This window comes from Coregonus clupeaformis, unplaced genomic scaffold, assembly GCF_020615455.1.
Source record: "Coregonus clupeaformis isolate EN_2021a unplaced genomic scaffold, ASM2061545v1 scaf0391, whole genome shotgun sequence".
NCBI lineage: Eukaryota > Metazoa > Chordata > Actinopteri > Salmoniformes > Salmonidae > Coregonus > Coregonus clupeaformis.
The window spans coordinates 167,457-235,368 of record NW_025533846.1 but is presented as its reverse complement, the minus strand read 5'-3'; the positions used below and the strand labels follow the sequence as shown (position 1 = coordinate 235,368).

At 42.9% G+C, this 67,912-nt stretch overlaps 2 protein-coding genes across 2 annotated transcripts; one reads left to right on the top strand and one right to left on the bottom strand.

The window, feature by feature from the left end:
• Nucleotides 1–15,433: 15,433 nt before the first annotated feature.
• On the bottom strand, nucleotides 15,434–47,053 carry LOC121582011 (cortexin-3). The gene is made up of 2 exons (XM_041897497.2): nucleotides 45,819–47,053; nucleotides 15,434–16,207 (listed from the first exon to the last, which is right to left on the bottom strand). Exons 1-2 carry the CDS (start codon nucleotides 45,847–45,849, stop codon nucleotides 15,798–15,800), a joined length of 441 nt encoding a protein of 146 aa, XP_041753431.1. The 5' UTR covers nucleotides 45,850–47,053; the 3' UTR covers nucleotides 15,434–15,797.
• On the top strand, nucleotides 35,075–37,283 carry LOC121582010 (diacylglycerol O-acyltransferase 2). The gene has a single exon (XM_041897496.2). It carries the CDS (start codon nucleotides 35,182–35,184, stop codon nucleotides 36,160–36,162), a length of 981 nt encoding a protein of 326 aa, XP_041753430.2. The 5' UTR covers nucleotides 35,075–35,181; the 3' UTR covers nucleotides 36,163–37,283.
• Nucleotides 47,054–67,912: the final 20,859 nt, after the last annotated feature.

Below are 67,912 nucleotides of genomic sequence, written 5' to 3'. Positions count from 1 at the left end.
AATACGCTTGACCTCATCTTTACTAGATGCTGTTCTTCTACTAATCTCACTGCAACTCCCCTCCATGTCTCCGACCACTACTTTGTATCCTTTTCTCTCTCGCTCTCCTCCAACACTACTCACTCTGCCCCTACACAGATGGTAATGCGCCGCCGCAACCTTCACTCTCTCTCTCCCGCTACTCTCTCCTCTTCCATCCTATCATCTCTTCCCTCTGCTCATTCCTTCTCCAATCTCCTGATTCTGCCTCCTCAACCCTCCTCTCCTCCCTTTCTGCATCCTTTGACTCTCTATGTCCCCTATCCTCCCGGCCGGCTCGGTCCTCCCCTCCAGCTCCGTGGCTTGATGACTCATTGCGAGCTCACAGAACAGAGCTCCGGGCAGCTGAGCGGAAATGGAAGAAAACTAGACTCCCTGCGGACCTGGCATCTTTTCACTCCCTCCTTTCTACATTTTCTTCATCTGTTTCTGCTGCTAAGGCCACTTTCTACCACTCTAAATTCCAAGCATCTGCCTCTAACCCTAGGAAGCTCTTTGCCACATTCTCCTCCCCTGCTGAATCCCCCCCCTCTCTGTGGATGACTTCGTCAACCACTTTGTAAAGAAGGTTGACGACATCCGATCCTCGTTTGTTAAGACAAATGACACTGCTGGTCCTGCTCACACTGCCCTACCCTATGCTTTGACTGCTTTCTCCCCTCTCTCTCCAGATAAAATCTTGCGACTTGTGACTGCAGGCCGCCCAACAACCTGCCCGCTTGACCCTATCCCCTCCTCTCTTCTCCAGACCATCTCCGGTGACCTTCTCCCCTACCTCACCTCGCTGATCAACTCATCCTTGACCGCAGGCTATGTCCCTTCCGTCTTCAAGAGAGCGAGAGTTGCACCCCCTTTCTCAAAAACCAACACTCGATCCCTCTGATGTCAACAACTACAGACCAGTATCCCTTCTTTATTTTCTTTCCAAAACTATTGAGCGTGCCGTCTTTAGCCAACTCTCTTGCTATCTCTCTCAGAATGACCTTCTTGATCCAAACCAGTCAGGTTTCAAGACTGGTCATTCAACTGAGACTGCTCTTCTCTGTGTCACGGAGGCTCTCCGCACTGCTAAAGCTAACTCTCTCTCCTCTGCTCTTGTCCTTCTAGACCTGTCTGCTGCCTTTGATACTGTGAACCATCAGATCCTCCTCTCCACCCTCTCCGAGCTGGGCATCTCCGGCGCGGCTCACTCTTGGATTGCGTCCACCTGACCGGTCGCTCCTACCAAGTGGCGTGGCGAGAAGCTGTCTCCGCACCACGTGCTCTCACCACTGGTGTCCCCCAGGGCTCAGTTCTAGGCCCTCTCCTATTCTCGCTATACACCAAGTCACTTGGCTCTGTCATATCCTCACATGGCCTCTCCTATCATTGCTACGCTGACGATACACAACTAATCTTCTCCTTTCCCCCTTCTGATAACCAGGTGGCGAATCGCATCTCTGCATGTCTGGCAGACATATCAGTATGGATGACGGATCACCACCTCAAGCTGAACCTTGGCAAGACGGAGCTGCTCTTCCTCCCGGGGAAGGACTGCCCGTTCCATGATCTCGCCATCACGGTTGACAACTCCGTTGTGTCCTCCTCCCAGAGTGCGAAGAGCCTTGGCGTGACCCTGGACAACACCCTGTCGTTCTCCGCTAACATCAAGGCGGTGACCCGATCCTGTAGGTTCATGCTCTACAACATTCGGAGAGTACGACCCTGCCTTACACAGGAAGCGGCACAGGTCCTAATCCAGGCACTTGTCATCTCCCCGTCTGGATTACTGCAACTCGCTGTTGGCTGGGCTCCCTGCCTGTGCCATTAAACCCCTACAACTCATCCAGAATGCCGCAGCCCGTCTGGTGTTCAACCTTCCCAAGTTCTCTCACGTCACCCCGCTCCTCCGCACACTCCACTGGCTTCCAGTTGAAGTTTGCATCTGTTACAAGACCATGGTGCTTGCCTATGGAGCTGTGAGGGGAACGGCACCTCCGTACCTTCAGGCTCTGATCAGTCCCTACACCCAAACGAGGGCATTGCGTTCATCCACCTCTGGCCTGCTGGCTCCCCTTCCTCTGCGGAAGCATAGTTCCCCCTCAGCCCAGTAAAAACTGTTCGCTGCTCTGGCACCCCAATGGTGGAACAAGCTCCCTCACGACGCCAGGACAGCGGAGTCACTCACCACCTTCCGGAGACATTTGAAACCCCACCTCTTTAAGGAATACCTGGGATAGGATAAAGTAATCCTTCTACCCCAAAAAAAGAATTGTAAAGTGGTTATGCCACTGGCTATAAGGTGAATGCACCAATTTGTAAGTCGCTCTGGATAAGAGCGTCTGCTAAATGACGTAAATGTAAATGTAATTGTTATGAAATCCTGCGCACAGTCACAACACACAGTCTATTTTAGACTACTCCGTGTATTGGTTTTGAGGTGTACTGTCTATGTGTTTAGCTGCAAAAATACCTTGGGCTATTCCACTTGGCACACACTGGTTGAATCAACGTTGTTTCAACGGCATTTCAATGAAATTACGTTGAACCAACGTGGAATAGATATTGAATTGACGTCTGTGCCCAGTGGGATGTGACTCAACCATTACAGTCTATGGATTGGTAAATATCTAACTGTAAGCTTATTTAACCTATTGCCTTCCCCAATGGGACACCCACATGGCTGTAGGCTATGGCGACAGAACAAACAGCTAGTTAGCCAACGTATTTCCCAAACACAACCCCAACAGATGCTAACGATAGCATTAGCATCTCTGACACCACATTCAGTCAATAGCCATATTAATTGCCATGGAGGTTGCAACCGATACAATTAGAAAACCACATCATCATTAGCGCCAATAGATACTGTTGTAAATGCCAGAAGCTAGGTCCGGTAATGTCACTTTCTCCATAAATCAACAGCGATAAGCATCTGCTCTCTTGAATGGGCATATGGCCTGTGTCCAGAAAATGGTAGCTACCTGATAGGGGATCCTGTCAAAACTGGAAAAGTGGCACTGGAATAAATTGACCATCTGTAACAATGACTTGAGATTTTGAAGTGACCACTTTTTCTCACCCAGGTACAGTGAGGGAAAAAAGTATTTGATCCCCTGCTGATTTTGTACGTTTGCCCACTGACAAAGACATGATCAGTCTATAATTTTAATGGTAGGTTTATTTGAACAGTGAGAGACAGAATAACAGCAAAATAATCCAGAAAAACTCATGTCAAAAATGTTATGAATTGATTTGCATTTTAATGAGGGAAATAAGTATTTGACCCCTCTGCAAAACATGACTTAGTACTTGGTGGCAAAACCCTTGTTGGCAATCACAGTGGTCAGACGTTTCTTGTAGTTGGCCACCAGGTTTGCACACATCTCAGGAGGGATTTTGTTCCACTCCTCTTTGCAGATCTTCTCCAAGTCATTAAGGTTTCGAGGCTGAAGTTTGGCAACACAAACTAGCTCCCTCCACAGATTTTCTATGGGATTAAGGTCTGGAGACTGGCTAGGCCACTCCAGGACCTTAATGTGCTTCTTCTTGAGCCACTACTTTGTTGCCTTGGCCGTGTGTTTTGGGTCATTGTCATGCTGGAATTCCCATCCACGACCCATTTTCAATGTCCTGTCTGAGGGAAGGAGGTTCTCACCCAATATTTGATGGTACATGGCCCCGTCCATCGTCCCTTTGATGCAGTGAAGTTGTCCTGTCCCCTTAGCAGAAAAACACCCCCAAAGCATAATGTTTCCACCTCCATGTTTGACGGTGGGGATGGTGTTCTTGGGGTCATAGGCAGCATTCCTCCTCCTCCAAACACGGCGAGTATAGTTGATGCCAAAGAGCTCGATTTTGGTCTCATCTGACCACAATACTTTCACCCAGTTCTCCTCTGAATCATTCAGATGTTCATTGGCAAACTTCAGATTGCTCTGTATATGTGCTTTCTTGAGCAGGGGGACCTTGCGGGCGCTGCAGGATTTCAGTCCTTCACGGCGTAGTGTGTTACCAATTGTTTTCTTGGTGACTATGGTCCCAGCTGCCTTGAGATCATTGACAAGATCCTCCCGTGTAGTTCTGGGCTGATTCCTCACCGTTCTCATGATCATTGCAACTCCATGAGGTGAGATCTTGCATGGAGCCCCAGGCCGAGGGAGATTGACAGTTCTTTTGTGTTTCTTCCATTTGCGAATAATCGCACCAACTGTTGTCACCTTCTCACCAAGCTGCTTGGCGATGGTCTTGTAGCCCATTCCAGCCTTGTGTAGGTCTACAATCTTGTCCCTGACATCCTTGGAGAGCTCTTTGGTCTAGGCCATGGTGGAGAGTTTGGAATCTGATTGATTGATTGCTTCTGTGGACAGGTGTCTTTTATACAGGTAACAAACTGAGATTAGGAGCACTCCCTTTAAGAGTGTGCTCCTAATCTCAGCTCGTTACCTGTATAAAAGACACCTGGGAGCCAGAAATCTTTGTGATTGAGAGGGGGTCAAATACTTATTTCCCTCATTAAAATGCAAATCTATTTATAACATTTTTGACATGCGTGTTTCTGGATTTTTTTGTTGTTATTCTGTCTCTCACTGTTCAAATAAACATACCATTAAAATTATAGACTGATCATTTCTTTGTCAGTGGGCAAATGCACAAAATCAGCAGGGGATCAAATACTTTTTTCCCTCACTGTACATCAAAACCAATTGTCAGCAAAGGTCGTACATTTATTTTGATGCAGGGCAAGTCTGTTGGATTGGCTTTTGGTGAAGTGGCAATATTCAAGTCCTCTTGCCTCTCACTGCAAAACGATGCAGTGAAGTATATGATGCATGGTATTTCTGCCTGAATGGCCATTGTCACTTTGAAAGCTATTCACCTGACCCCACTGTGTGTGTCAAGACAATAGGGGTCGAGAGAGCTTGGCAGTCAAAAGTACAGTTTGAAGAATTCTTTCCTGTGCCACTAGGGAGCCCTATTAAATCAAAACTGGTATCCATTAGTTTCCGAAAGTAAGCCAAAACATCATCCCTCTCCCAACATTACAACAGTGTGTTTGACTCAATAAGCAATTGGTTGTATTTGTTACACCTAAGTATTGTTTGATTTGATAAATTAATGCAAACACTCTCACTCAGTAAGATGAATGTTGTTCTGTCTTTCCTCATAAGACTCGGATAACAGTTTAGATATACAGTAGCAACTACTCCAGGGCTCCCATTCTAAATAAACGTATAAATTGATCTGACTTCATAATGACTTGAATATATTACTAGAATTACTACAAAAACATATTGATTTTCAAGTTGATTTAGAATGGGAGCCCTGGAGTAGTTGCTATATGTAAGCTGGTATCCAAGTCTTATGACCTGATTGTCACGCTCTGGCTCCGGGACTTTGTGTGTTGAGCCAGGGTGTGTTCGTTTCGTGGTGTTTTGTTTGGTTGGGTGGTTCTATGTGTTGTATTTCTTTGTTGGGTTCAATGACTCCCAATCGGAGGTAACGAGTGTCAGCTGTCGGCTCGTTATCTCTGATTGGGAGCCATATTTATCTGTATGTTTTCCTGTGGGTGTTGTGGGTTTTTGTTCCAGGTTCAGTCTTTGTCACTGTTGGACTTCACTATCGTCTTTTGTTTTGTATTTACGTGCTTTACTCATTAAAGTCATCATGTTCACTCAACGCGCTGCGTATTGGTCTGCTCCCTTTCAAGACGGTCGTGACACTGATTGGCTGTATGTTAATGTGGACAATGTTGCACAATATTATTTGCTTGATTAATGTGTGTCTTTTCCTACAAATGATTTATTGTAGAAAAAGTGATGATGCCCTGATGTTCTCTCCATGTGCTTATCAGATCACTCCAAATGTAGCTACATTTTCTCTTTCCTGTTCACCCTCTTCTCTGTTTATCCTTTCTTGTGGGAGTCAACAGATTTGAATTGAACAGTTGATGAAATTATCCAGTGTTTTTGCGTATATTATGCCATAAAGACACAGTGTTAGAGAATACATTTTCTGTGTAGGGGAAAATAACGCTGCTACATTTTGGCCCGGTTTACCAGACACAGATTAAACTAGACTAGGCTTATCTATGTCTGGGAAACCAGCCTTTTAAGGTAGTAGTTTGGACTGATGATTCATCTTTTCAGAATGTCTCCATAGAACAGTAGCGCTACAATATTGTATAGCCTACATGATTTGGAAAGGACTTGTGGCAGCTAATGAATGGATGGTTATGTACATTTACATTTGAGTAATTTAGTTTTATCCAGAGCAATATACAGTTTGTGCATTCATTTTAAGATAGCTAGGTGTGACAACCATATATCTCAGTCATAGTAAGTACATTTTCCCTCAATAAAGTACCTATCAGCAAAGTCAGTGGTAGTTCACGAAAGGCAAGGGTGTAAATGTGTTCCCACAATATTTTTTTTGCTGGGGCCTCCATTTTAAACTGAGATAATATAGAGTACACGGGGGGAAGTGCTTGGAAATGATGATGTCATACTATAACTTCATATCCACCAGAGCACTTTCTGTCTTTCTGGAGGAATTTTGTCCTCTGGCTGTAATAAGTTTGCTTACAATCGAAGTTCAAACAAGTTGGTGAATGTGGCAGAAAATACATTGACTTAATTTAATCTAATGAAATACCACTATAACTACTCCGGACTCTGACATTGCTCGTCCTAACATTTATATATTTCTTAATTCCATTCTTTTACTTTTAGATTTGTGTGTATTGTTGTGTATTGTTAGATATTACTGCGCTGTTGGAGCTAGGAACACAAGCATTTCGCAACACCCGCAATAACATTTGCTAAACATTTGAATGCGACTAATACAATTTGATTCTATTTGATTTGAAAGAACATGTGTTCTTGTCACGCCCTGGCTCTGGGGACTCTAGTATGTTGAGCCAGGGTGTGAGTTTTCATTTGTTTTTCGTTCTAGTTTTGTAGTTCTATGTTGGCCAGTGTGGTTCTCAATCAGAGGCAACGTGTATCAGCTGTTGCTTGTTGTCTCTGATTGGGAACCATACTTAAGCAGCCAGTTTTCCCACAGTGTTTGTGGGATCTTGTTCCGTGTTGGTTTGTGTTTTGCACCTGTGGACGTCATGTATCGATTTGTTGTTTTGTTCGTGTATCATTTAATAAATAAGTATGTTCACCTTCCACGCTGCGCCTTGGTCCTCTATATCCGACGATCGTGACAGTTCTTAATTTGTTGTATACTCAGTGTACAAACCCAATACATAGGCTTCACCCCAGCTTGAGCTATTTAATATTCGTTCTTTTTATCTTTAACTCTACACTGTTGGAAGAGGACCCGTAAGTATGCTTTTCAATGTTACACCTGTTGTTTACGACGCATGTGACAAATAACATTTGATTTGACATTGATTGATTTTGAATGTGACGATGAATGGAAAGTTTTTGCCAATTCCCCTTTGGCCACCAGCGTTTGTTGTGACATGACACAAGGCTCTAACCCCAGAATGTATCTTTGCATATCAAGCGTGAAGCAATGAGGAGCTGCTCAAGTTGATGAACTTTGAATTCAAGTAAACATTATGGGTATCAATATTGACGGTGCTCCTCAGGTAAGCAGGTTTTTGGGCTTCGGAAATGTCAAATAACAAAGGCCCTGAAGGCATGTTCCACCTTGATCACAAACCCAATAACCAAACAACAGCCTTATTCAAATGAGTCAGTGAATGAAAATGAGGTTTATGACATTTATTCAATAGAACACCAGATGCCTATTTACCATATTACTGGAATATTTTATATAAATCCTACAATTGAAAAACAAAATAGTGTTTTTCACTATTATTTAGTTTGACAATACTATGTTAGGTGTCACCTATTGGTCTATAAAATAAGCAAAGACGATACAGAGTATAGAAGACCACCATTGTACCACCATTTCAATAGCAGCGGGCAACACCAAGTCCAAAAGTAGATTTACAGTCCAGTGTTTAAAGTTGGAAATGAGCTCAACAGATCTGAAATTTTAAAATATGAATGATTGGAATAATGCTTCTAATCCATGCACAATGCTTCCTCTGTCATTAGTTTGCAGACATTATTCATATTTCATGTTAATATGGCACTCACTCCCTAACAAATGAGAGCTGCAACGGTAGGTGTTATGAAATCCTGCGCACAGTCACAACACACAGTCTATTTTAGACTACTCCGTGTATTGGTTTTGAGGTGTACTGTCTATGTGTTTAGCTGCAAAAATACCTCGGGGCTATTCCACTTGGCACACACTGGTTGAATCAACGTTGTTTCAACGGCATTTCAATGAAATTATGTTGAACCAACGTGGAATAGATATTGAATTGACGTCTGTGCCCAGTGGGATGTGACTCAAGCATTACAGTCTATGGATTGGTAAATATCTAACTGTAAGCTTATTTAACCTATTGCCTTCCCCAATGGGACACCCACATGGCTGTAGGCTATGGCGACAGAACACACAGCTAGTCAGCCAACGTATTTCCCAAACACAACCCCAACAGATGCTAACGATAGCATTAGCATCTCTGACGCCACATTCAGTCAATAGCCATATTAATTGCCTTGGAGGTTGCAACCGATACAATTAGAAAACCACCTCATCATTAGCACCAATAGATACTGTTGTAAATGCCAGAAGCCAGGTCCGGTAATGTCACTTTCTCCATAAATCAACAGCGATAAGCATCTGCTCTCTTGAATGGGCATATGGCCTGTGTCCAGAAAATGGTAGCTACCTGATAGGGGATCCTGTCAAAACTGGAAAAGTGGCACTGGAATAAATTGACCATCTCTAACAATGACTTGAGATTTTGAAGTGACCACTTTCTCTCACCCAGGTACATCAAAACCAATTGTCAGCAAAGGTCATACATTTATTTTGATGCAGGGCAAGTCTGTTGGATTGGCTTTTGGTGAAGTGGCAATACTCAAGTCCTCTTGCCTCTCACTGCAAAACGATGCAGTGAAGTATATGATGCATGGTATTTCTGCCTGAATGGCCATTGTCACTTTGAAAGCTATTCACCTGACCCCACTGTGTGTGTCAAGACAATAGGGGTCGAGAGAGCTTGGCAGTCAAAAGTACAGTTTGAAGAATTCTTTCCTGTGCCACTAGGGAGCCCTATTAAATCAAAACTGGTATCCATTAGTTTCCGAAAGTAAGCCAAAACATCATCCCTCTCCCAACATTACAACAGTGTGTTTGACTCAATAAGCAATTGGTTGTATTTGTTACACCTAAGTATAGTTTGATTTGATAAATTAATGCAAACACTCTCACTCAGTAAGATGAATGTTGTTCTGTCTTTCCTCATAAGACTCGGATAACAGTTTAGATATACAGTAGCAACTACAAATAAAAAGAGAGACATGTGATCGTGTCTCAATGTAATCAAGGTATGAAATTATTATGTTATTTTGAAATACAATCTCTTTTTGGGCTTGGCTGTGGTCAATTTGCAGTGTACAAATTATTATAATTATGTTCTGTCCCCCGACCATCAGCTCTGAAAAAAATCAGCCTGCGGCTGAATCTACAATAGTTGCCTACCCTAGCATAGAAGCGTTGATTCAAGGGCACTGTCATTTAAATCAAGGTTGGGGCCTGCTCCCACCTATTGACGAATAGGTGAATTACATTTTCTGCTATTCATTCTAACATTGTCTATTGAGATACAGTACATTGTGGAACCATGCTGCATTGTACAGGTAACTGCCAACATAAAGTGTCTTAATAGGGCGTTGGTCCACCATGAGCTGCCAGAACAGCTTCAATGCACCAGGCAGAGAGTCTACAAGTGTCTGGAACTCTATTGGAGGGATGCGACACCATTCTTCCACAAGAAATTCAATTTTTTTGTGTTTTGTTGATGGTTGTGGAAAACGCTGTCTCAGGCGCTGCTCCAGAATCAATTAGGTTGAGATCTGGTGACTGAGACACACACACACACACACACACACACACACACACACACACACACACACACTTTAAATCCCCTATGCGTCTTTGAAACCCCTCTTTCAAAGTCACTGAGATCTCTTCTTCTAGCGATGCTAGCCAAAATAATGGCCAACTGGGCATGTTTATACATGACCCTAGGCATGATGGGATGTTAATTGCTTAATTAACTCAGGAACCACACCTGTGTCGAAGCACTTGCTTTCAATATACTTTGTATCCCTCATTTACTCAAGTGTTTCCTTTATTTTGGTGTCTTCCTGCATTTTAGTCGTCAGAATCCTTGGTCCTGGAGAGCTACAGGATTTTGTTCCAGCCCAGCACTAACACACCTTATACAACTAGTAAATAAATCAGGTGTTTCAGTGCTGGTTTGGATGTTGTTGTTTAAAAAAAAACTTTATTTTGACAGTGAGCCGTGCCTGCACACCCTGTGGCTGGCTCACAAAGAATCTAAGGGTTGACTGGTAACATGATGAACAAGGATTCAGCTTACATTTAGTAATTTGTGTGCCAGTCGAGATGTCATTCTGAAATATGTTGTTCATTGTAATTGATTTTCGTAATAATTTTCTGATTAGATGGTTCATCAATACAATAATCATCCTCTGCTAAAGTGAAATGAGCTCGCATTTGACATATTTTAGGGTGAATTGAAATAAATTGCAGGATCATTTGGTAGTTTGATTGGGGTCATAGGCCTTTCAAATGTTGAATGAGAACTACAGGAAGATCAATGCATCAGAAAGTTACCATTAGCCACCCTAGCTGAAAATATCAAAGGAAAACAATAGTGATCCCCCAATTAAATGGATCAAAATGCCTTTCTCGTCTGTGAGAACGAGACCATTTGGGTAGAAAATGATTTTTTCAGCTGTAGAGCCCATTCATAGTGAATGCTTTGCATACAGTGAGGGGCTTTGCAGCTGTGCAGGGAATGTGAAGAGGATTACACATCCTGAAAACACACACACACAAATCTGCATGCAAGTACACACACACAAATGTGGTCGCACACATGCACGAACATACGCACACACACACAAATAGTAAGAGATACAAACATGCACGCTTGCTCACACACACACATGCACACGCGCACACACACGCACACGGACACGGACACACACATACGCACTGACACATTAACATGCACGTGCAAACACACACGCATGCGCTCACACACACACACCATAAACAATGTCAGGATTGGACTTGTTATATTACACGGTGGAGCAGACCAAAGGTCCATGTGGATGAGGTGTCACTAAGGGAGAGAGGAGGTCGATACTGCTATTGCTGAAGATATAGATTTCAGGACAAGCAAATGGCCCACTGTCCTATGAGGAAATCAATCTGCGTTCCATGTAATGTTCTGGTATGGACATTTCTGAGGTCAAAATGACTTGTTTTTGTACCATTGTGAGGACAGAATATTGAGTTTTGAGGAGTGAATTATAAAATAAAGGAGATCTGTATTCTGTAACTGTTCTTTGTTGTGAATAACTTTGTGTTTTACTGAGAAATTGAAAGAAGTAATATGTTGCTAATTCACTAAGTCAATGTGTGTGCCATTACTGCAGTGTAACATTATGGTACTCTTTCGTACTGAACTACGCCTGAATCATCCTCATACTCCACACCGAGCTGTCTGTTTGAGCTACTGGCACACATGCATACCCCACATGACATGCCACCAGAGGTCTCTTCACAGTCCCCAAGTCCAGAACAGACTATGGGAGGCACACAGTACTACATAGAGCCATCCCTACATGGAACTCTATTCCACATCAAGTAACTGATGCAAGTCGTAAAATTAGATTTAAAAAACAGATTAAAAAACACCTTATGTAACAGCGGGGACTGTGATGCAACACAAACATAGGCGCAGACACATGCATACACACACACGATAACATACACATAATACACACACACACTACACACACACGTACACATGGATTTTTGTACTGTAGATATGTGGTAGTGGTGGAGTAGGGGCCTGAGGGCACACAGTGTGTTGTGAAATCTGTGAATGTATTCTAATGTTTTTAAAATTGTATGAACTGCCTTAATTTTGCTGGACCCCAGGAAGAGTAGCTGCTGCCTTGGCCATAATAAATACAAATGACGTCAAAAGCTCTTCGAGAAAGATTCAAGCAGTCATGAAAGCTATGACAACAGTTTAAAGCACAGCCTCTCACAGCGGTATATGGTACTATACGCTGTCTAAGTCTACATTTACATCAACAGAATATCTTTCCACTTGACTTTTTGAACCATAAGCCAAACGTCAATAATGACATCTCCATAGGTAGTGATCTGGAAACAGTTTATTCATCGTCATTCTATCACATTGAATGGGAGGGGGTTGTATTTACATTTTAAAGGTTCTGTTGCTCCACAAGAATCTGACTGACCACTTCATTGCAATTGTCGCACAATCATCACTATAACCCTGCATATTTACACAGACTTTACATAGACTGATCTAGTGACTGAGTTATGAGTTATACTTCACAGCTTGAAAAGGCCACTCCTTCTAATGTCAGTATTGAGAAAGGAGTGAGTCTTATTTTAACAGTACCCTGGTCATTACAACACAGTCAGATGATACACATTTAGTGGACATAGCCTGCCTTCTGTAACATAACAGAACACACAAGTGGATTTTTTAAACACTTTACCACCAACACAAGTATACTCTGGATGTCACAAAAAAGCAAATAGCTGTTGTACAACGTATTCTTGGGTTTGTGGATTACCGGGCCAGGATTTACTTATTTGGTGACACTTTATTTGGATAGTTCCCTATGTTCAAACTCTCAGCAATCTATAACTTTGATATATCAAGTGTTAACTGCTCTGAATCCCATGCAAGATCCAAAAACTACATTTACTAAAAATACCTTCAGCAACTTAGTTGCATGCAGTTGATTATAAATGAAACTGACAGCTTCAACTTTAAAGCCCTATCCAAACCTACTGTTGTTGCCACCTACAGTATTTGTTTCCTGTTTAAAAAATCAGGTAGTGCATTCATTACATTTTACACATAATCCACACATTTTATACAGTGTTAAAGTGCTAGTCCACTCAAAAATCTAAGTTTGTCAGATATTTGAAAACGTCATTTTGTTTTACACAACCAATGGTATATGACATGCACACATCTCGATTTTAGACCACTTTTGAGGTCTGGAAACAAAGAGGAGGAGCACTACAGCAGGTACCTTTTAGGAACAGGTATCCAATTGATAGCAACAAACACAGGTGGGATCTGAACCCAGGTCTCCCATGGGAGAAACCACATCTTAACTATTCGGTCAAGAGGCAATTCCCTCTTGGGATGAGGGTGACACTGGTTTTGAAGTTGCAGGCGGGGCTACCTCATCACGAGACTGTGAGCCCGACTCACGTCTGCTACACTTGGACGGTATTGTTTTGTTTCATTCGTAAAACTCAGTAGATTGCACAAAACCATTCCCAAAAAGTTCAAGGCATTCTGTAGAATGATCATTAAAAAATGTATTAGCGGCAAATGCCTTTGCCAGGGTGAGATTTTAAAACATTTTTTTTAGAAGACAGAGTTGGCCTTCTTGTTTGGTTTTGTGCAATCTAGACTAGAGTTTTGAAGTGAACTATCACATAACAGTACTACAGAGAGAAACAGTGGCCTATAACGGTGGAGCGATAGCCTTCTAGCTAGCTAAACATGCTAACACTAACACTTTTAGAAACAACAACATGGAGGACACACTCTGGCAACACAAAATACTCCAGCCAGCTCATTCAAAATCTATTAACAGTGTGCCAAAATATATAATGTCATTTTAAGGATTTGTTGCAGCCGGAAGGATATTTACTATCACTATAACCTTTCATAGTCTTCAAATGACCTTCGCCAATTGTGAGGATTCTAGCAGGTACAAAGGCTATCATTACACACAGTAATATCTCTCAATCTCTTACTGGCTCATTCACAATGACAACACAGATGAAATAGTGCAATATTATAATTACTGGCTGAACAGGAGTATGTAAAACCTTGAGATATGGAAATAATTTTCTTAGATGTAACATAAAGGCCATTTTAAAGGTGTTTTGTATGACCAAAAACTGTTAACATAACTCTCTCTGATGAAATATCTGCCGGCTATGCCATTTTGTCTCTTGAAATAAAGACATGTGCAGTGAGCTATGATTTATGGGAGGCAATTTCTTATTATCAGGCTTCAAACGACTGTATCAAAATTACAAAATAAATTTGCTGAATAAAACTGTGGTTTTAATATAATAATGCATTGACCTGAAGTGCTTAGACAGATATATATACATATATAATATGTACAATTATGTCTCCCTTCTAGCCATCTGCTGACTGGGTCAAATGATATTAGCTATTATCTTAATCTATATTAACAATATAAAATTAATGAGCTATGACAACAAGATGAGGAATGCTTGTTTTTGGCTAATGAGCCATTGAAAATAATCTCATCCTAAATCGAATACCCTGATTGGTTAAATACGTCCTTCTATAATACATTAAAATAATTAAATTATAAGCAATGATTGAAAAATGTCCCAAAGGTTTTGGTTGACAAAACGATCATCATAATAATATGTTAGGTCTGCATTCAACATTCAGCATTAAACATTCTGAACACACATTTTTGGGACATACATATATCAACAACGACACTCCTCCAGGACAGTAGAAGATTCCAAATGTTCCTTTAGTACAAGGTTGAATAACTTAGCAGCCTACAACAGCACAGGTTGGCATAGCGTTGGCATAGTTCTTGACTCGGATGGTGAGGTATTATGAGGATTGAAATAGCATTGATATTGTTGTCAACTGGAACGGTGAGAAGGAGGACGAGAAGGAGGAGGATGAGAACTACCCTGTAGGAGTGAGGCACTGAAGGAGCCCCAGGTGGCCTCTTGTTTCAGTGTGTGTGTGACTAACTGTCTACAGTGTAAAAAAGTGGGAGAAAGTGAAGCCAGGAGGATGCAACCACACTGCAGAGTGTGTGCGTGTGTGTTTGTGTGGATGCACGGTGAAGCATGGTGGTGGCAGCATCATTCTGTGGCGATGTTTTTCAGTGGCAGGGAGACTAGTCAGGATCGAGGCAAAGATGAATGGAGCAAAGTACAGAGAGATCCTTGATGAAAACCTGCTCTAGAGTGCTCAGGACCTCAGACTGGGGTGATGGTTCACCATCCAACAGGACAATGACCCCTAAGCACACAGCCAAGACAACGCAGGAGTGGCTTCTGAACAAGTCTCTGAATGTCCTTGAGTGGCCCAGCCAGAGCAAGAAAACGCAGTTGTGGCTTCAGGACTGTAGCTCAGTTGGTTGAGCATGGCGCTTGCAACGCCAGGGTTGTGGGTTCGTTTCCCACGGGGGGCCAGTATGAAAATGTATGCACTCACTAACTGTAAGTCGCTCTGGATAAGAGCGTCTGCTAAATGACTAAAATGTCAATGTAAAACCGACCCTTCTCTTGCCCCATGCAGACCATAAAGCCAGGAGGATGCAACCACACTGCAGAGTGTGTGTGGATGTGTGTGTGTATTTCATGACATTCAATGCATGTAGGTCTGTATCCCTACACCACAGCGTGGTATCAAACTGATCATTCTCTCTAGCCCATCCAGACCGTCAGCCAAGATGGATGCAGCCATTCTGCATATTCATGTGTGTGTGTGTGTGTGTGTGTGTGTGTGTGTGTGTGTGTGTGTGTGTGTGTGTGTTACAGTACACAGTACATGGATGCCCAACCCCCTATGCCAGTGTATAGTCAAACTGGCCCTTCTCCAGCCCGTCCAGGCCGTCTGCCCAGGTGGAGGTGGGCATGCTGCGGTAGGGGTCCAGCAGGATGCGAAAGCAGCGCACAATTAGAATGAGGAGGACACCGAAGAGGAAGAGGACCAGGGCGAAGGTGGTCTTCTGCTCCAGGGTCATGGCGGCGGCAGGGGCAGTAGCGGCCGCTGATGAGGAAGAGGAAGAGGAAGAGGAGAGGCGCTGTCCTCCGGCAGAGTGCAGCAGGGAGAGAGGAGAGGTGAAGGGCTCACCCTCCGTCATCCAGGAGGAGAGGTGCTGGGTGGCTAGGCTACGGGGCTCCCACAGGGGGTGCTCTGGCATCCTCACGAAGCCAGCTCCGCCCCTCAGCCCCTCCAGACGGACCTCATTGTCTAGACAGAAAGAGAGGGTGGGGGAGAGGTGGGGAAGGGGGTGAGGGAGAGAGAGGGAGAGAGGAAGAGGTGGGGGGAAACAGGGAGACCAAGCAGGGTGGGGTGGGGAGAGGGGGATTGAGAGAGGGGAGAGAGAAGGAAGAGGGAGGAGATGGAGGAAAAGCGAGGTGGGAACAGAGAAGGGGAGATAGGGGACGAGAGACAGACCGGGGAGATGGGGACGAGAGACAGACAGGGGAGATGGGGACAAGAGACAGACAGGGGAGATAGGGGACAAGAGACAGACAGGGGAGATAGGGGACAAGAGACAGACAGGGGAGATAGGGGACGAGAGACAGACAGGGGAGATAGGGGACAAGAGACAGACAGGGGAGATAGGGGACGAGAAACAGAGAAGGGAGATAGGGGACAAGAGACAGACAGGGGAGAAAGGGGATAAGAGACAGACAGGGGAGATAGGGGACGAGAGACAGAGAGGAGAGATAGGGGATGAGAGACAGATAGGGGAGATAGGGGACGAGAGACAGAGAGGAGAGATAGGGGACGAGAGACAGACAGGGGAGATAGGGGACGAGAGACAGACAGAGGATATAGGGGACGAGAACCAGAGAAGGGAGATAGGGGACGAGAGACAGAGAGGAGAGATAGGGGACGAGAGACAGACAGGGGAGATAGGGGACGAGAGACAGAGAAGGGAGATAGGGGACGAGAGACAGACAGGGGAGATAGGGGACGAGAGACAGAGAGGAGAGATAGGGGACGAGAGACAGACAGGGGAGAAAGGGGATGAGAGACAGACAGGGGAGATAGGGGACGAGAGACAGAGAAGGGAGATAGGGGACGAGAGACAGACAGGGGAGATAGGGGACGAGAGACAGACAGGGGAGAAAGGGGATGAGAGACAGACAGGGGAGATATGGGACGAGAGACAGAGAAGGGAAATAGGGGACGAGAGACAGACAGGGGAGATGGGGAACGAGAGACAGAAAAGGGAGATAGGGGACAAGAGACAGAGAAGGGAGATAGGGGACGAGAGACAGGCAGGGGAGATAGGGGACAAGAGACAGACAGGGGAGATAGGGGACGAGACACAGACAGGGGAGATAGGGGACGAGAGACAGACAGGGGAGATAGGGAACGAGAAACAGAGAAGGGAGATAGGGGACGAGAGACAGACAGGGGAGAAAGGGGATGAGAGACAGACAGGGGAGATGGGGAACGAGAGACAGACAGGGGAGATGGGGACGAGAAACAGAGAAGGGAGATAGGGGATGAGAGACAGAGAAGGGAGATAGGGGACGAGAGACAGACAGGGGAGATGGGGAACGAGAGACAGACAGGGGAGATGGGGACGAGAGACAGACAGGGGAGATAGGGGACGAGAGACATAGAAGGGAGATAGGGGACGAGAGACAGAGAAGGGAGATAGGGGACGAGAGACAAACAGGGGAGATGGGGACGAGAAACAGACAGGGGAGATAGGGGACGAGAGACATAGACGGGAGATAGGGGACGAGAGACAGACAGGGGAGATAGGGGACAAGAGACAGACAGGGGAGATAGGGGACGAGAGACAGACAGAGGAGATAGGGGACGAGAACCAGAGAAGGGAGATAGGGGACGAGAGACAGAGAGGAGAGATAGGGGACGAGAGACAGACAGGGGAGATAGGGGACGAGAGACAGACAGAGGAGATAGGGGACGAGAACCAGAGAAGGGAGATAGGGATGAGAGACAGAGAGAGAGATAGGGGACGAGAGACAGACAGGGGAGATAGGGACGAGAGACAGAGAAGGGAGATAGGGACGAGAGACAGACAGGGAGATAGGGACAAGAGACAGAGAGATAGAGACAGACAGGAGATAGGGGATGAGAAACAGACAGGGGAGATAGGGGATGAGAAACAGACAGGGGAGATAGGGACGAGAGACAGACAGGGGAGATAGGGGATGAGAGACAGACAGGGGAGATGGGGACGAGAGACAGAGAAGAGCGATAGGGGACGAGAGACAGACATGGATGATGGGGGACGAGAGACAGACAGGGGAGATAGGGGACGAAAGAACAGACAAGGGAGACGGGGACGAGAGACAGACAGGGGAGATGGGGACGAGAAACAGAGAAGGGATATAGGGGACAAGAGACAGACAGGGGAGAAAGGGGATGAGAGACAGACAGGGGAGATAGGGGACGAGAGACAGACAGGGGAGATAGGGGACGAGAGACAGACAGGGTGATGGGGACGAGAGACAGAGAAGGGAGATAGGGGACGAGAGACAGACAGGGGAGATAGGGGACGAGAGACAGACAGGGGAGAAAGGGGATGAGAGACAGACAGGGGAGATAGGGGACGAGAGACAGAGAAGGAAGATAGGGGACGAGAGACAGACAGGGGAGATAGGGGATGAGAAACAGACAGGGGAGATAGGGGATGAGAAACAGACAGGGGAGATAGGGACGAGAGACAGACAGGGGAGATAGGGAACGAAAGACACAAAAGGGAGATAGGGAACGAGAGACAAACAGGGGAGATGGGGACAAGGGAAAGAGAAGGGAGATAGGGGACGAGAGACAGACAGGAGAGATAGGGGATGAGAAACAAACAGGGGAGATGGGGACGAGAAACAGACAGGGGAGATAGGGGATGAGAGACAGAGAGGAGAGATAGGGGATGAGAGACAGACAGGGGAGATAGGGGACGAGAGACAGCGAAGGGAGATAGGGGACGAGAGACAGACAGGGGAGATAGGGGATGAGAGACAGACAAGGGAGATGGTGACGAGAAACAGACAGGGGAGATAGGGGATGAGAGACAGAGAGGAGAGATAGGGGATGAGAGACAGACAGGGGAGATAGGGGACGAGAGACAGCGAAGGGAGATAGGGGACGAGAGACAGACAGGGGAGATAGGGGATGAGAGACAGACAAGGGAGATAGCGGACAAGAGACAAACAGGGGAGATAGGCGACGAGAGACAGACAGGGGAGATAGGGGACGAGAGACAGACAGGGGAGATAGGGGACGAGAGACAGAGAAAGGAGATAGGGGACGAGAGACAGAGAAAGGAGATAGGGTATGAGAGACAGACAGGGGAGATAGGGGACCAGAGACAGACAGGGGAGATAGGGGACGAGAGCCAGAGAAGGGAGATTGGGGACGAGAGACAGACAGAGGAGATAGGGGACGAGAACCAGAGAAGGGAGATAGGGGACGAGAGACAGACAGGGGAGATAGGGGACGAGAGACAGAGAAGGGAGATAGGGGACGAGAGACAGACAGGGGAGATAGGGGACGAGAGACAGAGAAGGGAGATAGGGGACGAGAGACAGACAGGGGAGATAGGGGACGAGAGACAGACAGGGGAGATAGGGGACGAGAGACAGATAGGGGAGATAGAGGACGAGAGACAGACAGAGGAGATAGGGGACGAGAACCAGAGAAGGGAGATAGGGGACGAGAGACAGACAGGGGAGATAGGGGACGAGAGACAGACAGGGGAGATAGGGGATGAGAGACAGTCAGGGGAGATAGGGGACGAGAGACAGAGAAAGGAGATAGGGGACGAGAGACAGAGAAAGGAGATAGGGTATGAGAGACAGACAGGGGAGATAGGGGACCAGAGACAGACAGGGGAGATAGGGGACGAGAGCCAGAGAAGGGAGATTGGGGACGAGAGACAGACAGAGGAGATAGGGGACGAGAACCAGAGAAGGGAGATAGGGGACAAGAGACAGACAGGGGAGATAGGGGACGAGAGACAGACAGGGGAGATAGGGGACGAGAGACAGATAGGGGAGATAGAGGACGAGAGACAGATAAGGGAGATAGGGGACGAAAGACAGACAGAGGAGATAGGGGACGAGAACCAGAGAAGGGAGATAGGGGACGAGAGACAGACAGGGGAGATAGGGGACGAAAGACAGCGAAGGGAGATAGGGGACGAGAGACAAACAGGGGAGATAGGGGACGAAAGACAGAGAGGGAGATAGGGGACGAGAGACAGAGAAGGGAGATAGGGGACGAGAGACAGACAGGGGAGATAGGGGACAAGAGACAGAGAAGGGAGATAGGGGACGAGAGACAGAGAAAGGAGATAGGGGACGAGAGACAGAGAAAGGAGATAGGGTATGAGAGACAGAGAAGGGAGATAGGGGACGAGAGACAGACGGGGGAGATAGGGGACGAGAGACAGAGAAGGGAGATAGGGGACGAGAGACAGACAGGGGAGATAGGGGACGAGAGACAGACAGGGGAGACGGGGCGAAGAGACAGACAGGGGAGATAGGGGATGAGAGACAGAGAAGGGAGATAGGGGACGAGAGACAGACGGGGGAGATAGGGGACGAGAGACAGACAAGGGAGATAGGAGACAAGAGACAAACAAGGGAGATAGGGGACGAGAGACAGACAGGGGAGATAGGGGATGAGAGACAGTGAAATGAGATAGGGGATGAGAGACAGACACGGGAGATAGGGGACCAGAGACAGACAGGGGAGATAGGGGACGAGAGCCAGAGAAGGGAGATTGGGGACGAGAGACAGACAGGGGAGATAGGGGACGAGAGACAGACAGGGGAGATAGCGGACGAGAGACAGAGAAGGGAGATAGTGGACGAGAAACAGACAGGAGAGATAGAGGACGAGAGACAGAGAAGGGAGATAGGGGACGAGAGACAGACGGGGGAGATAGGGGACGAGAGACAGACAGGGGATATAGGAGACGAGAGACAGACAGGGGAGATAGGGGACGAGAGACAGAGAAGGGAGATAGGGGACGAGAGACAGACAGGGGAGATAGGGGACGAGAGACAGACAGGGGAGATAGGGGACGAGAGACAGACAGGGGATATAGGGGACGAGAGACAGACAGGGGATATAGGGGACGAGAGACAGACAGGGGAGATAGGGGACGAGAGACAGAGAAGAGAAATAGTGGACGAGAGACAGACAGGGAAAAGAGGTTAGGACAAAAAGATAGACAGCAGTGCGGGAGAAAGAAAGAGAGGAAAAAAGTGAGCTCAGAGAAAGATAGACAGGCCTAGACAGAATCTGTGTAAAACCATTACAGTCAGAACGGCAACAGTATTTTGTTATTCGCCACCTGAACATGAAAATGTTGTCTCAACTCGAATAGGATGGGCCAAATTAGGATGATACAGCTTATCTGAAGAACAGATAAGCAAAAACTATTTCTTACGCAAAATTCCAACTACAGGGGGAAATAGTTTTTTGCTTGTGCAGCTGTTCCTATTACATTTATCTGAAGCAAGGAAAAAAGGGAACGCGACAAGGTGTCCCCAGTTACCCTTTTTCACTTTCATTTGAATAACTTTAAAAAATCTGTACGAGTCCATATTTTGTGCTGAATAATTTATCTTGAAGGTATTCTCGGATACATCAACCGTCAACATTCGGAGAGTACGACCCTGCCTTACACAGGAAGCGGCACAGGTCCTAATCCAGGCATTTGTCATCTCCCGTCTGGATTACTGCAACTCGCTGTTGGCTGGGCTCCCTGCCTGTGCCATTAAACCCCTACAACTCATCCAGAATGCCGCAGCCCGCCTGGTGTTCAACCTTCCCAAGTTCTCTCACGTCACCCCGCTCCTCCGCACACTCCACTGGCTTCCAGTTGAAGCTCGCATCTGTTACAAGACCATGGTGCTTGCCTATGGAGCTGTGAGGGGAACGGCACCTCCGTACCTTCAGGCTCTGATCAGTCCCTACACCCAAACGAGGGCATTGCGTTCATCCACCTCTGGCCTGCTGGCTCCCCTTCCTCTGCGGAAGCATAGTTCCCGCTCAGCCCAGTCAAAACTGTTCGCTGCTCTGGCACCCCAATGGTGGAACAAGCTCCCTCACGACGCCAGGACAGCGGAGTCACTCACCACCTTCCGGAGACATTTGAAACCCCACCTCTTTAAGGAATACCTGGGATAGGATAAAGTAATCCTTCTACCCCCCTTACCCCAACCCACCCCCCCTAAAAAAAACAAAACAAAACAAAAAAAAAAACATTGTAAAGTGGTTGTACTACTGGCTATAAGGTGAATGCACCAATTTGTAAGTCGCTCTGGATAAGAGCGTCTGCTAAATGACGTAAATGTAATGCAAATGTCAAGAATTTGTGTTTGAAATACTAGTGTCAAGCACTGCAATTTTTCAGACACCTTTTCCACAGCTTTAATAGATTTGACTGGCTCTACAAAGAAGTAAGACACAATCCACTCTGATAAAATGTATAGTGCATCAAGATGGAAATTGATCGGTAGCGATACATCAAACAGACAAGCTCAAAAAACTAAATACGTATTCAATTAACAGAAAATGACATATGGCAATTCCTGAGGGAAGAAGACCTATGAGAACTTTCAAGTGCCTTGGAACTGCCTCAAAACATCCAAGTTTCTTTCTTTAATTCATTTTTTCTTCATTTAAATGCCACCTCACAGATTTGAAAGCTGCAAGCTTTGGTGTTTATTTTAGAACTGATTGAATTAACACAAGGACATAAGCAAATGAATTTGAGGGAAGCTTAATTGTAAAGTGCATATCTACAAAACGTCCCAAGTTTTTCGACAAAGGTTATTTTGATTGAAACGTTTATTTGTCAAATGCCACCTGCCAGATATGAAGCTGCAGTGAGCTTTGTCATCTGTTATTTTCCTCAAAAATATATCCTGTCTGAAAAATCCCCAGCTCCCCGTGCAGTGCAGCAGCTTCTAACATGACCACAGTCAAGTAGGCAAGTGCAGATCTGGGTGTCAGTAAGTTGTCACAACTGATTCACAGCTTGGTTTGAGCTGCGAGGAGCACAGACTACCTCATGTAGTTAAGTACACACTATATTTTCAGCGCTGAAGGTCATTGCAAATGGATTGATGATACCAGGTAACCGCAGGTTATCGTTGGTTTTGGCATACTGATAGGATTGGCCAAAATCGCAATCGTAACAAAAAAAACACAGATTACATTTAAAGCTGTACCATTGCTTTGACTAAACGGGTAACATGCTTATTAGGGACATATAAATTACCTGAGGTAAATAACTGAGGTGAAATGCCCCAAAATTACATTTACATTTACATTTTAGTCATTTAGCAGACGCTCTTATCCAGAGCAACTTACAGTTAGTGAATACATATTATTATTATTTTTTTTATACTGGCCCGCCGTGGGAATCGAACCCACAACCCTGGCGTTGCAAACGCCATGCTCTATCAACTGAGCTACATCCCAGCCGGCCATTCCCTCCCCTACCCTGGATGACGCTGGGCCAATTATACGCCGCCCATGAGTCTCCCGGTCGCGGCCGGCTGCGACAGAGCCTGGATTCGAACCAGGATCTCTAGTGGCACAGTTAGCACTGCGATGCAGTGCCTTAGACCACTGCGCCACTTAGACCACTGCGCCACAGTAAACATCAGTCATCAAACTACACCTGGCCACTGGAGTGCATCAACTTACAAAAACAACAACTTAATCATCTAAAGTGCTAGACCAATGACAGGTCCTGGACGAGTCCCCAATACAGGTATTTTGTTGCTTGACGACACAAACTGATTTTGTCCGCTGCTCTATGTTCGCTACATACTTTAGTCTGAGACTGCCATCGTTGAAGTCGTTTGTGGTGATGTCAAAATGAGGGGTGCTGTACAAAACAAAGTCATCAGCGATTGGATCATCTCTAACAAATCAGAGTATCAAAGCCAATGACACATTTTCTAAACGCCACTTTACAGTGCCTTCAGAAAGTATTAATACCCCTTGACTTATTCCACATTTTGTTGTGTTACAGCCTGAATAAAAAATTGATTCAATAAAAAATACATCTCACTCATCTACACATAATACCCCATAATGACAAAGTGAAACATGTTTTTAGAAATGTTGGCAATTTTTTTTGGAAATGAAATACAGAAATACCTAATTTACATAAGTATTCACACCTCTGAGTCAATACATGTTAGAATCAACTTTGGCAGTTATTACAGCTGTGAGTCTTTCTGGGTAAGTCTCTAAGAGCTTTGCACACCTGGATTGTACAATATTTGCACATTATTCTTTTTAAAATTCTTCAAGCTCTGTCAAGTTGGTTGTTGATCATTGCTAGACAGCCATTTTCAAGTCTTGCCAAACTGTAACTAGGCCACTCAGGAACATTCAATGTCGTCTTGGTAAGCAACTCCAGTGTATATCGCTCTGGATAAGAGCGTCTGCTAAATGACTAAAATATAAATGTAAATGTATATTTGGCCTTGTGTCTTAGGTTATTGTCCTGCTGAAAGGTGAATTTGTCTACCAGTGTCTGTTAGAAAGCAGACTGAACCAGGTTTTCCTCTAGTATTTTGCCTGTGCTTAGCTCTATTCTGTTTATTTTTATCCTAAAAAAACTCCCTAGTCCTTGCCGATGACAAGCATACCCATAACATAAAGCAGCCACCACCATGCTTGAATATATGAAGAGTGGTACTCAGTGATGTGTTATGTTGGATTTGCCCCAAACATAACGCTTTGTATTCAGGATACGAAATTCATTTTTTTGCCAAATATTTTGCAGTTTTACTTCAGTGCCTTCTTACAAACAGGATGCATGTTTTGGAAAATGTGTATTCTGTACAGGTTTCCTTCTTTTCACTCTGTCATTTAGGTTAGTATTGTGGAGTAACTACAATGTTGTTGATCCATCCTCAGTTTCCTCCTATCACAGCCATTAAACTCTGTAACTGTTTTAAAGTCACCATTGGCCTCATGGTGAAATCCCTGAGCGGTTTCCTTCCTCTCCGGCAACTGAGTTAGGAAGGATGCCTGTATCTTTGTAGTGACTGGGTGTATTCATACACCATCCAAAGTAATTAATATCTTTACCACGATCAAAGGGAAATTCAATGCCTGCTTTTTTTTCTTACCCATCTACCAATAAGTGGCCTTTTTTGCAATACATTGGAAAACCTCTCTGGTCTTTGTGGTTGAATCTGTGTTTGAAATTCACTGCTCGACTGAGGGACCTTACAGATAATTGTATGTGTGGGGTACAGAGATTAGGTAGTCATTCAAAAATCCTGTTAAACACAATAATTGCACACAGAGTGAGTCCATGCAACGTATTATGTGACTTGTTAAGCAAATTTTTACCCCTAAACTTATTTAGGCTTGCCATAACAAAGAGGTTGAATAATTACTAACTCAAGACATTTCAGCATGTCTAAAAATATAATTCCACTTTGACATTATGGGGTATTGTGTGTAGGCGAGAGACACAAAATCTAAATTTAATTGTTTTTTTATTCAGGCTGTAACACAACAAATCGGTTTCTGGGACCAATCAGAAAGGTTAGAATGTGTTTGCGTTCTAGAAATCGCCGGGGAGGTACTCAGATCCAGACTCATTGTGGAAAATAAACTAATGTCTGTCGGCATGATGTAGCATTTGGCCGAAGCATGTAGTTCGGGTAGCTAAAGTGTGCCAACATCTCTAAAAGCCTCTACATTTTAAACATGACTAATTTCACATTCTTCATCATGCAGTCTCTAAAATGGCAGCCCATAGGCAGTGAATGGGGGACTTTAAGTGAGCACGTTCTTTAATTCAGGATTATAAAACACAGCGGGAGTTCTTCGCGCTAGGAGCTAATCAAAGACAGGTATGTGGCAGCAGCCTTCTCAGAGCAGATCAATGCCTGGTACATATTTAGTCCTAAAACTGAGGGGCTCAGGCTTGTTCACACTCAGGACAGATTAGAAAAGAGAGAGACTGGAGAGAGAGAGATACTGGAGTGAGAGAGAGAGAGACTGGAGAGAGAGCGAGAGACTGGAGAGAGAGGGAGACTGGAGAGAGAGGGAGAGAGACTGGAGAGAGAGGGAGACTGGAGAGAGAGGGAGACTGGAGAGAGACTGGAGAGACTGGAGAGAGAGACTGGAGAGAGAGACTGGAGAGAGAGGGAGAGAGACTGGAGAGAGAGAGAGAGAGAGAGACTGGAGAGAGAGAGAGACTGGAGAGAGAGAGAGACTGGAGAGAGAGGCGGCTGATATATAATCTCCATTCTATTGAAGCACTTTCTCTCTCTCTCTCTATTGAAGAGGACACACACTAACTCACAGTCAGACTGCTGCAAATGAAAGACAATACAATAAACAGATCCATTAAATGTGTCTTATTCTCCGTTCAAACAGTATTGCACAGGAACAAAACAGTTTAGGACTGTAACGATTAGGGATAAACAAGAGTATGTGGCAGCCGCATTAGACTTGTGCATCCGACATTTTATTTGATCTGTTGCAAAGCAATCTATTGGCTTTGGTTTAGTGCGGCATTGCTGATTGTTTGGAGAGCTATTTTTCAGTCAGAGCTGGAGATAGAGTGCTGTATATATCAATGCCTTGGTGAATGAATTAATGACTAATAAAGCATTCTTGCAGAAGGGTTTCTGTGTGCCAGGGATTCTAGAAATATTCAATCAGTGGTGATAGTCTCCAGTCTTTGAAACATCTGGTGCAGAAATTCTGAGCTATACATTAGCCTAGACACACACTGGGAAAAACAATGCTAGCATTGTTGTACAGTAGAGGTCGACCCAACTGGAACTCCACCTACACACATATACACAAACACCTACACATGCACCCACAAACACACACAAAAACTCATTGTGGTACTGATGCAATGCTGTAAATAGAGTACAATTCTTTCAGAAATAGGGAAAAGCTGTCAGAAATGACGGTAGAACACAACATTTTTACATTTTAGTCATTTAGCAGACACTCTTATCCAGAGCGACTTACAGTTAGTGAGTGCATACATTTTCATACGATGGGATGTATTTTCCTTGACAGGTAGTTCAGTTTACAGAGCTACTTCAGTGACGTCCCTCTGAGCGGCTTGGTGTCAATGTCAATCTACCGTAGCTGAGGATTTTGTCTTGGAATTGATTTCAGATCAGGAGTCGTATAGACTACAACTCACAACACCTGAGGCTTGAAATTCAAGTCTCTTTCTTGCTTTATTTCTCTCTCTACTCTCTCTCTCTTTCTCTCTCCCTTTGCAGAAAAGGGAAATTCAGAAGTCCACTGTCCAATTCACTTAATCAGCAAGAACTATTCTGACATTAGAACAAGTGAGCATAAAGCAGTACACAGCACATTACAGGAAGCACAATACCAGTCACACACCATTTAACGTATGAAAAGGCACATCATGGGAAGTACAAAGGCTTCTAGATCTCACTCTGCATTTGAAATAATATACACTATAGACCATCTCTTAATGGAAACAGTGAATTAGTTCCAAGGATTGCTACAGACATGTGGTTGCTGTTCTGAGAGCACGTATGTATATTCCTTTAGGCCAGGGGTGTCCAATTTTATCTGCAGAGTGCGGGTGTGGTTGCAGGCTTTTATTCCAGCCAAGCAGGAAGACATAATTGTCGACTGAAGATAATGATTAGTTCTACGTCAAATCGGATGTGTTGATGCTTGTCTGGAACAGAGCCTGCACTCCCACTATCCCTCTTGTGGATATAAACTCTCAAAATTGTGATGGGAATGTTGAGGAAACCATTTTATCCACTATTGAATAAAAGGGAAGATGAAAGTACTCCACATTGGAAATCAATATTCCTGAATTCTTAAAGAGTCTCTATTGAAACCAATTTACAATGAAGCTTTCTATGCCTTTCATTTGTTTTTCTAACACATTTTCCTCCTTGTTGTATGCATTGTCACTGTCAATGTCAGAGGGTGATTTGACTGGCTCTGCAGTCTGGTTGTCTGTCCTATCTGTCCTCTGCATGCTCAACCAAACACCAGCTTTCCCCTACAAAGTAAACAAGAAACCACAGCTAGACCCTGTCTGGAGACACCGTCTTTGGAACGCTACCAACGTGTTTGATTAAGTCCGCAAAATGTCCTTAGAACCTTTTTTTCCTTTCTTTTTTTAAGGTATCTGAAAGCTTTTCCCTGGGCAGATCATTATTGAAACCAACCATTGTTTGAGGGTCAGGCTATGTTGTATCGAAGTTATAATTTGATTGTTACAAGGTATCTTATAAGGCACAGCTCTTTTAGAATGGTTCCTGCAATACGAACAAAGCATTTCCAAAACTATCCTCTAATGTTAACCAGTGACCTTTAATTCAACCTTATTTTAACCTAAAGAGAAATATCACCTAACATTCTAAGAACATTCTATGTTTGCTGGGATCCTTCCTCCCAGCCCTGCTGCCTCAGTGGGAAGGGTCTCTTCTCTGTGACAGCAGTGGGCTCTTTAACGGTGACATGGTGTCATACAGCTGCCAGTGTGAGCAGACAGGGCTCAGTGTAGAGTCCAGGGCACCTGGATCAGCCGTGTGTCTGTGACTTAAATACTCCCGATGAGTCACCAACAGGTTTTTTGCAAATGTATATGAAACCCCCCCCCCTGAAATATAACATTTACATAAGTATTCAGACCCTTTACTCAGTACTTTGTTGAAGCACCTTTGGCAGCGATTACAGCCTCAAGTCTTCTTGGGTATGACGCTACAAGCTTGGCACACCTGTATATGGATTTCTCCCATTCTTCTCTCAAGATCTGTCAGGTTGGATGGGGAGTGTCGCTGCACAGCTATTTTCAGGTCTCTCCAGAGATGTGCGATCGGGCTCAAGTCCGGGCTCTGGCTGGGCCACTCAAGGACATTCAGAGACTTGTCCCGAAGCCAGTTCTGCGTTGTCTTGGCTATGTGCTTAGGGTCATTGTCCTGTTGGAAGGTGAACCATCGCCCCAGTCTGAGGTCCTGAGTGCTCTGGAGCAGGTTTTCATCAAGGATCTCTCTGTACTTTGCTCCGTTCATCTTTCCCTTGATGCTGACTAGTCTCCCAGTCCCTGCCGCTGAAAAACATCCCCACAGCATGATGTTGCCACCACCATGCTTCACCGTAGGGATGGTGCCAAGTTTCCTCCAGACATGACGCTTGGCATTCAGGCCAAAGAGTTCAATCTTGGTTTCATCAGACCTGAGAATCTTGTTCCTCATGGTCTGAGAGTCCTTTAGGTGTCTTTTGGCAAACTCCAAGCGGGCTGTCATGTGCCTTTTACTGAGGAGTGGCTTCCGTCTCGCCACTCTACCATAAAGGCCTGATTGGTGGAGTGCTGCAGAGATGGTTGTCCTTCTGGAAGGTTCTCCCATCTCCACAGAGGAACTCTGGAGCTCGGTCAGAGTGACCATCGGCTTCTTGGTCACCTCCCTGACCAAGGCCCTTCTCCCCCGATTGCTCAGTTTGTCCGAGTGGCCAGCTCTAGGAAGATTCTTGGTGGTTCCAAACTTCTTCCATTTAAGAATGATGGAGGCCCCTGTGTTCTTGGGAACCTTCAATGCTGCAGAAATGTTTTGGTAACGTTCCCCAGATCTCTGCCTCGACACAATCCTGTCTCGGAGCTCTACAGTCAATTCCTTCGACCTCATGGCTTGGTTTTTGCTCTGACATGCACTGTCAACTGTGGGACCTTTTATAGACAAGTGTGGGCCTTTCCAAATCAAATCAAATCAAATTATATTGGTCACATACACGTGTTTAGCAGATGTTATTGCGGGTTTAGCGAAATGCTTGTGTTTCTAGCTCCAACAGTGCAGTAATATCTAACAAGCACCATCTAACAAATTCACAACAATACACAAAATACACACAAACCTAAAGTAAAGGAATATAATTAAGAATATATAAATATTCGGACGAGCAATGTCAAAGCGGCATAGACTAAGATACAGTAGAACAGAATAGAATACAGTATATACATATGAGATAAGTAATGCAAAATTAATTATTAAAGTGACTAGTGTTCCATTATTAAAGTGTCCAGTGATTTCAGTCTATGTATATAGGGCAGCAGCCTCTAATGTGCTAGTGATGGCTATTTAATAGTCTGATGGCCTTGAGATAGAAGCTGTTTTTTCAATTATGTCCAATCAATTGAATTTACCACAGGTGGACTCCAATCAAGTTGTAGAAACATCTCAAGGATGATCAATGGAAACAGGATGCACCTGAGCTCAATTTCGTGTCTCAGAGCAAAGGGTCTGAATACTTACGTAAATAAGGTATTTCTGTTTTTAATTGTTAATACATTTGTAACAATTTCTAAAAATCTGTTTTCGCTTTGTCATTATGGGGTATTGTGTATAGATTGATGAGGAAAACAAATAATTTAATCAATTTTAGAATAAAGCTGTAATGTAACAAAATGTGGAAAAATGGAAGAGGTCTGAATACTTTCCAAATGCACTGTATCCTTTGCTAGTTAGTGAGTTATTAGCCCAGTTATAGATTATTTTTAGTCAGCAATGGTGGAGGGATTGCCTCCTACAAGATGTGTACATTTCTAGACATCTTTGAAAAGCAAGTCAGGTAAAGAGCTTTTTTGGGGTCTTAAATGGGCAGTGTTGTATTTTGCAACTTTAATAAGCTAAGTAGCCAATAGGCAGAGGGTAGCATAATTTGTCTGATTCTCTGTAATAATGGTATGGGAATAATAATGCATTTTATTTTGTAAAATGGTTTCTTGCATCAAACAACACAACAACATTTTGTGGATAGTGGATAGACAGGTTAATGTCAAGCCATGCATGTTTTTTTCAAAAGTCTCATGGAATGTAGGCCTACATTGAACACCACATATTGGCTGCTACTGTATGCTGAATGATAGAACAGCTATTTCCATGTTAAAATGTTATGGGATGCATTTTCTCCATTGTTTTTGATGGTAGGCCATTCTGGTAGGCCTACATTATGATCAAATAGCCACAGTAGCCTACTTGGCCACTGTTTAAAACTGTAACTTAAAGCGGGTACAGCCTCAGTGTTCACAGTAAATGTGCGCTGGAAGTTGTACAGAATTTTCACAATGTTCAAGTTTGCGCTCAGCAGACCTGAAATTTGCTCAGTGCCGAAAAAAAATAGAAGGAACATTGCTTTTGATTGATATTCCTTTCACTCATGGTGCTTATAATGAAAAACAGTGTAATATCAAAGAGTAACAATAATTTCTCTGTAAAACAAACTATTATGACACCACAACGCCTTAGGGAAACACAAAAAAGTTTATATCCCTTACATATTCCTATAGGGCCCAATTTAGATTCTGAAATTACGCCTTATCTTATGCACGCCTTTCCTACACACTTCTCAGTAGTTGGTATTCAGACTTACCTTATGAAGGTACTTAACGGGCTTTGCAGGCATGGTTCTCTTGCGCGTGCTGAATAAATGAAATTGAACCGCTGAAAACCCTCCCAATGGCCAACAGATTTTCTTGTGGAGTTTTCATTCAATAGGTTTTCCAGTACATTTATCTTAAGCCATCCATTTAAATAAGGTGTACCTTTTAGTTAGAATTTTGTCTACACACTTAAAAGAATACATTGAGAGAACGGGTTCAGAATATTAGGGATCAATTAAATATATACATATTCGTCTCTGTTTCAGCACTAATTGGTAGGGTTTGGAAAGTATTTATTAATCATAAAAAACAGGTTTGGAGAGCCTTTACGCACAAGACACACCTCCACCACACCTTAATTTATTGTATCTGCACACAAAACGAATGCTATTCTCATGCTTAAGTTCAAGGTCAGAAAACCCATAGAGAGAACAGTGCATAAAAGGGAATTACGTTCCATTAAAGCTTAACTCGGGTCAGAATCGGGCCAATAGCGAAATGCTTATTAAAATGCAACAGGGGATCTGTGAAAAGGTTACGCCTGGAGACAGACCGACCTGCTTTAGGAACATTTGCTCAAGACATCACAAGGGAACCTGGGCAGGGAAAGTACAACTTGAAAGACCTTGGAGAGGGACTTAATGCAATATACACGGTCAGAATAATGCAATAATGGTATGTGTGTTCTTGCAGTACCTTTTGCCTGTTAGAGGACATTGTCATGACTGTTGTCAGCAAACTCCTACAAGAAACATTATAAATGGTTTAAATTTTAGTCTCATATAGTGGGTAATATGTATGTTCATAAGGCTAAATAATACTTAATAAGGGAAGTGTTCTTGTTGTCCTTTCTACCCTTTGTGTAGGAAAAAACCTTACACAACTGATCGTAAGTGCACTTATTAATCACATAGATTAGACTGGGATTTATTGTTAATTGACTACAGCAATAATCGAGCCAGGAAAGATCCATTCCATCGATTTCATCCTTTAAAAATATTCATTTGGACTGTGAGGGGAGACTTCTGCATGAAGTACCGTGGCTTGTCTTATTTTTTATTTGTTTCACAAGAAAAAATATTTTGCATCTTCAAAGTGGTAGGCATGTTGTGTAAATCAAATGATACAAACCCCCAAAAAATATATTTTAATTCCAGGTTGTAAGGCAACAAAATTGGAAAAACGCCAAGGGGGATGAATACTTTTGCAAGGCACTGTAAGTGATATTTAATGGGTTAAAATATCCTGCCTTTCCTTGTCTGTGAACTAATGCCACACACACACACACACACACACACACACACACACACACACACACACACACACACACACACACACACAAACACACACATTTGTTTTACTATCCTTGTGGGGACCAAACAAAATCCTATTTTCCCTACCCTTAACCCTAACCCCTTAACCTAACCCTAACCTTAACCTTAACACTAACTCAAACCCTAACCCTAATTGTAACACTAACTCTAACCCGTGAGCCTAAAATATATAATTTTTCCTTGTGGGGACAGATGGCGAAATGTCCCCAGTTGTCCAAATGTTCCTTGTTTTACTGTGAGGACTTTTGGCCCCACAAGGATAGTAAAACCAAAAACACACAAGCATAGTACACACACCATGCATCTCACACACACACACACACACACACACCTACAGTACCAGTCAAAAGTTTGGACACACCTACTCATTCATGGGTTTTTCTTTATTTTTACTATTTTCTACATTGTAGAATAAAACTATGAAATAACACATATGGAATCATGCAGTAACCAAAAAAGTGTTAAACAAATCAAAATATATTTTAGATTCTTCAAAGTAGCCACCCTTTGCCTTGATGACAGCTTTGCACACACTTGGCATTTTCTCAACCAGCTTCACCTGGAATGCTTTTCCAACAGTCTTGAAGGAGTTCCTACATATGCTGAGCACTTGTTGGCTGCTTTTCCTTCACTCTGCGGTCCAACTCATCCCAAACCATCTCAATTGGGTTGAGGTCGGACCACCCATACACAAAAATGTATGCACGCATGACTGTAAGTCGCTTTGGATAAAAGCGTCTGCTGAATGGCATATTATTATTATATTATAGGTCAGGTGATTGTGGAGGCCAGGTCATCTGATGCAGCACTCCATCACTCTCCTTCTTGGTCAAATAGCCCTTACACAGCCTGGAGGTGTGTTGGGTCATTGTCCTGTTGAAAACAAATTATAGTCCCACTAAGCGCAAACCAGATGGGATGGCGTATCGCTGTGGTAGCCATGCTGGTTAAGTGTGCATTGAATTCTAAATAAATCACAGACATTGTCACCAGCAAAGCACCCCCACACCATCACACCTCCTCCTCCATGCTTCACGGTGGGAACCACACATGCGGAGATCATCCGTTCACCTACTCTATGTCTCACAAAGACACGGCAGTTGGAACCAAAAATCTCAAATTTGGACTCATCAGACCAAAGGACAGATTTCCAATGTCCATTGCTCGTGTTTCTTGGCCCAAGCAAGTCCCTTCTTCTTATTGGTGTCCTTTAGTAGTGGTTTCTTTGCAGCAATTCAACCATGAAGCCCTGATGCACGCAGTCTCCTCTGAACAGTTGATGTTGAGATGTGTCTGTTACTTGAACTCCGTGAAGCATTTATTTGGGCTGCAATTTCTGAGGCTGGTAACTCTAATGAACTTATCCTCTGCAGCAGAGGTAACTCTGGGTCTTCCTTTCCTATGGCGGTCGTCATGAGAGCCAGTTTCATCATAGCGCTTGATGGTTTTTGCGACTGCACTTGAAAAAACGTTCAAAGTTCTTGAAATTTTCCGGATTGACTGACCTTCATGTCTTAAAGTAATGTAGTTTCTCTTTGCTTTTTTGAGCTGTTCTTGCCATAATATGGACTTGGTCTTTTACCAAATAGGACTATCTTCTGTATACCACCCCTACCTTGTCACAACACAACTGATTGGCTCAAACGCATTAAGAAGGAAAGGAATTCCACAAATTAACTTTTAACAAGGCACACCTGTTAATTGAAATGCATTCCAGGTGACTACCTCATGAATCTGTTTGAGAGAATGCCAAAAGTGTGCAAAGCTGTCATCAAGGCAAAGGGTGGCTACTTTGAAGAATCAGGAGGGGAGGAAATAGAACACACACAAAAAAAGGAAGACATCACAACATCAGATCTTTTCAGTGCCTGGATAAGCGTTTGACGTCTAATGAACCTCATCAATATAATGTCATAATCTTGTAATATGCGTAGGCCCGAGCTGAATATGTCTTAACCACACCCAATAATGTCAGATTTCAATGCTCGTCCACGCTGGAACATACTTGAGATTGAAACATTGCAACTGACTGACATGATTTTCTAAACTTGCCAAGCAGTCCATGCATTGTCTGTCTGCTGTGAGCTGTCACTCAACAGTCTATGGAGTTCAAACCTAGGCTTTGATTTGACTGCTGATCCGGGAACTCACCAAGGGACATAATCTTCCTCTCCGAGATGTGTTCTCATAAACAGATTATCTTGAGTTACGATAATAGTATTGTTAATATAGTTACTATTAACTTGGTGCACTGTAAATGGTTAAAGACATTGGACTCTGTCATGTTTATCATAGTGTTGAGGGAGTGGAAGTGATCGTTATCTGCAGCCTCACTGGAACTGTGATCAAAGTACATTCACACAGGGTACTGGTGCTCTCCAGAAAGTTGCACTTGTTCGTGGAGTCACGCTGTGAACAACTTTGGGAAAACTACAGAAAAGGTTGCAGGGATGAAGCAGGAAAAGACTAAATGGAAGGATTTCCTGGAGAATATCAGTGTTTTGCAAGCGGTGCTGACAGTCCCCCTCTTAGGTCCGGTTTGTATTGGGTTGATGGTGTATCTTATGTTTACCTCTCTGTGGCTGCTGCCTACTGTCTACTTCATATGGCAGTTAAAGGACCGACACACACCCGAAAGAGGGGGCAGGAGAACTGCATTTGTGAGAAACTGGAAAGTGTGGAAGCTCGTAAGGGACTACTTCCCAATGAAGTTGGTGAAGACAGCGGAGTTGAACCCAAACAAGAACTACATCTTAGGGTGTCATCCTCACGGGGTCTTGAGTCTCGGAGCCTTTACTGCTTTCACCACTGAGGCCTGTGGCTTTATGGACCTCTTCCCTGGGGTGCGCTCCTGTCTCTGCATCCTGGGTGGCCTCTTCCAGATCCCCCTCTACAGGGAATATGTCATGGCCACAGGTTGTTGTCCAGTCAGCAAGCCCAGTCTCAAGCACCTTCTGTCTAAAAGTGGGAAAGGCAATGCGCTGGTGATTGTTATAGGGGGCGCTGCTGAGTCTCTGCTGAGTCTGCCTGGGGTCAACGCTGTGGTTATGAAGCAGAGGAAAGGCTTCGTCAAGGTGGCCCTGGAGTTTGGGGCTGACCTGGTGCCCGTCTACTCGTATGGGGAGAACGATATGTTCCGCCAGGTGACCTTCTCAGAAGGCAGTGTGGGCTGGAGGTTACAGCAACTCTTTAAGAAGATCATGGGCTTTGCCCCATGTCTGTTCATGGGTGAACGCTGGTTCTGGATGCCTTACCACTGCCCTGTCACCATTGTCGTGGGTAGTCCTATCCCAGTGCCAAAGCAGCCTTGCCCCACCCAGGAGGAGGTGGACCACTATCATGCCCTCTACATGGAGGCCCTGGCCAAGCTCTTCAATGAGCACAAAGCCAGCTGTGGACTCTCAGACAGCCACGAGCTGCGGATCATATAGGCCAATCATTTTGACAATGTGAATAAGGTGTCCTTCTGTCTGATACTGTAGCCCACCGATCTCCACAGTGAGTATGTTTACATGCACACTAATAATTCGATATTAACTGATCATATCGATTATATACTGATTATGACAATTCTGCGAGTTTGGCATTAGTCATGATTATCTTAATCAGCGTAAGGTAATAAGCGAAGTAAGCATAAACGGATTAAAACCTTGATTATTTTGCAATCTTTGGAATTATTGGGATACCTTAATCAGAGTTCCTGCGGTGTAGTTGATCTGCACACGCGCTATCATGAGCAGCACGAGCCTCCCTCTTTGGTGCATGTGAATTGAATTCAGATTATTCGAAAGTATGCATCTAAGAAATAGGTTTCACATACATATTTACGGAGCCAGAATCAAAAAGGCTTCCAAAACATTATAGGATTGCTGTGATAGAACGTTTGTTTTGATTGGTTAAGTCCCATCAGGCAGCCTGATTATAAGCTGTCCATGTAAACAGGATTATTAGGGAATTCTTTCTTCTTGCAAAGCATGACAATGTTTTAATCAAACTATCATATTAATCAGAGTATTCACAAATATCCTATTATTGAATGAATGTAAACATACTCAATGAGACTACTCGAATGAAAGCATTCCAACTCAGTATCTGATCCAGCGATGTCCCAATCATTGATCCCAGGATCCACCAAGCTGCCTGGCTAATTGGCTAATAGCTTTTGACTGCATTTACTGTAAGAATGACTACAAGGGAAAAATGCATGTGCTTTATATGTAGCAATAATTTAACCATGAATCTGAATACCTTTAAGATCCACTCCATTTCATAACAAACAGTGATTGATTGTGTGACTTAGGATTTATAAAGAAATACTGTGCTTACATGTTGAGTACAATAAATCAGACCACCAGTAGCATCTGAGCAATGTTTATCAGGGATCATAACATTCTTTCATGTATAACAGTTAACTTTGAATAACTTGCGCAGTAGAGCTGCCGAGTACTGCAATACAGTAATATATTGAAATTATGTATTTCTGCTGATATCTATTTTAATAAATTTGGCTTGTGGTAAGGGTCCACTTTGACCACAGGATTTTGCCACAATGTATTATTTTTTTTAATCCTTCCTGCGAACTGGATACAGATAGCTGCAGTGAGAGGTTTTGGACATACACAGAGTGGGAGTGTCTTGCAGTGCTATGATTCACAAGACAGAGTGGGAGTGTCATGCAGTGCTATGATTCACAAGACAGAATGGGAGTGTCTTGCAGTGCTATGATTCACAAGCTGTAGAGATAGAGCATCTAGTTTGACCTTTAGAAAATAAAATGTCAATCTTTCTACCGTTCATTTGTGAGACAAGTGAGCTTGGGCATGGCAATTATTTTAGACTTAAAATAAGTAATATTTTGCCTTTGGCTGGTGGCAACAGACAGATTTAAATTATTATAATCAGGCGAGCCATGCATAAATAAAACAAGCCGTATGCTGGCACCTGTCTCTCTCTCTCATCACATACACACACACACACACACGCACACACCCACACACACTAGGCGTACTTTATTAAATATCTCTACAGGACAAACTAGTTGTTACCCAACTATCCCAATCATCTTTGACATGGAAAATGAATCTAGATTTAGCATATATGGGGATGTAAGTTTAAGATTGCCATGGTAAGCATACCAAACATGGCACAAGAATGCAGGGAGAGACCCATCACTGTGAATATGCATACACTGCATAGATTAAAGTAGCCTATTCATTGTCGTAAATTACAGCAGCAGTGCCTACACTACCATCAGAAAGTATTCATACGCCTTGACTTATTCCACATTTTGTTGTGTTACAGCCTGAATTCAAAATGGATTAAAAAAATAAAAAACATTCTCACTCATCTACACACAATGACAAAGTGAAAACATGTTTTTAGAAATGTTGACAAATTGATTGAAAAGGAAATACAGAAATACCTCATTTACATATGTATTCACACCCCTGAGACAATACATATAATCACCTTTGGTAGCGATTACAGCTGTGAGCCTTTCTGGGTAAGTCTCTAAGTGTCACGATCGTCTGAAGGAGCGGACCAATACGCAGCGCGTGGAGTGAACATGATGACTTTATTAAATAAAGCAACCACGAAAAAACAACAAATGACGATAATGAAGTCCTCAGTGACACGACTGAACACGGAACAATAACCCACAAAACACAGGAGAAAACACACAGAATATATATGGCTCCCAATCAGAGATAACGAGCCGACAGCTGACACTCGTTACCTCCGATTGGGAGTCATTAACCAATCACCAAAAACACAAACAAATGAAACTCACCCAACCCAACACCACCAAATGAAATACACCCTGGCTCTAACACACAGTCCTTGGAGCCAGAGTGTGACACTAAGAGCTTTGCACACCTGGATTGTACAATAATTGCACATTATTCTTTAAAGAATCATTCAAGCTCTGTCAAGTTGGTTGTTGATCATTGCCAGACAGCCATTTTCACATCTTGCTATAGATTTTCAAGCCGATTTAAGTCTAAACCGTAACTAGGCCACTCAGGAACATTCAAATTTGTCTTGGTAAGCAACTCCAGTGTATTTTTGGCTTTGCGTTTTAGGTTATTGTCCTGCTGAGAGGTGAATTTGTTGGAAAGCAGACTGAACCAGGTTTTCCTCTACGATTTTTCCTGTGCTTAGCTCCATTCCATTTATTTTTTATCCTGAAAACCTCCCCAGTCCTTAATGATTACAAGCATACCCATAACATGATGCAGCCACCACTATGCTTGAAAATATGGATGGTGGTACTCAGTAATGTGTTGTATTGGATTTGCCCCAAACATAACGCTCTGTATTCAGGACAAAAATATTATTAATTTGCCAAATGTTTTGCAGTATTACTTTAGTGCATTGTTGCAAACAGGATGCATGTTTTGGAATATTTGTATTCTGTACAGGTTTCCTTCTTTTCACTCTGTCATTTAGGTTTGTTTTGTGGAGTAACTACAATGTTGACCCATCCTCAGTTTTCTCCTATCACGGCCATTAAACTCTGTAACTGTTTTAAAGTCACAATTGGACTCATGCTGAAATCCCTGAGCGGTTTCCTTCCTCTCCGGCAACTGAGTTAGGAAGGACACCTGTATCTTTGTAGTGACTGGGTGTATTGATACACCATTCAAAGTGTAATTAATATCTTCACCATGCTCCAAGGGATATTCAATGTTTGCTTTTTTAATTTGACCCATCTACCAATAGGTGCCCTTCTTTGCGAGGCATTGGAAAACCAACCCTGGTCTTCGTGGATAAATCTGTGTTTGAAATTCACTGCTCAACTGAAGGACCTTACAGATAATTGTATGTGTGGGGTACAGAGATGAGGTAGTCATTAAAAAATCATGTTAAACACTATTTACTTATTATGTGACTTGTTAAGCAGATTTTTACTCCTGAAATTATTTAGGCTTGCCATAACAAAGGGGTTGAATACTTATTGACTCAAGACATTTAAGCTTTTTATTTTTTATTAATTTGTAAACATTTCTAAAAACATAATTCCACTTTGACATTATGGGGTATTGTGTGTAGGCCAGTGACACAACATCTAAATTTAATCAATTTTAAATTCAGGTGCAACACAACAAAATGTGGAAAAAGTCAAGGGGTGTGAATACTTTCTGAAGGCACTGTATGCTTATCTGAAATACCCTCAACAGCTTATATGAAATACCCTCAACATCTTATCTGAAATACTTATCCTGACAAGCAAGGTGATCTCTACAGCCGTGGTCAATGACACAAGTATTGGTCTTCACAAAGTTCGCTGCTTCAGTGTTATGAGATATTTTTGTCAGATGTTACTATGTATATAATTACAAGCATTCCATAAGTGTCAAAGGCTTTTATTGACAATTACATTAAGTTTATGCAAAGAGTCAATATTTGCAGTGTTGACCCTTCTTTTTCAAGACCTCTGCAATCCGCCCTGGCATGCTGTCAATTAACTTCTGGGCCACATCCTGACTGATGGCAACCCATTCTTGCATAATCAATGCTTGGAGTTTGTCAGAATTTGTGGGGTTTTGTTTGTCCACCCGCCTCTTGAGGATCGACCACAAGTTCTCAATGGGATTATGGTCTGGGGAGTTTCCTGGCCATGGACCCAAAATGTTGATGTTTTGTTCCCCAAGCCACTTAGTTATCACTTTGCCTTATGGCAAGGTGCTCCATCATGCTGGAAAAGGCATTGGTCGTCACCAAACTGTTCTTGGATGGTTGGGTTGGTACCATTCTTTATTCATGGCTGTGTTCTTAGGCAAAATTGTGAGTGAGCCCACTCCCTTGGCTGAGAAGCAACCCCACACATGAATGGTCTCAGGATGCTTTACTGTTGGCATGACACAGGACTGATGGTAGCGCTCACCTTGTCTTCTCTGGACAAGGTGTTTTCCGGATGCCCCATACAATCGGAAAGGGGATTCATTAGAGAAAATGACTTTACCCCAGTCCTCAGCAGTCCAATCCCTGTACCTTTTGCAGAATATCAGTCTGTCCCTGATGTTTTTCCTGGAGAGAAGTGGCTTCTTTGCTGCCCTTCTTGACACCAGGCCATCCTCAAAAGTCTTCGCCTCACTGTGCGTGCAGATGCACTCACACCTGCCTGCTGCCATTCCTGAGCAAGCTCTGCACTGGTGGTGCCTCGATCCCGCAGCTGAATCAACTTTAGGAGACGGTCCTGGCGCTTGCTGGACTTTCTTGGGTGCCCTGACGCCTTCTTTACAACAATTGAACCTCTCTCCTTGAAGTTCTTGATGAGCTGATAAATGGTTGATTTAGGTGCAATCTTACTAGCAGCAATATCCTTGCCTGTGAAGCCCTTTTTGTGCAAAGAAATGATGACGGCACGTGTTTCCTTGCAGGTAACCATGGTTAACAGAGGAAGAACAATGATTTCAAGCACCACCCTCCTTTTAAAGCTTCCAGTCTGTTATTCTAACTCAATCAGCATGACAGAGTGATCTCCAGCCTTGTCCTCGTCAACACTCTCACCTGTGTTAACGAGAGAATCACTGACATGATGTCAGCTGGTCCTTTTGTGGCAGGGCTGAAACGCAGTGGAAATGTTTTTTGGGATTAAGTTCATTTTCATGGCAAAGAGGGACTTTGCAATTAATTGCAATTCATCTGATCACTCTTCATGACATTCTGGAGTGTATGCAAATTGCCATCATCAAAACTGAGGCAGCAGACTTTGTGAAAATTAGTATTTGTGTCATTCTTAAAACTTTTGACCACGACTGTACATCTAGGAACAGTAATTTGAGAGAAAGGTCAGGTCTATACTATCTGATCATTATCTAGCTACAATAATAACATAACATAACTTTGCAGCATTTAGGATGTGTGAGCAGCTTATATTAGGCTACAATACATCAGTAAGGTTTGCTCTCTCTGCCAAGTGAGATTCCCTTTGGACAACTGCAGAGAGACAATTCCTAAAGGTTGAATAATAACCCTATTTGTGCTATAACTAGACCTGCATCGAATACTTACAGTATTTTCACAAATCTGAATATACCTGAGGTGTACTTAATTTAGCTTACTGCGCAAGCAGAATTTGCACTTTTGGGAATATTCCATTGGTTTTCAATTCACGTACACCTCACCTATTAGAAAAATATTTGAAATAAATATTCAACCGGCGAGAGGTGCTAATAACAACATTATTGATTTCATGATTTGGTGATTAGATTAATGACAATGTACAGTATAGATAGATTAATGACAACGTGCAGATAGTATTCAGACCCCTTGACTTTTTCCACATTTTGTTACCTTACAGCTTTATTCTAAAATTGATTAAATATATATTTTTTCTCATCAATCTACACACAATACCCCATAATGACAAAGTGAGAACAGGTTTTTAGAAACTTTTGCAAATTTATCAAAATAAATAAAACATTAATACTTTATTTACATAAGTATTCAGACCCTGCTATGAGACTCGAAATTGAGCTCAGGTGCATCCTGTTTCATTGATCACCCTTGAGATGTTTCTACAGCTTTATTGGAGTCCACCTGTGGTAAATTCAATTGATTGGACATGATTTGGAAAGGCACACACCTGTGTATATAAGGTCCCACAGTTGACAGTGCATGTCAGAGCAAAAACCAAGCCATGAGGTCGAAGGAATTATCCGTAGAGCTCCGAGACAGGATTTGGTCGAGGCACAGATCTGGGGAAGGGTACCAAAAAATGTCTGCAACATTGAAGGTCCCCAAAAACACAGTGTCCTCCATCATTCTTAAATGGAAGAAGTTTGGAACCACCAAGACTCCTCCTAGAGCTGGCCACCCAGCCAAACTGAGCAATAAGGGGAGAAGGGCCTGGGTCAGGGAGATGACCAAGAACCCGATGGTCACTCTGACAGAGCTCCAGAGTTCCGCTGTGGAGATGTGAGAACCTTCCAGAAGGACAACCATCTCTGCAGCACTTCACCAATCAGGCCTTTATGGTAGAGTGGCCAGACGGAAGCCACTCCTCAGTAAAGGCACATGACAGCTCACTTGGAGTTTGCCAAAAGGCACCTAAAGGACTCTCAGACCATGAGAAACAAGATTATGTGGTCTGATGAAACCAAGATTGAACTCTTTGGCCTGAATGCCGAACGTCATGTCTGGAGGAAACCTGGCACCATCCCTACGGTGAAGCATGGTGGTGGCAGCATCATGCTGTGGGGATGTTTTCAGTGGCAGGGACTGGGAGACTAGTCAGGATCAAGGGAAAGATGAACAGAGAAAAGTACAGAGAGATCATTTATGAAAACCTGCTCCAGACCGCTCAGGACCTCAGACTTGGCCGAAGATTCACCTTCCAAGGTGCTTCAACAAAGTACTCAGTAAAGGGTCTGAATAATTACAGTACTAGTCAAAGGTTTGGACACACCTACTCATTCCAGGGTTTTTCTTTATCTTTACTATTTTCTACATTGTAGAATAGTAGTGAAAATATCAAAACTATGAATCATCTAGTAACCAAAAAAGTGTTAAACAAATAAAAATATATGTTATATTTCAGATTCTTCAAATAGCCACCCTTTGCCTTGATGACAGCTTTGCACACTCTTGGCATTCTCTCAACCATGAGGTAGTCACCTGGAATGCATTTCAATTAACAGGTGTGCCTTCTTAAAAGTTAATTTGTGGAATTTCTTTCCTTCTTAATGCGTTTGAGCCAATCAGTTATGTTGTGACAAGGTAGGGGGGGTATACAGAAGATAGCCCTATTTGGTAAAAGACCAAGTCCATATTATGGCAAGAACAGCTCAAATAAGCAAAGAGAAACGACAGTCCATCATTACTTTAAGACATGAAGGTCAGTCAATACGGAAAATGTCAAGAACTTTGAAAGTTTTCGCAAAAACCATCAAGTGTTATGATGAAACTGGCTCTCATGAGGACCGCAACAGGAATGGAAGACCCAGAGTTACCTCTGCTGCAGAGGATAAGATCATTAGAGTTACCAGCCTCAGAAATTGCAGCCAAAATAAATGCTTCACAGAGTTCAAGTAACAGACACATCTCAGCATCAACTGTTCAGAGGGGCTGTGTGAATCAGGCCTTCATGGTCGAATTACTGCAAAGAAACCACTACTAAAGGACACCAATAATAAGAAGAGACCTGCTTGGGCCAAGAAACACGAGCAATGGACATTAGACCGGTGGAAATGTGTCCTTTGGTCTGGAGTCCAAATTTGAGATTTTTGGTTCCAACCGCCGTGTCTTTGTGAGACGTGGTGTGGGTGAACGGATGATCTCCGCATGTGTATTTCCCACCGTAAAGCATGGAGGAGTAGGTGTTATGGTGTGGGGGTGCTTTGCTGCTGACACTGTCTGTGATTTATTTAGAATTCAAGGCACACAACCAGTATGGCTACCACAGCATTCTACAGCGATACGCCATCCCATCTGGTTTGGGCTTAGTGAGACTATAATTTGTTTTTCAACAGCACAATGACCCAACACACCTCCAGGCTGTGTAAGGGCTATTTGACCAAGAAGGAGAGTGATGGAGTGCTGCATCAGATGACCTGGCCTCCACAATCCCCCGACCTCAACCCAATTGAGATGGTTTGGGATGAGTTGGACGGCAGAGTGAAGGAAAAGCAGCCAACAAGTGCTCAGCATATGTGGGAACTCCTTTAAGACTGTTGAAAAAGCATTCCAGGTGAAGCTGGTTGAGATAATGCCAAGAGTGTGCAAAGCTGTCATCAAGGCAAAGGGTGGCTATTTGAAGATTCTCAAATATAAAATATACTTTGATATGTTTAACACTTTTTTGTTTACTACATGATTCCATATGTGTTATTTCATAGTATTGATTCCATATGTCTTCACTATTATTATACAATGTAAAAAATTGTTTAAAAAAAGAAAAACCCTTGAATGAGTAGGTGTGTACAAACTTTTGACTAGTAGTGTATGTACATTTGATATTTCCGTTTTCTATTTTTAAGAGATTTGCCAAAATTTCTAAAAACCTGTTTTTGCTTTGTCATTATGGGGTATTGTGTGTAGACTGATGAGGGGGAAAACAATTTAATCAATTTTAGAATAAGGCTGTAACTTAACAAAATGTGGAAAATGTCAAGCTATTATGTAGCATTTAGAGTATAGAACCAAAGCTGGCTACTGCACCAGACAGCTTAAACTCATGAGTGGTGACAGTTTTTAATTATAAATATGATTCTGCCTCAGTGATCCACAGAATAAAATGGACCAAATACACATCCAGGTGTGTCCATAACATGTTAAGTCTAAGCCATTGCAGTTTTCTGTCATCAAAGCACACATACATATAAAGATACATACATAGATATAAATATATACCACAGTAGCCTACTGGTATTCAGTATCTTGAAATGTTCTGGCATCTGGTCATACAAAAGGCTTGCCTTCATGCAGGTCATCAATAGGGCATCAAATAGGAATTATGAATACATAAGTCTAAAAACAGACCAAAAAGAATGCCATTTATAATATGCGGAAGATTAATTCAGAAGTCCAGATGGCTGCCCTCTGCATAGCTATAGGATATAAATATACAGGCTACTTTGATTAATACATGGTTAATTCGATTTCCAATTGGAATTCAATGCAGTAACCTTTGGAAAATGCGACTTCATCAAATCAAGGTGCTTATAATGAATATTGGAATTAAATATTTAAAATATCCATTCAAAAGTTAGTCACAACAAATAGGCTAACACCCAATGCAACACTTAAAACGGATAGCCTAGTCACAGGGGTAGGCTACAATATCAAATGTAACGACATTTATTTAGGTGGCGATTGAACCTTCAGCCTAAAATAACCTATAATTATAGCAATGTTTTAATCCATCTACTGCGGTGACCTCACCTCACGCATATGCTCAATCTCAAATTCACTCAACAAGTGAAAAGACGATATCGATGCTGACGAACCTGTCACAGGCAATTCAGACACTGCTGGAGAGTATCTTATCAATACACAAAACAAACAACAAAAGCTTTGAGAAATGAACAGGACAAATAAGAAAATATTCACAACTATTTATGTGAAAACATTGAGTTTATACCTTTGTCTCCCTGCGAGAACGTCGGATCCATTTCCAGAGTTACAAAGGGAACCAGAGGGTTTCGCCCATTCTACCTTCCCCTCTCCCCTTTAATATCAGCACATATTGAAGATACAAGACAAGGACGAAAAGGAAGAACTGTTGAGAATAAAAGGTTAACTTGGGTCTTCACAAATGGTAACAATGCAGTCCTCGGTTCAATGAAATTGGCAAGGAGGGGAGACAGGCTCCAACCGCTTGCGCCTCGCGCGTCTGCTGTCTGTGCTCGAGTTTATGGACTGAACTGGTAAAGGAAATCACCGTAGTTCAGCCCCCCCCCCGAATTTGCGCCAGTAATGCGTTTTATAAATCGATTTTTCTAGAGAAACAATTGGAGAGTATTGGTCTATTTTTAAAATAACGAATAAATATATTTTTACTCGGTCTGTTTGTATTTGATTAGGACTATATATTTCTCATTGATAGGCTTCTACTGATATAGTCCATGGAAGATAGTAATCAATCAAATACGTGTCAACGATGGAGTCAGTGAAATTACGCACAGGTTTCTCAAAATACAGTATGTCAGTCTATGGATATTTGGATTGATAAAACACTCTGTCAAAACAATTTGTATACAGTCATGCATTTTCAAATCTACAAAACAGAGGCTTAAATGTCATATTGGACTCTGAAACACTGTTCTTCCATTGGGTGGGTGAGGCAAACCAATTTCCTGATTTGATATAAAAACTCTAGAAGCAATATTCCTCTCATATAGATATCTACGCAGGTGAGAATAGTCCATCTCCTCTCTGTGTAATTATCCATCCATTATGAGTAAAAAATAGCATATGAAACAGACACGTTTCTCAACTGCACCAGACATACTCTGATAATGGCAGGGTATGTTTTTTCAGTTGAAATATATTTTTATTTTACTTTAATGGCACTCATATTAGGTCTCCGAGCTTTCCATTGGTCCTCATAATGAAGAGTGATCATGCAGGGTTGTTTTACTTTTAAAACAATAGTTATTTTTCCTATAAAGGCTACCTAGCTGGGCAGCTTGTGCTTTGATCCGAAATTGCACTACAGTGACCATTAACTAAGGAAGCTCCAGGGCAATCAATTGGGCCTCTGTACCACACCCATACATCTCTTCTTGCTGAACAGACTGAAACCACTTTAAAGCTGCAATATTTAACTTTTTTGGGTGACCTGACCAAACTCACATAGAAATGTGAGTTATAGATCTGTCATTCTCATTGAAAGCAAGTCTAAGAAGCGGTCTAGGGCGGCAGGTAGCTTAGTGGGTAAGAGTGTTGTGCCAGTAACCAAAAGGTTTCTGGTTCTAATCCCCGAGACGACTAGGTGAAAAATCTGTTGATGTGCCCTTAAGCAAGGCACTTAACCCTAATTGCTCTGGATAAGAATTTCTGCTAAATGACACATGTAAATCTGTTCTATGTGCACTATTTCTATGCTTCCCGTTCTTAAGTTTCCTTTTTGCCTCTTACTTTCAGTTTTGTAAACTAGCTCCAAACAGCTGAAAATACAATATTTTTGGTTATGGAAAACATACTTCACAGTGGTTTATATGGTACAATGATTCTTTACACTATATGTACTTGTTTTGCCACATAAACTGAAATGAGGCAAACTATTATAATTTTAGCAACCAGGAAATGGTGGAGCGATTTTTGCATAGTGCAGCTTTAATCTTTTACTGCAGTAGACTAAATCAGGGTCTGCAGTCTGCATTTTTTTTTTTTTTTAGGGGGTAGATCATCTTTAATATTGCAGATAGATTGTAACTTCCATCAATGTAATTGTCTGCATCACTTCCAATCCCCCATATGTTTTTTTTTCTTTTTCTCGCATATACAGTGGGGAAAAAAAGTATTTAGTCAGCCACCAATTGTGCAAGTTCTCCCACTTAAAAAGATGAGAGAGGCCTGTAATTTTCATCATAGGTACACGTCAACTATGACAGACAAAATGAGGAAAAAAAATCCAGAAAATCACATTGTAGGATTTTTAATGAATTTATTGGCATATGATGGTGGAAACTAAGTATTTGGTCAATAACAAAAGTTTCTCAATACTTTGTTATATACCCTTTGTTGGCAATGACACAGGTCAAACTTTTCTGTAAGTCTTCACAAGGTTTTCACACACTGTTGCTGGTATTTTGGCCCATTCCTCCATGCAGATCTCCTCTAGAGCAGTGATGTTTTGGGGATGTCGCTGGGCAACACAGACTTTCAACTTTCTATGGGGTTGAGATCTGGAGACTGGCTAGGCCACTCCAGGACCTTGAAATGCTTCTTACCTTCGTTGCCCGGGCGGTGTGTTTGGGATCATTGTCATGCTGAAAGACCCAGCCACGTTTCATCTTCAATGCCCTTGCTGATGGAAGGAGGGTTTCACTCAAAATCTCACGATACATGGCCCCATTCATTCTTTCCTTTACACGGATCAGTCGTCCTGGTCCCTTTGCAGAAAAACAGCCCCAAAGCATGATGTTTCCAACCCCATGCTTCACAGTAGGTATGGTGTTCTTTGGATGCAACTCAGCATTCTTTGTCCTCCAAACATGACGAGTTGAGCTTTTACCAAAAAGTTATATTTTGGTTTCATCTGACCATATGACATTCTCCCAATCCTCTTCTGGATCATCCAAATGCACTTCAGACGGGCCTGGACATGTACTGGCTTAAGCAGGGGGACACGTCTCGCACTGCAGGATTTGAGTCCCTGGCGGCGTAGTGTTACTGATGGTTGGCTTTGTTACTTTGGTCCCAGCTCTCTGCAGGTCATTCACTAGGTCCCCCCGTGTGGTTCTGGGATTTTTGCTCACCGTTCTTGTGATCATTTTGACCCCACGGGGTGAGATCTTGCGTGGAGCCCCAGATCGAGGGAGATTATCAGTGGTCTTGTATGTCTTCCATTTCCTAATAATTGCTCCCACAGTTGATTTCTTCAAACCAAGCTGCTTACCTATTGCAGATTCAGTCTTCCCAGCCTGGTGCAGGTCTACAATTTTGTTTTTGGTGTCCTTTGACAGCTCTTTGGTCTTGGCCATTGTGAAGTTTGGAGTGTGACTGTTTGAGGTTGTGGACAGGGTGTATTTTATACTGATAACAAGTTCAAACAGGTGCCATTAATACAGGTAACGAGTGGAGGACAGAGGAGCCTCTGAAAGAAGAAGTTACAGGTCTGTGAGAGCCAGAAATCTTGCTTGTTTGTAGGTGACCAAATACTTATTTTCCACCATAATTTGCAAATAAATTCATTAAAAATCCTACAATGTGATTTTCTTGATTTTTTTTTTCTCAATTTGTCTGTCATAGTTGACGTGTACCTATGATGAAAATTACAGGCCTCTCTCATCTTTTTAAGTGGGAGAACTTGCACAATTGGTGGCTGACTAAATACTTTTTTTCCCCACTGTATATATTACACATACATACACATACGGATATACATACAGTGGGGAGAACAAGTATTTGATACACTGCCGATTTTGCAGGTTTTCCTACTTACAAAGCATGTAGAGGTCTGTAATTTTTATCATAGGTACATTTCAACTGTGAGAGACGGAATCTAAAATCTAAAAAAAATCCTGAAAATCACATTGTATGATTTTTAAGTAATTAATTTGCATTTTATTGCATGACATAAATATTTGATCACCTACCAACCAGTAAGAATTCCGGCTCTCAAAGACCTGTTAGTTTTTCTTTACGAAGCCCTCCTGTTCTCCACTCATTACCTGTATTAACTGCACCTGTTTGAACTCGTTACCTGTATAAAAGACACCTGTCCACACACTCAATCAAACAGACTCCAACCTCTCCACAATGGCCAAGACCAGAGAGCTGTGTAAGGACATCAGGGATACAATTGTAGACCTGCACACGGCTGGGATGGGCTACAGGACAATAGGCAAGCAGCTTGGTGAGAAGGCAACAACTGTTGGCGCAATTATTAGAAAATGGAAGAAGTTCAAGATGACGGTCAATCACCCTCGGTCTGGGGCTCCATGCAAGATCTCACCTTGTGGGGCATCAATGATCATGAGGAAGGTGAGGGATCAGCCCAGAACTACACGGCAGGACCTGGTCAATGACCTGAATTGAGCTGGGACCACAGTCTCAAAGAAAACCATTAGTAACACACTACGCCGTCATGGATTAAAATCCTGCAGCGCACGCAAGGTCCCCCTGCTCAAGCCAGCGCATGTCCAGGCCCGTCTGAAGTTTGCCAATGACCATCTGGATGATCCAGAGGAGGAATGGGAGAAGGTAATGTGGTCTGATGAGACAAAAATAGAGCTTTTTGGTCTAAACTCCACTCGCCGTGTTTGGAGGAAGAAGAAGGATGAGTACAACCCCAAGAACACCATCCCAACCGTGAAGCATGGAGGTGGAAACATCATTCTTTGGGGATGCTTTTCTGCAAAGGGGACAGGACGACTGCACCGTATTGAGGGGAGGATGGATGGGGCCATGTATCGCGAGATCTTGGCCAACAACCTCCTTACCTCAGTAAGAGCATTGAAGATGGGTTGTGGCTGGGTCTTCCAGCATGACAACGACCTGAAACACACAGCCAGGGCAACTAAGGAGTGGCTCCGTAAGAAGCATCTCAAGGTCCTGGAGTGGCCTAGCCAGTCTCCAGACCTGAACCCAATAGAAAATCTTTGGAGGGAGCTGAAAGTCCGTATTGCCCAGCGACAGCCCCGAAACCTGAAGGATCTGGAGAAAGTCTGTATGGAGGAGTGGGCCAAAATTCCTGCTGCAGTGTGTGCAAACCTGGTTAAGACCTACAGGAAACGTATGATCTCTGTAATTACAAACAAAGGTTTCTGTACAAAATATTAAGTTCTGCTTTTCTGATGTATCAAATACTTATGTCATGCAATAAAATGCAAATTAATTACTTAAAAATCATACAATGTGATTTTCCGGATTTTTGTTTTAGATTCCGTCTCTCACAGTTGAAGTGTACCTATGATAAAAATTACAGACCTCTACATGCTTTGTAAGTAGGAAAACCTGCAAAATTGGCAGTGTATCAAATACTTGTTCTCCCCACTGTATATATACAAACATATCCTTTAAAAATATATACAGTGGGGAAAAAAAGTATTTAGTCAGCCACCAATTGTGCAAGTTCTCCCACTTAAAAAGATGAGAGAGGCCTGTAATTTTCATCATAGGTACATGTCAACTATGACAGACAAAATGAGAAAAAGAAATCCAGAAAATCACATTGTAGGATTTTTTATTAATTTATTTGCAAATTATGGTGGAAAATAAGTATTTGGTCAATAACAAAAGTTTCTCAATACTTTGTTATATACCCCTTGTTGGCAATGACACAGGTCAAACGTTTTCTGTAAGTCTTCACAAGGTTTTCACACACTGTTGCTGGTATTTTGGCCCATTCCTCCATGCAGATCTCCTCTAGAGCAGTGATGTTTTGGGGCTGTCGCTGGGCAACACGGACTTTCAACTCCCTCCAAAGATTTTCTATGGGGTTGAGATCTGGAGACTGGCTAGGCCACTCCAGGACCTTGAAATGCTTCTTACGAAGCCACTCCTTCGTTGCCCGGGAGGTGTGTTTGGGATCATTGTCATGCTAAAAGACCCAGCCACGTTTCATCTTCAATGCCCTTGCTGATGGAAGGAGGTTTTCACTCAAAATCTCACGATACATGGCCCCATTCATTCTTTCCTTTACACGGATCAGTCGTCCTGGTCCCTTTGCAGAAAAACAGCCCCAAAGCATGAAGTTTCCACCCCCCATGCTTCACAGTAGGTATGGTGTTCTTTGGATGCAACTCAGCATTCTTTGTCCTCCAAACACGATGAGTTGAGTTTTTACCAAAAAGTTATATTTTGGTTTCATCTGACCATATGACATTCTCCCAATCCTCTTCTGGATCATCCAAATGCACTCTAGCAAACTTCAGACGGGCCTGGACATGTACTGGCTTAAGCAGGGGGACACGTCTGGCAATGCAGGATTTGAGTCCCTGAGCGGAGTAGTGTGTTACTGATGGTAGGCTTTGTTACTTTGGTCCCAGCTCTCTGCAGGTCATTCACTAGGTCCCCCCTGTGTGGTTCTGGGATTTTTGCTCACCGTTCTTGTGATCATTTTGACCCCACGGGGTGAGATCTTGCGTGGAGCCCCCAGATCGAGGGAGATTATCAGTGGTCTTGTATGTCTCCCATTTCCTAATAATTGCTCCCACAGTTGATTTCTTCAAACCAAGCTGCTTACCTATTGCAGATTCAGTCTTCCCAGCCTGGTGCAGGTCTACAATTTTGTTTCTGGTGTCCTTTGACAGCTCTTTGGTCTTGACCATAGTGGAGTTTGGAGTGTGACTGTTTGAGGTTGTGGACAGGTGTCTTTTATACTGATAACAAGTTCAAACAGGTGCCATTAATACAGGTAACGAGTGGAGGACAGAGGAGCCTCTTAAAGAAGAAGTTACAGGTCTGTGAGAGCCAGAAATCTTGCTTGTTTGTAGGTGACCAAATACTTATTTTCCACCATAATTTGCAAATAAATTCATAAAAAATCCTACAATGTGATTTTCGGGATTTTTTTTTCTCAATTTGTCTGTCATAGTTGACGTGTACCTATGATGAAAATGACAGGCCTCTCTCATCTTTTTAAGTGGGAGAACATGCACAATTGGTGGCTGACTAAATACTTTTTTTCCCCACTGTATATTTCCCTTTATTACTTTCCAACCCCACCATCCCTTCCCTAATTGGAGTAAACTAGTGAACAACAACGCTTAGACCTCTACTTCATGCTTATACATACTATATACATTTTATGGACACAGTCAATAATTATATTTTGTTTGTTTTTACTCCTGAACTTCCTCCGATCATTTTCATGATGTCCATCTGGTATGCTTCTATATGCCATATCTTTCTAACTGTGCTCTTTCACAAAAGCTCAGTTGGTAGAGCATGGCGTTTGCAACGCCAGGGTTGTGGGTTCGATTCCCACGGGGGGCCAGTATGAAAAAAATATAAATAATGTATGCACTCACTAACTGTAAGTCGCTCTGGATAAGAGCATCTGCTAAATGACTAAAATGTAAATATACTTATTATGGACACAACATGTCTTACACAAGTTATCTTGTTATTATTAGTTGTTGTTATTAGTCCCATCCTTCAGCTCCATTCAACACCTCCCATCTATCTCTTAACACCATCCATATTGGATTTCTATTTGCCATATATTTTTTAACTGTACTGTGATGTTTTACAAAAGTTCTGAACCTTTCTATTCTCATTGTTTCTACAGTTTGTGAATTGAAAATAAACATTTTTGCTAAAAGTATGATTATATTATTGATCGATTGACTATGACTTTTCAGACCACCCAGTAGTGCTATCTGCAGGGTTAGCTCCATGCAAATATTGCAATCCTTCAGCCATTCCTGGACCTGTGTCCAGAAACAAGCTACAAATGGACAGTACCAAAACAAATGATCTAATGATTCTGTCTCTTCACAGCCAAATCTGCAGAGCTGGGAAGATTGTATCCCCCATACAAATAACATTCTATTGGTAGCAAGAATTTTATACAATAATTTAAATAGAAAAATTCTAAGTTTTGAATCCGGCGTCGTTTTGCGTATCAGTTCATCAACACTATGCCATGGAATCGGTAAGTCAAAAATCTCTTCCCAACTATTTTGCAATCTATATGGGACGGCTGTCAATCTTTTGGTCCTTAAATGAAACTGGTAAACTTTGTTATTTATCACAATTTTCTTTAACCAATTATGTGCTTTAATGCAAGGCCGACAGACAAGTTCCTTACTTTTTCCTCCTTCCACTTTTCTCTTCCATTTTTGCAGTAATGCTGAAATTATTTGGTTGTAATTTTGGGTAGAGCAGACATTTCCATATGTTTTTGTTAGCTGCATGTGCGACATAACTCCACCATTCCTACCGATAATATAATTTACGAAGATTATACCTTTTTTAAACATTTTCTCAAAAAATAACGTTTTTTTTTATCAATTAGTATATTTGAGTTTAACCACAATATTTATTGCAATATTTGTTCTGTCAAATTGAAATTGCAACCAACTTTCTATGGCTTGTTTTAGAAAAAGTGATATTTGGGAGATGATTTCCTTTTCAAATACCTGAAAGTGAGGGGTTGTAATCTGAGTAAAGGGAAAAAGTCCCTTCTTGAACATTGGGTGAGACAATCTTACTAGTTTGCTAGAGAACCAGTTTGGGTTTAAGTATAATTGTTGCATGACTGAAGCTTTTAGTGATAGGTCTAATGCTTTAATATTAAATCATTTCTGTCCTCCTAATTCATATTCATTATATAAATAGGCCGTTTAATTTTGTCTGGCTTGCTGTTCCAAATAAAATGGAATATTTTTTTCTCATATAATTTAAAAAACTGTTCACTAAGCGTAGGCAAGACCATAAGCAAATAGGTAAACTGGGATAATACTAAAGAGTTAATCAGGGTGATTTTTCCACAAATTGACAGGTATTTACCTTTCCATGGTAGCAAGATCTTATCTATTTTTGCTAACTTTCTATAAAAATTTTTTGGAGTGAGATCATTTATTTCATTTGGGATAAGTATTCAGAGTATATCCACATCACCATCAGACCATTTTATTGGTAAACTACATGGTAATGTAAATTTTTTTATTTTTTAGTGATCCAATACGTAATATAGTACATTTATCATAATTTGGTAGTAATCCAGAGAGGTTAGAAAATGGATCTAGATCCTCTATGAGGCTGTGGAGGGATTCAAGTTGTGGATTTAAAAGAAAACATGAATCATCAGCGTACAATGACACCTTTGTTTTTCTAATCCCTTGATATTATTGTTGGATCTGATTTTAATAGCTAACATCTCGATGGCAATAATAAATAGATATGCCGATAGTGGACAACCTTGTTTCACTCCTCTTGACAGTTTAAAACTTTCTGAGAAATAGCCATTATTTACTATTTTACACCTAGGGTTACTATACATGATTTTATCCCAATTTATAAGAGATTGTCCAAAATTGAAATGCTCCAGGCATTTATATATAAACCCCAGTCGTACTTTATCAAATGCCTTTTCGAAGTCTGCTATGAATAGTAGGCCTGGTTTCCCAGATTTTTCATTGTGTTCTATTGTTTCCAGTACTTGCCTTATATTATCTCCAATGTATCGGCCATGTAAAAAACCTGTCTGATTAGAATGAATAATGTCCGACAATACCTATGCGCTATACATTTTGCTAGAATTTTTGCATCACAACACTGAAGTGTAAGGGGCCGCCAATTTTTTAAATGGACTGGATCTTTATATTTTCCACTTGTATCCTGTTTCAGTAATAATGAAATCAGACCTTCTTCTTGAGTTGCTGATAATCTACCATTTACATAGAAAATGTATCTGTGGTTAAAACATGCTAATAACGGTCCTCTGAGTATATCAAAAACGTTTTGGTATACCTCGACTGGGATGCCATCCAACCCTGGAGTTTTCCCTGACTTTTTTTCTTCTTTAATTGCATCCAGAAGTTCCTCCTCTGTAATTTCACCTTCACATGAGTCTTTCTGTATGGCTGTTAATTTTACATTATCAATAGAAAAACAATCTCTACAATTTGCTTCAGTTAGAGGAGATGGAGGCGACTGAAACGAAAACATATGCTTAAAGTACTTTGATTCCTCCTTCAAAATATAATTTGGTGAATCATGGGTGACTCCGTCATTTGTAACCAGTTTCAATAAATTATTTTGGTAGCATTCCTATGTTGAAGATTAAAAAAGAATTTGGTGCATTCCATATTCCATCCAGTTTGCTTTATTTTTTTATAATATATTACACTTGATCTTTCTTGAATAAGTTTCTCCATTTATTTTTGTTTTTCCTCTAATTTATTCTGAGTCTCTATGTTACAGTTTTTATTGCTATCTATCTGGTCTGTTAGACCTTCTATTTCCTTTGTTAGTGTGGACTCATTTGACCTAAATTGCTTTTGTTTTCGAGATGAGTACTGAATTGCATGGCCTCTAAAGGCACATTTAAAGGTGTCCCATACAATAAGGGGATTTGCTGTACCTATGTTATGTCGGAAAAAATCTGTTATACATTCCTCTGTCCTAGCTAAAAACAAGTTATCATCCAATAGGCTTTGATAAAATTTCCAATATCCTCGCCCACGTGGAAATTCAGTAAGAGTAATGTATATGCCAATTATATGATGGTCCGACCGCATTCTGTCCCCTATCAACACTTTCACACAGTGATTCTTGGTAGTCTTAAACAAATCTACTTTGAAACAAAAGTATTCCCCTCCTTCACATTGTTATGGACTTTTAAAAAAAGACACCTGTACCATGTCAGATATAGAGTTGAAATGTATTCAATTTTGAGTTTCACCCAATCCACCTGTTACCATGCTATCACCAACTTCTGAGGGACCCCTCGCCCTACCGGAGCGCTATGACGGTAAACCTACTAAATGTAGCGGCTTCCTGCTACAGGTTTCACTTTATCTGGCGCGTCAGCCTGGGGGATATCCATCTGACCAAGCCAGGATAGCGCTGGTGATTTCGCTACTTAAAGGAAAGGCGCTGGATTGGGCCATGGCAGTCTGGGAAGGAGGTGAGGCCGCGCCGCTTCCCTACTCCACCTTCCTCGCTCGGTTCAAGGCGGTGTTTGATCATCCCACGGAGGGAAAGGACGGGGGTGAGCGTCTCCTCCAGCTACAACAGGGAGAGGGGCCCGCGTCCGAGTACGCTCTGAGCTTTCGCACCGTGGCGGCGTCTTCCGGCTGGAATGAGCGTGCTCTGCGCACGGCTTTCAGGAGAGGCTTACGGGAGGACATCAAGATGGAACTCGCATGTTGGGACGACGAGATGGACCTTGATACCCTCATCGCCACGTCCATCCGTCTTGACGACATGTTGAGAGACAGACGTCGTTCCCAACACCTCCCGGAGCCTCGACGCTCACCCCATCTGAGCTATGGAAGCCGCCCTGCCTCCGAGTCCTCACCCATGGATCTGGGCAGTACCCCCTACACCACCACGGACCACAGTTCTCCTGGCGGCTCCCAATTTAGGTGGTATGACTCTCGTCGCCGCTCCGTGAGTGTTATGTCATCTCCCATCACAAAACTATTGTTTTTAGTTCCCATAACGATGACTGGTTATTCCTTCTCTTCCATTTCCACTGCAATGATAGATTCCGGATCAGTGGGGAACCTTATAGATAGGGAGCTGGTCTCTGAATGGGGGTTGCCCACCGTGCCACTGCCTTCTCCGCTACACGTCACCTCGCTGGACAATATACTACTTGGATCAGGCACCATTACGCACGTCACTCTCCCGATCACCATCACCATTCCCACACTACCGGAGCACCACAAGGAGCTGTCATTCCACATCGTCACGTCACCCCTTCACCGGATCGTCTTGGGATTGCCCTGGCTCAGACTACACAACCCCACCATCAATTGGATCACCAAGAGGATCACAGCCTGGTCCACCTCATGCCGGAAGACCTGCCTGCCGGTGGTTTGTTGTTCCACGCCAGTGGAGAGTCCGGAGTCCGCCCTCCAGCCCAACATTCCACGTGAGTACGCAGATCTCTCCAATGTCTTCTCTTCATCAAAGGCTATGTGTCTCCCTCCTCACAGGCCCTGGGACTACACCATTGACCTGCTGGAGGGACAACACCCCCCGAAAAGTCGCATTTACTCCCTCTCCATGGCGGAGACTGAGGCCATGGAGAAGTATGTGGCGGAGACCCTTAAACAGGGGTTCATCAGACGCTCTACCTCTCCTGCCTCCACCAGCTTCTTCTTCGTGGCCAAAAAAGACGGAGGACTGAGGCCGTGCATTGACTACAGGGGGCTGAACGCAGTCACCACCAAGTACCGGTACCCCCTCCCTCTGGTTCTGTCGGCCATCGAGCAGCTACGAGGGGCCCGGTACTTTACCAAGTTGCACCTGAGGAGTGCCTACAACCTGATCCGAATCCAGGAAAAAGACGAGTGGAAGACGGCATTCAGCACTACCTCAGGCCACTATGAATACTGCGTCATGCCCCACGGCCTCGCCAACGCACCTTCTGTGTTACAGTCCTTCGTCAATGACGTGTTCCGAGACATGCTGAGTAGACAGGTGGTGGTGTACATCGATGATATCCTGATCTACTCGGCTACGTTCGAGGAGCACGTCAGGGACATCAGAGCTGTCCGACTCTGCCTCCGGGAACACAGCCTGTTGGTGAAGGGGCAGAAACGCGAATTCCACCAACAGACCATCTCCTTCCTGGGATACAGGATCAGTCCTCAGGGGGTGTTCATGGAAAGAGAGAAGACGGACGCCGTCAGGTCATGGCCAGTCCCCACCATCATCAAGGGCCTACAGAGCTTCCTGGGCTTCGCAAGTTTCCAGGTCGCTGAGGTCCTGTTCCAACAGCTCTTCCGGCACTATGGACTTCCGGAGGACATTGTCTCAGGCCGTGGCCCCTAATTCAGCTCCCAAGTGTGAAAGGCTTTCCTGGAGAAGAGGAGAAGATCGGGGCCATGACCAGCCTCACTTCCGGGTATAGGCCTCAGTCAAATGGGCAGGTGGAGTGCATAAACCAGGAGCTGGGGAGGTTTCTTCGTTGCCACTGTCAGGACCGGCAGGGTGAGTGGGCTAGGTTTCTTCCCTGGGCAGAATATGCCGAGAACTCCCTCGTTCACTTCTCCACTCCCTTCCAATGCGTCCTGGGGTACCAGCCGGCCCTGGCCCCTTGGACACCCAGCCAGACCGATGCGCCCGCTGTCGACGAGTGATTCCACAGGGCCGGACAGGTCTAGGATGTCCGTCTCCAGAGGGCCATTTGTCGGCAGAAGGACAAAGCTGACCACCACCGCAGTGTGGCTCCCGTATTCCAGCCTGGTGATCGTGTCTGGCTGTCCACTTGAAACCTCCCTCTCCACCTGCCCTGCAAGAAACTGAGCCCACGGTTTGAGGTGTCGTAGTGGCTGCTCCTTCCTCCTCACTACCGTGTCTCACCTACTTTTCATGTGTCTCTCCTTAGGCCGGTGGTTCCTGGTCCTCTGGCGGATGCCGTCCCCCGGGTAATGCCCCCTCCGCCCCTGGACTTTGACGGCGTATGCTGTGAGGGACCTGCTGGACTCCAGGTTCCGTGGGGGACTGCTCCATTACCTGGTGGACTGGGAGGGGTATGGCCCTGAGGAGAGGAGCTGGGTTCCGTCTGGGGATGTTCTGGACCCCAACCTAATTCGGGACTTCCACCGTCGCCGCCCTGCAATAGCGTCTGGGCAACAGTCTCAATCATTTCCATTGAGTCTGGTGCCAAGGGGGAGCGCTGCATAAGACACACCCAGAGCCATGTATTTAGAGAGTAGGGACATTGAGGTTTCTGCATTATGATGCATTTACATGACACTTCAACATTATATGGCAGCCATGTTAGCTCCCCATTAACATTACATGGGGAATATTTAAACAATGTTATGTAACTGAATGTCTAGAATTAGAACAATATTCAAAATTCTAAAAGTTGGTCCAGCTCTCTAAATATATGGCTCTGGACACACCCATTGGGGTGTGAAATATCTCCTGCGTAATCCCCATATGCGGCCCAGACAAGCATCGCACCAATGATGTCATTTTCTTCCCTGGAATAAGACTTACTTTGCATTAAACATTAATCATTAAAGGCAGATCAATCAATAGGCGTTGATGTTTCAGGGCTGAAGATTGGGCGGCCTGGGACAGTCTGATGAAGAGAAGAGGAGAGTCTGTAGCCTACTGCAGGTTTATACAGTAACAGACAGATCAGAGACGGTCAACATTGATGGGTTTCAGAATTCAGACAGCTGTGGAGGATACTTTTGGTGTCAAATGTCATTGTGTCAAGGCCAATGGAGAATATATCACACATGCCAAACACAATGCAGCTCTTGGATTTCATTTTTTATCTGCGAGTCAAAGACAAGTGTAGTGTCTGAGGGTCTATGATTTTGCTGACATTTGCAAAAAGTGTGTTAGAGGGAACTTGGCTCTGCTTGCGGAAATATCTGGAAAGCATTACTACATAGGCTTCTTGGAATAGAGGATATGGGGAGACATGTGGAAGGCCAGGGATTGGTTTATTAAAATCACGCCATATTATGTTACATAGGATATAAATACCAGGTTCTGAACAAAGGGAAGGGGAGAGACAACATATTGGATCAACAGATTGGCCGTTTCTCTCCAGATATAACTGCAGATATCTGTAAATTAATAATGTGAACTTTGATACAATAAAATCTTTATAATCAAAGAACAGTGTAAGCGGACTTCTTATCATCACAGCATAATTAGCAACGTTGTCTTGGACACCACACAAGCACGCTGAAAGAAAACTGTGACGTGATCCTATGATTGCTTAAATTAAGGGCTGCAAGAAACGGAATACAAGAGTTTGTCAAACCATGTTGGAACGTTCCCTGGATGTTTGCCTTCCCGTGAAGACTTCAGGATGTCTTCAGCCGACGTCTTGGACATGGAAAGACAGGGAACGTTCTTGTGTTCTAAGAAATCCGCAAAGGGGTCCCGATGTCTTTCTCCTTCAGGCCACTTTGTGTATCATTGATGATAAATACCGCTTCTGGTCTATTTGTTATACAGTGAGCATGATTCATTGGCAGTTTTGGTGGTGTTCTGCATGAAGCTACATGCTCCATTCTATCAAACAAGAAGTGGTTTGGGATACTGAGGGAACTCTTCTCCACATCTCTCTCTACTCGTTGTCTTTGTACATGTGGAGCCTTGGCAGCATAGCCATCTCTTTGCACTATCGTTCAACCACCCAAGATAAAAGGAACATCAAAGACCTTTCCCCTACACTCACTCCACTGGTGGGTTGCCGTATAGTGTACTCGCTGTAACACATATTAAATATAACAAATTAATTATTAAACCTGATCTAAGAGACACTCAAGCGGAGTGCTGAGGCACTGCATACTAAATTGATGGGGTACGCCATGGGAAAATTAGCAAGAGCTTCCCAATAGTTGATATGCATAACATGTGCGAATTCCAGAACTCATTCCAGAGGCGTAGAGGAGCGTCGGTGCTGCACCTCTGCATTCATGGTCAATATTGCTCAAGGGGCCAGGGTTCTGGTCTAGAAGCACGTCTTTCGACTGCTCCTAAAGTTTTGCTTCAGTACTGCAGTTTAACTGACGCCCGGCCCAGAAAGAAAATGTTCATAGACGGCCACATAGAGATGTCAAATTTGAACAGTGGTGGAAAAAGTACCCAACTGTCATACTTGAGTAAAAGTAAAGATACCTTAATAGAAAATGACTCAAGTAAAAGTTCAAGTCACCCAGTAAATACTACTTGAGTAAAAGTCTAAAAGTATTTGGTTTTAAATATGCTTAAGTATCAAAAGTAAATGTACTTGCAAAAATATACCAAAGTATCAAAAGTAAAAGTATAAATCATTTCAAATTGCTTATATTAAGCGAACCAGACGGCACAATTGTTTTACTTTTTTATTTACGGATAGCCAGGGGCACACTCCAACTCCAGTACTTTAAAGTTTTTTTACTTAAGTACTTTACACCAATGGATTTGAAAATTCCTAATAAGACACTTTAGTCATCACCTTTCTGCACAAAACATTCATATATAATTTTTTCATCATTCACAGCCGAAGACATTAACATTTTACATTCATCCAATGTCTGTCATGTTTTTTGATAAAGTGATGATGTCATCACTGCTCACACTGCTCCCTGTGCGCACTGAGTGAACATACGCTGTTGGTCTGTATAAACCAGATGCAACCCGGATATAGACAGTCCATGAATCGGCTTTTGCGAATGTGAGTAGATTACCTTGAAAACAACTGGGCGGACATCTTGGACGCAGTCTCCAGTTCTTATTATACATCAGCGATATTGCTAAGCAACAACACTACCCCAGCCGAGAGAGTGAAAATGCCTAAATTAATTTGCGTTGCCAGATAATTAATTTGCCATGAGAATGTACTTCTGCCAGTTAATAGGCACTAAGTGTGAACAATTTAAAAACACCTTTACTTAGGGTCCGGATGAGTCATAATTTAGATTTCTAATTGATAATCTAATAAGATTTGGGCGGGAATATGGTTTACATATAGCAAAACTCAAGAGAAACTCAAGATGTCTGCATTCACTTAGCAGAAGATTAAATAATACAGTACTTGGAGCTGAAAAACAAGACCTTGCCTCTGACTCTTAATTTCAGATGTAGCATCAATTTTCCAAAACCAGCAGTAGTACACAGAGAGACAAAACACATGCAAAACACATACAAAACAAATCAAGAATACCCAAGTCACACGCTTTGTCACGAAACTAAGGTTAAAAAAAGCTAGATACAAATGGATAAATTCTAGTCACGTCCTTGGTCAAGGTGGTATAAGCCAGATATAAACAGACCCTTGTCTATCTCCTCGAAAAATACATCATGATCACACGGTACCACAAAATAACTCAGGAAAACCAAACAGGAAGAAGTGTTACAACAATATTAGTTGAAACAGGTCGAAAAATGTCTTGAAAGCTGAACAGGAAATAATGTCCCCGGAAAGCACATATTTCCTGGCTCGTCAGGTTTCATGTCCCATAAAACTACAGTGGCCTGGGGGGACAGAGTATAAGGGACAGAGGGACACACACAGTGGGCTTTTTAGATGTGTGTGAGCCATAGTTTGAGAGGCAGTGCGTCAATATCTGCGAGTATCTCTTTCAGCTTGTGGATGGATCTTCTCTGCAGAGAGGTGTGTGTGTGTGACCTTGTGTGTCCTCAGGAGCGAATGTACAGTTCAAAGACCCTCAGACAGCCTGGGAGATGTGAATCAGCATCAGGACAGCTATTCTATTTCTGATAACGCCTCCACCCATCTGAATACACACACTCCCCACATATCTTATAACACACTCATTCACACGTGCAGGGACGCACACACACACCCAAATGCATGGCGCACGCACACACACACACACACACACACACACACAAACTGAATCTGAATCACAACAAACTGTGTGTATTTATCCTGTAAGCCACCCTACAGGAAGACAATTACATTAACATTTAATGACATTTTTAACAAGCTGCACGGTGTCGCTGTAATTACCTGCTCAAGGATGGGATAAATATTTCACCTCTGCATTTTAGAGATTACAATAAACGAGGTCATAGACAGTAATACTCAATTTCCCCAATATACTGTATACTGCAATAATCCCCATTTGAATGCTTTTCTGACTCATTACCAATAGAAATCTCCCATCTAATTTGTGAAACTCTGCTGAACCCTCCAACCCAGTCAGAGTTATTAGTATTAATAACCATCTAATCCACTCATTGTCAGTGCTGAGTCACATTCAGTGGGAGACCCTGGATCATCCTGCTCCCCCCTGATCTGAAGGTCAGTGCATCAAGTGATTAGTGACTGGGGTCTATCTAAATGTGCTGAGATCCAAACCATAGACTACATACAGCCTGCTATCACCTTGTCTGCATCCCAAATGGCACCATATTCCCTACATAGTGCACTACTTTAGACCAGGGCCCATAGGGCTCTGGTGAAATATGGGCTTTGGTCAAAAGAAGTGCACTATGTAGGGAATAGGGTGCCTTTTGGGATGCAGGCCTTCTTCTGTATATGTATATACTATGCCATGAATCAGCCAGTAATAGCAACATCACTGTTAAACCCATTGAGATTTGAATCATAAGTCCATAAGTTAGCTCAGAAGGGAATGCAATGTTTTCATACGAACTGTGGCTATCGCCTGTTCAAAGAGTGCTGAACCAATGATTAGGTAGGGCCTTCTACCTGGGCAGATGCTTTGAGTAAAAACGTACATAGGATCAGAGGCGTCATGCCCATAGGGGGCACAGGGGCATGTGCCCCCTCAGATTTCTCCTATTTAAAATATATATTTACATGTATTTTTTTTGTTATTTCTCTGTATTTATCTACTAGCCTCTAGCAATTTTATGAAGTTGTCTTTAGCTAGCCCAGATAGATTCCCAATCTCCTAACCTCATAACTAGCTACCAAGAAGCCATTTCAGGCTATCAATCAAGTTAGAGTAGCTAGCTTGTCTACCTTAGCTGGCATGCCTGCTGGAAAGTTGGTTGACTTTTAGAAAAGCAAACAATAAATAAATGTACTGAATAAGACACATTCCTTGCAGAGAAGCATTTACAAAGAAACAAACATATAAACAGAACATATAAAGTGTTGGTGCCATTTTTCATTAGCTGAAATAAAATATACCAGAAAGTTTCCATATGCACAAAAAGCTTATTTCTTACAAATGTTGTGCACAAATTTGTTTACATCCCTTTTAGTGAGCATTTCTCCTTTGCCAAGATAATCCATCCACCTGACAGCTGTGCCATAACAAGAAGCTGCTTAAACAGCATGATCATTACACAGGTGCACCTTGTGCTGTGGACAATAAAAGGCCATTCTAAAAATGTGCAGTTTTGTCACATAACACAATGCCACAGATGTCTCAAGTTTTGAGGGAGCGTGCAATTGCCATGCTGACTGCAGGAATGTCCACCAGAGTTGTTGACAGATAATGTCGTGTTAATTGTTCTACCATAAACTGCCTCTAACGTCATTTTAGAGAATTTGTCAGTACGTCCAACCGGCCTCACAACCGCAGACCACATGTAACCACACCAGCCCAGGACCTCCACATTCGGCTTCTTCACCTGCGGGATCGTCTAAGACCAGCCAACCGGACAGCTGATGAAACTGAAAAGTATTTCTGTCTGTAATAAAGCCCTTTTGTGAGGGAAAACTCATTCTGATTGGCTGGGCCTGGCTCCTCAGTGGGTGGGCCTGGCTCCCAAGTTGGTGGGCCTATGCCCTCCCAGGCCCACACATGGCTGCGCCCCTGCGCAGTCATGTGAAATCCATAGATGTATTTATTTATTTCAATTGACTGATTTCCTTATATGAATTGTAAGTCAGTAAAATTGTTGAAATTGTTTCTTTCAAAAAAGAACCACCAGTCAGGAGAATACAGACAGTTCAAGAGGTATGCTTAGATATGCAGAAAAATATACATATTTCTTTACATAAAATTAAGGATAATGATTATGGCTCTTAGATTACAGGAAAACGCTTTTTCAGGTGTTTGAAAAATTCAAAATTCTACAACCTTCGGACCATCCCCCCAGCCATGCTCAAGTTATTTGTGTCCCCTCAGATATTTGGGGTGCATGACGCCCCTGCATAGGATATAGCTTACTTTACACAGAATTAATCAAAGATTTGGCCATCTGTGCTCCCTCCAAAAATTATTGGTGCGTGATGCCTCAGCATGCTATCAAAGTGCATTTGGTCACATGAGTACCATTAGTCAAATGGACCTTCTATGTCAGTCATCCATCTTGATGAAGACAAGGTTAGCTTTTTCCATCTGGAAACATGATACTTTCAATTACAACCTAATAAGAACCATCAACAGAGGGACTACATATGCATGAATCAAGTTCTTCTGAATCAGGTCCTTGTGGCAACAGAACCATCATGTCTGCTAACTAGAGCGAGGGAGGCTGTCAGTATGCCTCAAGAGAGGTCATAGCCCTGCCATAAAGCTTTAACACACTGGCTTCAAGTGTTGGACGAAAGTGGAGTACAAACCTGGGTTAAAATCTTTTTCTAATCTTTTAAATACTTTTAGTGTTTGCTTTAGCCTGTCTGGAGTGCCAGATGGGTGGGGTTTGCAGTTCTGTGACTGTTCTATTTGTTCCATTGCACAAGGCAAGCTCAATGAAGCCCAACTAAACTGTTTGAAATTATTTCAAATAGTGTTTGAACCCAGGTCTGGAGGAGGGCTAGGCTAGCTAAAATCGAGATTAACACGGCAAGGATGAATGGCCTGAAAGGTTGATAGCCAACTAAAGCTGTCCATCCACTGAATTACGTGTCTTTTGTTGGAGAGTCTCTGATAGTTTCAGCGAACAAGAGAAATAACCTAATAAGCCTGTGTGCCTGTTATCTCGTTACACTGGCCATCTTTGAGCATTTGAAGGTGACAGATAAAGGACAAAGGACAAAATCGTCTTTCCCTCAAACGGGGGTAAAGAAAAAAAGGTTGCTTCTGATTAAGGCAGCTACTGAGTGCAATACATAAATCACAACGGAAATAAGGGACAGGGTTCATACACATTTTGACAGATGGAATTTCATTACTTTTCCATGACTTTTAACCAAATTTCCATGACCAACCATTAGCGGCGTCGTTATGTACTTATAAAAAAGTATGCGTAATGTGGTATTGACACTGGGATGCTGCTCTCTGATCCCATGTACCATGTCCTATCGCTGTGCAAGGCACATGATCTATTACTGGAGAGTGCGTCAGTCTGGCAGTGTTTCAGAGTGAATCATGTTACAAAACAGGTCGTGGCGGGACACAAAATACTCACGAATGGGTTTAGAATTTTGGAATATTGAAAAGTGGCAGTTGGGATGCAAGTGCACATCATCTCAATTCTCATTTTACCCAAAACAGGCAGACTCAAGTGATCACTATCAAACACATCAGCAAGTGGTCACTTGATAAAGGGCTTAGGGGCCAAGTGCTATTTCAACATAACATTGGCGACATGTTGTCTTATGTAAACAAGTCCTAGAAGCTCTGTACGATTGGATAGAGCCTAATCAGTGCAGCTGTTTATCCGTGCATGACAATTCTCCCCAGGCGTTCCCATCCGTGTTAGTGGGCATGATCGAAATCAAAACCAAACCCTCAAATATCCAATGGATCTAGGAACGCAATAGCAAATCTCTGTTTTGGAAGATACTGACTTTATGGCCAAAATGATGCTATTTACACTTTGTAGTGTAACTTTTATACTAGAATCAATGTTTCTAACTAATATCGATGCAACATAGGCCGTTTTCAACCAGATAAATGTTTTTTGGGGTTCAGCTGGTATTTAACAAAACCCGCTACCATTGGTCTCAAACCAGAAAGTGAACTTGTTATTCATTTTCAAGAGAAGAAGACGAATCGATTAGCCCACTTGTTAACAAAACCCCTCCCATTAGTCTCAAACCAGAAAGTCAATTTCCCATCACGTTTACATCTCCACTTGGGTTTCAATTCCTATTTCACAGCTTTCACTCAGACTCCCGCAAGGCTGTTAGAAGAGAATTAGAAGTGATCTATTTATTTTTAACAGAGTGTGTTTAGCGAGAGGTGTGTGTGTGTGTGTGTGTGTGTATTTGCTTAATGTTGAGGCCTCACTGCAGTAGACTGTTAGATAAATCTTCCAGGAGGGCCCTAGCAGTTTCCACTGAGCCCGTATCCTGCAATATTCCGTGCTCGGAATATTGCTAAATGTCAATGTATCTCTGAGGTCCTGGCACTTGAACAGATACATAGAGAAACATTTGAATGGTATCTGAGTAAATAAAAAGGAAAATGTCTACACATCAATGTGATAGGCCTAAATTACCCCTGGCAATACCGTAACAGCATCATTAGCATAATGCCCTGATGAAAATATTCTGCTACATAAAGACTTTGTAAATTAATGTCTCCAATGTCTTCAAGTGCTGCTAAGGAACTCCCTGGGTTGATTTTAAGAAATAGAAGTTAATACTGTAACAGCATAAACACCCTGATAAAAAGATACTGCTACATCATAAAGACTTTAACAACAAATTATTTATTGTGCTGGTACTCCCTGAGTGGATATTGAAAAATAGAACTTGGGGAACAATAAGGACCTAAGGAGGAATGAAATAGTTAATTTGACATGCCCTGTTCCACAGTGGTGTAGTAATTGGTTTTCTGTTTTACAGCGGGGGCTACACTGAAATCAGCCAGGCAATTAAAACCACTTGACAATAGGTGAGGAATGCCCATTGCCTTAGACAAGGGGGATCTTCTATGCTGCAACTTCTTCAGTATACTTAATATATTCAGCCTTAAGAGAACAAAGTGAGCCAAGAAATCTGTTGCACTGGGGTTTAGTTGAATAGGGATT

Coding starts and splice junctions, on each gene's coding strand:
- LOC121582010 (XM_041897496.2), top strand. CDS start 35,182: ATGAAGCAGGAAAAGACTAAATGGAAGGATTTCCTGGAGAATATCAGT.
- LOC121582011 (XM_041897497.2), bottom strand. CDS start 45,849: ATGGATCCGACGTTCTCGCAGGGAGACAAAG. Junction 16,208..45,818: donor GTTCTCGCAGGGAGACAAAG/GTATAAACTCAA, acceptor CTTTCTGTCTAG/ACAATGAGGTCCGTCTGGAG.